Below are 72089 nucleotides of genomic sequence, written 5' to 3' on the forward strand. Positions count from 1 at the left end.
TCTTGGAAAGGATTGAGCATTCACTTCGCTGTTTCATTTAATCAGAAAAAGATTATGCTCACGATTAACCCAGTGCTCTTGTGTGTCCAATCTTCAGGCCTCTTGAGACTGGGTAGACTGAAAACATCATTTGTTCACTCACTCTGGAAAGAGAAAATTGTAAAATAAAATCTTTACTGATTTAAATTTTCGAACCTCTTTTCTATAAACAGGATGGTATGTGTGGGATTTTCGTCCAAATGGATTGCTTTTGGTTGAGTTGCCTGATTTGCCCTTTGGTAATCATAAAGGCAGGTTGTTTTTGAAGACAGAAAGGTTGGTTGTGACAGATTTACAATAAGCAAGCCACAAGTATTGTGTATTGGATTGTTCACTGCCTGGCTGCCTGCCTTTGCAGCATGAGGTTTTTTTTGCCTGTTTTGTGTCTAATGCACACAAAAATGTCCATTACTTTTATTTGGAGAATCTTTTACCGAGCTACCCCACTGCAAAGCCCAGTGACATATAAAAAAGATTGACTCAATCAGTTAAGCTTGTATTTGCAGTCTAGAGTATAGCTCTTTATGACAGGAGGATAAATGCAACTAAAGAGCTGTTTTTCTTAGGACTTGAAACAGATATTGTTTCACCTAACACAACCTTAACCTTTCCTTCCTACACAGAGCTTTCGAAGGCCTGTGGCATCAATAAATTATCTGTAAGTACTGCCCCATTGTGCGTGGTTTTGCAAAGTTCAGCAGTTCTGAGAAATTCTGTGTAATAAGGGGCCATTCAATGACATCGCTCCACAATCTCAAACAGTACTTTTTGAAATCTCATACAAACTTCACCATTTATGTGGGTGGAGCACTGTAGCATTTTGAACTTTGAAGCGGCACAAATCAGGTCACAATAATGTACTGCAAAATCTTACATCATCCACTGAAGGTATTACACAAAGTTTACAATATAATAGGAGCAAACAGAGCAGAATAGATTTTTTCTTTACTGTCCATTTCCAGGTTTGATAGGTGGCAAAAGCAACACTATGGAATATCCTGATCTTACTTGCTTAGGGAAAATAAAAAAATGAAAGCCAAATGAATAGTTGTGGACTTGAGGCAATTATAACGAATCTGAAGGGGAACTGAAAATGAGGAGTAAAGCTTAAGAGTACTTAGCTGTGTAGCCTCTGAATGAGCTGCAAAAACAATTACAATATAATCATCCTTTCATGTTCCACATTTCATATTTTGAATATGATAGTATTAATTCATTCAAGATAAAATGGTAGGTTGAATTATCTGTACTGTGTGTTTTTGGTTTAGGGTGTTTTTTGGGTAACATCTGTTCACAGCTCATTTTCTGCTGGCAAAGCTCATTGAGTGATTGGGGGTTGCAGGACCTTGAAGAGCACAGCAACTTTGGCATGTTTGGTAAATTTCCAGACATGCTAGGAAATTTTGAGAAGGTCCAAGGAAGTCATAGGAAGTGGTGGGAGGTTTGCATGAGTAGTTATCAAGGCACAATGGGGGCTTTCACATTACATACTACTGCCTCCTGAACCACCCTTATAGCCTGGAAACTGTCACAGGCTTGTCATGAGGTCACGCGCCTCACAAAATCAAGCCAAACACACACACACACACACACACACACACACACACATGGGGGCTTCAAGCACGGCACTCTGCGTCAAGTATTGTCTGAAGTACTGCATCACACCTCCAGGAAAGGCTGTCTCTGGAAAGGTGGTGAAAAGGCTTCATCTTTATATATGTAAGCCGAAGCTCGGCAGTCCCTGTGGGATCCGACAAAGTGATTTGCGCTGCCCGGGGAAGCTCTCGTCTCCCAGCCGTCGCCTGACGTGATGTTGCCTGACACACAGCTTCTCTCTGAGACTCTGCCAACATCTGCAGAGTGTCTCAGCACACCACCCCCCCACACACACACCCCCTCACACCCCCCATCTCTCCAGCACCGTGTCCGACTCTGTCAGCCTCCAAGGACGAGTGTTTCCCAGGCCAAGCCGGAGGATACTGGTGCAGATAGAGGGGGTCCATAGAGAGAGTATTCCCCCCAGCCTTTCCTGGAACTTGAAGAGGGGCTGCAGTAAGGACTGCCATCTCCTCATTGGAGTGCCAGTCACAGGGGTTTTTTGTCACATGCAAACAAGGCAAGTGTGTGAAGTTCAGTGGTGGCTCAAAGCTATGTTCTTGTCTGTTTTCAAATAGGTAAACATTCTTACCTGTATCTGTGTGTGTCTGTGTGTGTGTGCATGCGTGTGTGTGTGTGTAAACAACACCCCTTGAATTATTTCAGATGTTACTGCATTGTGTAGACAATTCCTTGTCAGAGTCCTTGGCAAGAATTTTGGTGAAAGGTTCTACAGTGAGCTCGTCAGCAATCAAGAAGGAAACCAAGGTAACCATTTAAAATGATTTTTGTCTTCAATAATTTCACCATTGTCAACTGAATATGGAAATGTTTTGCTAAGATATGGTACAAACATTCAGTGCCAACCTTTCCTGTAGGTATTCTGAGGCAACAGCTAAAAGCCGGAAAACAATTTTTTTCTTGTTTTTTTTCTTTGTAAAACACTCAGAGATGTAACGGCTAGATAAAGACCGCTTAATTAGATGTCGCCGTGCTAATCCCAAGCCGTGTCACCGTTAAGACGCCAGAGCCGCGGTGACTGTCAGAGGACACAGCGAGAGGCTATCCGGCCCCTGCCTCTCAGAGCACTCCATCACAGGCCCGCTGATTAAAAAACACGGAAAAGGGAAAATCCGAATCAAATTCCGCACAGCGGGGCCCGGCGGCTGAGGGGAGCTGATTCGGTAGAGCGCCGCCTTGAAGATTAATATCCAGGTACACAGCGCTGTCAGGAGCTGCCCCGTCACCGTGCTCTTCAAAAAAAAAAAAAAAAAAATCATATTAATTACTAGCCAGTCAGTGTTTCTCTGAGGGTGTGTACCCCTGGAGATGACTGGCTTCATATTCGATTAGTTTCCACACGGCTGCGCAATGCAGCTGCAGTCTTACGGCCGGTGAGCACATTAAGGAGGAAGAACAAGGACAGATGTAAGGAGGGGTTTTCTGCCAGGTACTGAGGACAATTACTTATTCATTAAATACAGTGCTGTTGCAATGATACGCACAGTAGAGAGGAGAACAGGAATGCACGTTTAAGACCATTCTGAGCTGGCAAACACTATGCCTTGAATCATCATATCGATAATGGCAGATGTCACCCTAGGGATGCCGCTGACTTTGGTTAAATCATTCCGTTTTGCAACTCGAGAGAGTGTGCTGCCAAATGGTTTTGAACAGGAAAGAGGTCTGACAGCATATCTGCATCTTTCATGTCTCATATCCACTGACCTTCTGAGGTACAGCTGTGCCAGATATCTTGACTTTTTTACAGAAGACGAGCATCTGCTGAATATTTCATGTTGCGGGTCTGACTGACTAAACTGCGATCTCTTCTTATTGCAGGCCACCAGAGGGCTGCTATTCAAGTGAAGGCTTTGGGAATAGCAGAATATCATTGACCTCAGTGTTTGAGAAAACTGAGACTATGGACTGTCTCCCTTCTGTAAATGGGCCATGTTGCACAGATTAGACTGGACAAGAGATAGGTATCAACAGGAATTGCAGACTGAGGAGCCCATGGAGGGCTGGTATAGCTTTCTTCATCCACCAGCACAGGAAGAGAACAGAGACCTGCATGCAGAGCTGTGATATACTCTGCCCTATACCCACACACATAATACTTTCATATTATAGCAAACTGTACTGGTCAAGTTTAAAATGATTTTTAAACAGTTCGATTCACAGTTATTTGGGAAGGTTACTGCGCTGGAAACTGCGTGATTAAAAAAGTACAAAAATAACTTGTATCCATGACAGCTATACTTTTGAATGAAAATAAAAAGCACATCTGATGAAAAGTATTTCATAAAACAAGTTTATATTTTTTCCATATTGATTTTTTACAACATTTTTATTATAAAAACATGACAGCTTTTTGAATTATTATTATTTGTGATAAATGATAATTCATTAAAAAATATCAATACATTTTTTAAAGGGGTGAGGGCAAAAGAAATACACTTTAAAGTACAAAATTCTTATTTATTTCGTTCTATGCTTTCTTCCACAGGAAAGCAATACTAACGGGCTTTGGCTGTTTTGAGACCACAGCCAAGACACATTAGAATTGAATGAACTGAGCACAGCTCCATGTGGGACTACAGATCTTGGTGCGTATTTGCTTTGCAGTCTTTTCTGACAGAGGAAGAAAATAAGACATACCCCAGGTTTTATTGATTCCAGCCCCATCACAGTTCCAACACCCGAGACTGCCACACAGCTTGTAATCCTTTGTTCAAAGAGATCCGGCAGAACCCAAGCAAGCGTTGGGTGCTGCTGTCCGTAAAATTGTCGCTCACTTGTGGTAGTAACTTTTCAAAGATATAATCACTGTGTGAATGTTCAGAAGAGACTATGGTCATGGTCTTTTTCCAGCAAACCCTCAGCTGAGTTCCCACCCGACTCAGTGCTTACGGCTTTATCATAGTTTGTGTCCCCTTTTCTGTTGCCCAATATGAACCTTGTAAAGTTTTTTTTTATATATAATCCCACGGTTTATATCCTTTCAGTGGCTTCTGCACTTTTTTACTGGTTCTGTTGGGTCTGCTTAACTCATGTCATCTGAGGTTTGTTCCCCACATCCCTTGACATGAACGGACAAGTAGCATCGACTTCATTGCGCCTGAAGTGAGCGCAACAGTTTGCTTCCATCCTGATCAAACGTCGCCTTTTTTTTTTGTAACTGGCTACAGCTTCCGAAAATTGCAAACAGAAAATTCCTCACAGAGTGAAAATCGAAACTGTTCCAGTTTCTGAATTCAAAGTTCTTTTACTGTTGTCCATAAAGACCTAAAGCTATTTCTTTCCCCACTTCAGAGTTTTCTTAAAAAGGCAGAACTATCCACCACTGGAGTTCTGGTGCTGGGTGGAGTGAAAAATTCCATCTGGGTTTTTGAAGAGGGAGGTAACCACAGTAGGCTGCACACTCCCAATTCCCACATCTGAATAAAATAATAGAGTACTTTTGCCTGGAAGATTTGTCAAGGGCTCTTTTTATCCTCTAGTAATTAGTTCAAAATTTTAAGACTTGTAGTGTAACGTCCAAGAGCATCATTATAACGGAATGGGAAATAACCCAGCTTTTCACTCCAAATATTCCTAAAAGGTGACTATGAACAAAAACTGTACCCAAAAAAGAGTGAATGGTGTGCATCTGCTGTGGTAAAATGCAGATTCATGAGATCCAGGTTAATAAGGACTGACGGCTTCCTTGCAGGACAGTACCTTGCCTGTTACTTTGATGAAGGGACTTGGTCAAAAGTGCTGGTATAGCTATTAAATTAGGACATTTGTTTATCTCAGAGTGCTTGTTGTTAATTTTGTTTGTATAGATAAAAAAAAAAACACACACACACACACACACACATACACACACACACACACACACACACACACATTGCGTCCATATCTTTTTCCCATTATAGATGTCACTGTTCCCACAATATAACATCCATCTTGCTAACCAACAGTAGTGTGTAATTGGCACTCATGTGTATAAAATTTGTTTAACTTTATTAGGTTGTGTAGGGAAAGGAAGTCCCCATTCACTGCGGATGGGCTGAAGTCACAGATGGGTATTCAGCCGAATTTATTCTGAAGCAATTTTCCCCATGGCTCTTCCTCAAGGCTTGAGAAGGATCCACTGCCGTCTGTGTTTTCCAGGAGCAAGGAAGGTCTTGGAATGGATGAGTGCAGAGGGTGGGGGTAATAGTCTGGGTGTACGTGTGAATCCTTGGCCTGTGGTCCACTCAGGAGACAGACATTTTTTTTTTTTTTACTTCAGTGTATTGTTGGTATATCTCCAAGCCAAGCTCCCGGTAGTGGTCTAGGACAAACATATTCATTCTGAGGGAAGAAATAAAAAAACAAAACAATAACAATTATCACTGTATGTGAAGGTAAACTGTCCTGCAATTACAGTCATAGTGATTAACACATGGAGTAATTACAATGGCAGAATATTTGATTTTATTACAACAGAATCCTGTGGAATATTCTAAAACAGATTAGCATTTGCAATTATAAATACGATTATGTTCTGTGTGACTTCGTTTTTTTTCTTTCTTTGTTTTGATATAAAGGTGATACAATCTATGTGGGTACCCCTGGCAGTAGAGATAAACAGATCCCAGTAAAGCCTCCACTAAATAAAAAAATGTACTAACTCATGTTTAGTATTCATTTTTAAAATATTAATCAAATTTGGGGCAGATTCAATTAACATTGTTCCATTCTGGTACAAAAACCTTGCTTACATTACCACTTATCTTAAATTAATTAAAGGTACCTTCATGAATACTAATTAGTGCTGTACACAGTGGTTAGTCAGATGTCCCCACTTGACAAGTATAAATATTTCTACTTTGAAAAGTACTTAGCTGCAGCTATATAACAAGAGTAAAAGACCATTTTCATAGTGCTTTTACTGTTTGTGGCTGGTATCTTAGTGTTTGTCCCTTGATTTTGTATTAATATTTGAGTGTAAAAGTAAAGTGAGGAGGGATATTTTTTCCAAATTGCTTCAACCTTATGCTCCATAGAACATGACAAAAAATAAAAATACCCCTTAAGTATCAGAATGGCTTTAGCTACCTCCAGTCACAACACTCGGGATCTGCATTCACTTTGATTGCTCAGTTAAATGGTTGAATCATGAAAGTTCTTGAATCATATGCCCTTAGCAGTGAATTATATTTTTAATTAAAGAAAAAAAAAAAAAAAGAAACAAAGCTGAAATGAGTCTCAGGTTGCAGATTGTTCAAAGTTTCTTTTACACCTTTAATAATCACGCAATTCAATTAAACTAGAAAAACAAAAACAAAATAATAAAAAAAACTCCATGTCTAAGACACTACAAACAAAGACTATAAAAAACTGGCTTCATTGTGATGTTGGTAGTGCAACCTGAATGTAAACACAAGTTTAATAATCTAGACATGCACATCAATTTTATGTGCTCGGATGAGAACTTCAGCAATTACAAAAGAATCAAAACAAAACTGTAAACAATGACTGAAATCTCTGATGCTGCACTTATATTCATATTCAAGACAAAATATGGACACTCAAGGGGAGTATGCTATGGATATTTTTTTGGCAAAACCTCCTATTTTCATGGAGTTAGTAGCTATCACCATTGCAGATGCAGCAAACTTAGCGTGTTGTCACAATCTTCATCTTTATGAAGATGTGCTGCTCTCCTGTGATAGATTTCTTCTACTTAGAGGGTGCATTCAGATGGGAACTTGCTGGCAAATAAAATATTTTACATCTTCCATGGCAAAGTAACTGTTTTAATATTATTACAGATTCAACATTTACATTTATTCATTTAGCAGACACTTTTATCCAAAGTGACTTACATAGGTTACAGTTCTTTACAATGTTATCTATTTATACAGCTGGATATTTATTGAGGCAATTGTGGGTTAAGTACCTTGCCCAAGGGTACAGCAGCAGTGTCCCAGCGGGGATCAAACCAGCAACCTTTCGGTTACGAGTCCTGCTCCTTAACCACTATGCTACACTGCCGCCCAACACGTGCTTGCTGTAATTAAACCACAAGAGACAGCCCTGATGAGGGTAAGAGCCCTTGACATAAACACGTGGCAATCAGTTCACTGAATAGTACATCAATTACAATAAATGCAGACAATACAGAGCCATATGCGTGGCATCTCCTGCTCTGTTGTTTTAGCCTAAGGTTTCGTTTATCACTGTATCTTGCAACAGATGCTCTAATCTTACTGTACAGCTGTGTTATTTTCAACTCTTCTTCATACACTTTCATGTGCACTGCATCAAAAGTAGCCATACAGCTGTGGAATGCATATTTGAGCTGAACTAGGCACTCCCATTGAGCATTGTGTATTATATAAATACATATTTCCTTTTTAATCAATCCTTAAAACTGGTTCCATCTGCTGTATATATTCTTTTGTTTTGTTCACTATATGTGTAATGTCTTTGTATTTTGTCCTACTGCAACACTGCAACCGCCTACCGATGCCAAATTAAGAAAGACGTGACAGATGACTAATTAAAACAGTTCATTATTATGAAGCAGACATGAGGATGACTGTTATGTATGTTAGCCTTTCTGACTCACTTGAGCTACGGATCATATTGCACAGTGTGTCCATGAGTTGACAATAACTGATTTTTGCCTAAGTGAATTCAGGAAGTGAGAATTGAGTGACAGCTTATGTTAATGTTCATTTTTACCTCAGTGATGTGTATTTCCTGTAGGTCAGGCAAATGTCAGTGCAGCATTTGCTGTGGCTTTAACTGATAAGGTTCACAAACAAGTTCGTTTTGCAACAAAAGAGAAAAAAAAGAACAAAAACTGATTGAAGTTGTCTTTTTTTAGATTCAATTTTATGGTCGTTTTAGGCCATCTTTGTCCTTCTCAAAATGCTTCCTGAAAGCACACTTTTTTGGGCCAATTCTTTCATTTCCTCCTCTCTATTGATGTCTATGAGGTCGTCACTTTTCAGCAATTATTCATCTATAACCCAAAAGGATATTTTCTGTTTAAATAAAGAACCTCTGAAGCTTGAATGCCTAGATCCAATATCTTTCCTTTCAGGAAAAAATCAAGATTTGAATAACTTTGACACTGACCATAATGCACTTCTTGTTCTTTTAATTACTTATTCCTGAGACATTTGTGGTGTTACTGCATAGCTGACATGAGAGTATTATTGCGAATCCATTTTCTTTGTAAGTTTCCCCTGACTTCACTTCACTAATGTCTTCCTGACATGTATTTCTCACTAGAAAAACACTGTTTTCTAATGAGTTTTTAATGGGTTCATTTTAAGACAAACTCCTGGCTTTTTAGGCTTTGTAGGTACTACTGATACAATTGGTTCTCTTTTTTAGTGTATGTCACTTGGAAACCTACTGTGTGAATCTTGTGAATATTGAAGTATATGAAGTAGCCATGGTACAACTAATTAACATTAACTTTAACATTTAACATTACGTAAAGCATGTATCACCACAGCATGGGTGAGGTGGCAGCCTCACCACTGTTTGCTCATATATTTAGTTTTCAACTGCCTTATGATCTTAAAATTGTTTTTTGGTTGTTGTATTCTCCACATCATTTCAGTGTTTCATCATGAACTGGAATGAATTATGAGTTGCAAAGACCAAAAGCATAAATGCAACGGTATATAAATCTTGATTGCACAGGTAATTCTTTGCTTGGAGCCAGAAATCATGACTTGAGTCTTGACATGAATTGAGAGGGCACACAAACCTTAATGATCCTTCAAACAAGTCAACAACAATAATTCAGACAGTTTCCACACAAATCTCTCTACATCTAGTAGTTGTGCTCCAGTGTTCTATGGGACGGAGTGGGACCCCTATGCCCCCAAAACATTGATCGCTCACTGTTTCTAAACAGCCAAAAATAGGCTAGACAGAATATCAATTTTGTCTTTATCGGAAGGGCCTTGATTATTTTAAAACTCCATTTACAATGACAGTCTTTCAAAGAACCATACCCACAGCCATCTCTCTAAAATCTGCACAGCTAGATATCGGCCAGTGACAGAGGAAATGATGGTGATAATGATGATGATGTTGGAAGCAAGACAGAGAGGGAGTCACTTTATTTTTTGGCTAGTGGGGCTTCCTTTAAGGCATATTTTTGTCAGAAAATACCACTGGCACATACCATGCATGCATGCACAGTTGCATACACAGGCAGAGACAGACAGACAGACACACACACACACACACACACACAACACAAACACACACACACACATACCCATCCATCCATTTGCCTAATTTTACTCAATTATTTTCATAAAAGTAGTACATCTGAGCCATGTTCCCACCACTTGGCAAGATAGACCTGGTCAATGAATCTAGTTAAATTGGATTTTTTTCCCAAAGAAGCATCCAGTGTAAAATAATTCCAGAAATGAGCCTGTTTACGTATTCCAAGCTATCCTGTGGGGTGGTGTTTTGCACATCATTACTGCCGTTTACTACACTGTGCAATTTCACTCAGGGAGAGCATCTAAACAGATTTAGGAACCATAGGAACTTTCATAACTCTTTTTCCTAACTCTTGACGCCCAAGCTCAAATCAACTGTGATTGTCAGTGTCATAATAAACCATAATGTATTTCAATACATATGTTATGAGTTCAGTCAATACACATACACATACAATCAGAGATTGCTGATTGGGTTCAATGTGGTTATAGCAGTATTTATACTTGGCTTAAAATCCGACAAAGGGATCGCACCTGTCCATGACGTTGTTGACCCCCTGTGTGGACATCATAAACAGGGCAAAGAAAGTGGGGAGATGGGATGGAGGAGGAATGCCGTGAACAGCTAACATGGAAAAGAAGTGAAGAATGGGATTGTCGTAGATGGGACTGGTTTGTCTAGGGTAGGTTAATTGCATAAGAACTGAATATTTCTCCTCAGGAATCTTCATTTGAACCTCAATTATTTTAAGATGTGTGCATTCAGACACACACGCACATTTATTTTTAATGTGAATGTATATTCTATAAGCCCCCTCCTATGAGAGCAGCAGATGGAGAGAGGTACAGCTTGGATGTGAGCATGTAGGTCATGCTACCACTTCAACTGCTTGACGGATGTGTCTGCAGCTTGCAGACAGACAGAATGCAAAGACCTGCCTGCAGGGATGGGAACAAATGTAGTCCTGACTGTTGCCTCTGCTTCTAAATAAATAATAATAATAAAAGACCTAACAAAGCAAAAAAAAGGAGTAAATGAATTCCAAGTTAACTTGTATGAACCTGACTTCCAAGAACTTTAGATGTTTTCTCACAAAAAAAGCACTATTTAAAATGCATAATAATCCATTCTAATCCTTCAGCTCCTCTGTACAGTGTGCAATTATTAGACCCGGGTGTCACAGCCCGCTGTAATAAGTTGCATAATTAAAATGGCCCCTGTTCTATAATTCATGCAGCTGATGTTTTGCAGTGTTTTTTTTTTTGAAGCTGCTGGAGAAATGGAGCACACTAAATAGCCCTCCTCTGCATTAACCTGGACCAAAACATTACCTTTGAAGGCCAAACAGAATACTCGCTGTCAGAAGCTAATTTGAGTCTAATTTAAAGGCCAAGTTAGAGAGCCACAAGTTGGAAAATCTCCTTTTAACATTAAGAACTTACTTTGTTGATTGTCTCGCCTTGCCTTTGTCGATTGGTTTCCATCTGACCATAAAATGAACACAGCAATGCTCTTTGGAATGGACAATAGTCTGATGTGGGACTATAGTTTTTAATTAAAATATGATAAGTTAACATAACTATAAATAATTAACTATGATTAATATATATATAGCAGTAAGGAGCAGGGCTCATAATCGAAGGTAGCTGGTTCGATTCCCCACTGGGACACTACTGTTGTACCCTTGGGCAAGGTACATAACCCACAATTGCCTCAGTAAATATTCAGCTGTATGAATACATAACATATAAAACTGTAACCTATGCAAGTTGCTCTAGAAAAGAGCATCTGCTAAATGCCAGTAATGTAATGTAACTACATAGATGGCACTGAGGTCTTAACCCAAAAAAGGCTTTCTATTCTATTTTCTATTCTCAACAATGAGGCAATGATGATAAAGGCTGAACTTTCTAACACATAAAGGTAAATTCACACAAAACCTACCACCCACCAGCTAAACGGCAATAACAACACCAGCACAAAACGGCCCTCAGGCTGGGCAGAACAGCCACTTGTATTTGTTCAGGAGTCACATTTGTTGTTTGTGATTAATGGCCAAATCAACGCTTTGACCGAGGTCCAGTTCATCTGATTAAGCTTGATACATTAATGATATTAATAGTCTTCGCACACTGACGTGGAGAGTTCGTTTTAATCAGCACTTGAGCTACCGGACGAAGGCGTACCTTGCACTCCTGCCCACTTTAATTTCCCTCCTCCTCTTCCTGGGGAGGCTTTGTGAGGAGGAGAGGATGGAGAATGGGAGAAGGAGAAAAGGCAGGCAGTCAGGGGCTGGGGGGGAGGGGGGAGGTGTTGGAGCGGGATTTTCTAATAAGAAAAGTGTCCTGACCCTTGGAGTCCCCCTGAGTGTGTCTCTGCTGTCGCTTCTGTTCCGTACCTCGCCTGTTACACAGCGTGAGTGCCTTGCTTCCAGATTGAGGCGGCCCAGCGCAGCATGGGGGAGAGAGGCGGCGCAAAAGCCCCTGCCAGTACGTGGAGCGCCCGAGAAAGGAAAAAAAAGGTGAACGATTATGGACCGCAATGCAGGAGCTGAGCTGAGGGGAAGAGAGCCGGTGTGGGTCGCCTAGGGAGCCCACAGCTGTCGCCGGGGCCAACCATACTCTGACCCTGCATGGCGACCATTTGTGGTCATATCGCAGCCCTCCTCAGGCCAATCAGCTGTAAACAAGGAGCCTCTTTAAACTGCACGGTCCCGCATCAGATCTTGCCCGCAAGCACGGAACATGTTGTCTTATTTGTCTTCGCTGTGGGGACCGAACCAACACCAGCTGCAGCTATTAATAAACATCTCCATCTCGATCACATTAGGCGCTTTGTGCTGAGGACGGTAAGGAAGACATCACTCTGGCCTGCTGGGGCCCCAGTGCCACTGCCTTTAACAATAGCTGTGAGGGATGACTGTGCACAGACATTCACTCGCGGCTCGCTGTGCCTGTCTAAGGGAGTGACCTGAACAGGGGTGAAAGGGAAATGTACGAACAGCAGTATTTCATCTAGTTCAGTGGCTCAAACATTTCTAATAGCAATTTTCGTATCATGCACTTGAACAGTACATCCTGTGCCTTGCATTCCAGGTCGCAATGTGTAATGATTGTTAAAATTACTTATTGCCAGTTTCCTCCATAATGAAAAGTCACAACCCTATCAGACCCAAGCTGGTGGATGGTTTTGGTGAGAACGAAAGTGTTTAGGGGCTTATAGATCTTTACCGTATTAACATCTCATAAGCCCAATGTTCATCATCGGCAAGCTCACAGAAAATCTGATAAAGTTATTGAAATGACAGCTACAAGCACAATCTCAACATCTTTTTCACGCCTCTCAAGCAAAGCCCCCATATCAGCAGAAACACAACTAAAAAAAAATGAAATTGGACCAATCAGATATCCATTACGGTCCCTCTATGGCGAGCGCGTACACATTTAATGGTTGGTTACTATAAAGCTTACAAGAGACTGTAGCGAATGGACAGATAAATGACTTTATTAAATGATTGTCAGAGAAAATGAGTCGTGATGGAGAATAGCCGCGGGGCACGCACAGTGTACCCTGTGTTGAGACCACATGGAGTCTCTGAAGTCTTTAGCGTTAAAGGGAAAGGTCTGAAGTCTGAATAGCAGAGACACAAAACAAAGGCTACATGCCTGGTGACAGACAGACATTTAGGAAAAGAGTGACTCAGCTTATCGGTACCGCGTGATATCAGGTGATTACCTGGTGTGTGGCGTTGCAGAGACGGGGGTGTTATTAAGTGATCTTGAATACCATTACATTGGTACCTTTTTTTCTTCTAATAACTGCCTTTGACTGTACTAATGAAGAACTGTAATTTACAGTATGGCATTAATTTATCAGCAAATATTACCTATTTAGCATATTTTCTTTGACTAGAAAAACCGGCAATTTCAAGTCAGCATGCAATTAACCTAATTTGGCGTGCTGTGTTGAAAGTCTCCATGGGATCACTGCAGAGTCGCTATATTTCTCTTCAACCTTTAAAACCGGGTTTTTACCAGCTGAGTTACAGCATGAAGGAAATGCTAACTGCCTGGAAGCGATAAATAATGGCTCCTTTTTTTGTGAAATCACTCCTAAAGCTAAGCTCAGGCTCTTTGATAACTTGGCAGTCTGACCTACACTTTTAACAGCTGTTTCTTATGTCACCATGGTGAGTCTTGCAAGGCGATGACACATTTTTACATGGATCCTCCGGGAACGCATATACCACACTAAACTGCAATCAAAAGGCCCTAGAGATTGCAGCCCGCAATAAAACGATGCTCTCATCAAGTTTTATTGAGTTTATGTGGCTTCCTCAATTATTTAATATCTCCCAAAAGAAAAAAAAGAGCAATGTGCTGTCTCTTTGTGCCAAGAGAGGAACAGACATTAGCACCCCTCCCCTCTCACTCCCCCTGCCACGTCTATCTTAACAGATGCCAGCAAATCAAGATATTTGAAGTCTGTTAACTCTCAAGTGAAGCACAGATTAATACAGTATTTATTATTTCCACACACTGCCTTTGAGCTCAATTTGTGAGGAATATTCACTTTTACTTATAACTTGTAAGACATTTATTCATGATGACTTGAGATCCCTAAAGACTTGCTGTGCCAAGAATTGTAATTAGTTGGGTGCCCCCTCCCTCCATGCCCCCAAGCCAGACTTCAATACTTGAAAAATAATTTTAGGTGATATACTGTGAAGCTGCAAGGGAGACACTGAACAGGATCTACTTGAATTAGGAGCATCGTGCATTGATACAGAGAAATGAAATTAGTCATGCACCAGAATAATAAAAAGAGACATATCCCCCAGGTCTTGGAAGGGCTTTGTTGGTCAAAACAAGTCAATTTAATTAATAGCTAGAAGGACTAAGGTAGCTTATGAATTATTTAAGAACCAACTTTCAAAAGTTCAAGCGAAACCCTATATGCAATCATACAGCCAGTGTGATTGAAAATAGGGAGAGAAATGTTGTCCTATCAAAACAAGCTGGAAACAAAGAGAACGATCTGTACTGCACTGAATTCTGAACTATAATAGATGCATGCAACTCATCACCGTGGAACCATGGTTAAAATATGCATTACACATATTGAATAGATTGTGACTGCCAATTTCAACAAGCACAGAATGATATTGTTTTTCCAAACTGCACAATTGCAGGCAGTTTAATTTGGTTTAGTACAAATTGCACTCTATTACACTTGACTGATTAGTGATTTATTAAAATATATGTTAAATATATGATGGGTCTTTAATGTTCTCATTTTTATATTTTATGCAGGATAAGTAAATAAACAGATTATTTTAATCCCCCCCCCCCCCCCCCCCCAGTTTGCTGTTAAAGGCCTGTGCTGCTTACCATAAATAATCCATTTTGATATTTCAGCAGGTGTCCTTGTGCAAACATTGATAAAAAAGCTGTTTGGGGAAAATAAATGTGGTTTCTGAGATTAAAGCAAAATTGACCTCAATTTAAGTTAAAAAATATAACTTCTTATTTTCTTTGTATCTTCATATATTTAGTAAGTAAACTGGTTAGGGGCTGTAGATGAAATACTTATGACACAGTTTATCTCTTCTACTTGAAACAAGTCAGATTTTTTCAAATTACCATATGATCCTATGAGAAGTAATGGTAGAGTTGGAGGGCTCTTATTCCTGCAAGCTCAAGTTCAGTAAATCCAAGCCACATTCCGTCATGAGGGCAGTTATTTCCCCCAAATTAAATCTGAATGCACTGCACTCTGCTTACCTTGCGTCAGAGCTCAAATGTACCTTTTTTTTTTTTCTTTACAAAATGACGTTTCCTTTCTTTCACTGTACTGCATGAATTAAGGAACAGATGGCAAACACAGTAAATGCACTCGCGGAAATTAATTGATATGGATGTGGAATCTGAAAAATGTCACAACAGAAAGAGATGGAACACAAATATAATGTTTCAAGCCAAGACTACAAATAATACCCTATTAGATTTGAGTGTACCAACACAGTCATTAAGCAGCCCCATAGTGCCATTAGAAATGGATAACAATGGGTCAATCAGCAAACATAGTATTTTCCATAAAAATATATAAATAAATATATAATGTTAGGGTAATTCTATGTTTGTATCTGTAATATTTTCACACATCCTGTTGGGCTCAATACTAAACCAAAGACAGACACACAGACACACACACAGAGACACGCACACACACACACACACATACATACACACAAACCCTGTCCTGCACATAGTTCCATTTCAATACAGAAAGGACAGCTGTTTTGTAAATTGTACGTATGACTGGCCAAGAGCTTCCCTCACAAAATGTGTGAATATTATACATGGAACACTTACAGTCAGTCTTGTTTTTGAGCATGTATGTATGCTGGTTTGAGCAGGTTTTACTTCAGGAATCAATGGACAGAAAAATTCTATGTTTAATGTGAAATTGAAACAACCACGTTGTATCACAGTAATTCCTAACCATGTTAAGATATTTAACCATGTTAAGAGTTTAATTATATTGTAATACTTCACCACTCATGCCAATAAGTAGTGATACATATTTAAGACCCCTGTTTGTGAGGGAAAGTCATCAACACATTTTCAGTTTTTGTCCTAGAGAATAGTAACATAATCTTGATTAAATCCTTGTTAATCATTCAGTGTTAAAATAATATCTGCATTCTCGTGTTTGTGTATGGCCTGTATTTATTGCGTAAAACATACTGGGCAGAAACAGAAATGTGTCACTCTCTTTATGCATTGATGATTTTAGAATACCAAAGTGCATTGATTTGGGGTATTGACTAAATGCATTTGGCATCAATTTGATTAATCGACCATTTATGAAGGACTGTAATACACGGTTGCATAAACACTATATCATCTCATTCATCACAGAGATGGTTGGACACATGTGATTAGGCGATTTAACTAGCTGAATATCTGACAAAAAACAAGAAGGAAAAACACATAAAGGTACTAGTGCACCCTGCTTATCAAAGAATGTCTTGAATAATGCCTAATTAATGCTTTATGCTGGAGGCTGGACAAACTTAACTGGACACACTTATCACATATTGTATAATATGTGTAACAGTCAAAAATGAATGATTGTTATTATGAATCAAACAGACACACAAACAAAAAATCAATATCCAAAATCCATGCCCCTCATTTTCCTAGATGCATACTGCATATATGTCAATAGAGTGACCCCTTTCTTGTGATGCACAGGATAGAGGATACACCCATTTTTTTAGGCACAGCCTTGTCCCTTTATTTGAAACTAAAGATGAGGCCAGATAAGGTTGCTTTGTTTACTTTCACAATCCTCTTGATATCAGACTTTTTTCCACACTTGCCAGGAACCAATGGTTTCAATGCCAAATGACATATAAAAAATTACTTTGATTTTTAAATATCTTTAGTGAAAACAACTTACTACCACTTTCAGAGTGATAAGTTTAGTTAGCTTTTAGCCACATGGATGAATCGATTCAACTACTAGATTTAACAAACAGTATCATAGCCTTTGAAAGCCTGAAAGTCTATGGGACAGTGTTGCAAAAAGACAGTTAAACACTAGTTAGCAAGTATGTCAAAATGTTTGCATGTCCACTCATTTCAACAGCTTGTTAAACTTAAAAAAGGAATTGTGAGATCTAGTTTTGATAAATACAGTGGTTAACATGTTCCTAAAGTACTACCTTATATATTAATAACTGAGGATGACTGGTCAAGCACACTATGTTATTATTCAAAACCTTGGGCTCAAGCAATTAGAGATGTAATAGCACCAAAAACTCACGGTATGATAATACCACAATAAAAAGTCCACAATACGATATTTATCGCGATAATAAAAAACAAAGAAAAATGATGACTTGAACCTATATGCCTGCAGTTTGAAAAAAATTGCCTTAACATGAGGGTCTATCAGGGCACTCTGGGTGATTTTCAACCAGACTGAAATTGCCTGAAAGGGGCGGTACTCCACGGAACACAACTTGACCCTGATTGGACTATGATATTCAGAGGCAGGGCAAACTGTCTAGAACAGTCACGGCTAGTGTAACACTGGGGTAGAATGTGATTCCCTCCCTTTCCCCCTTTGGTGGTGCATTGCCCGACTGCCCTAAGGAACAAACCGCCCCTGGTGCAATTGCAAAACAAAAACAATACAATTTTTGACAAGGACAGATAGTAGAATGCAGCTATACTAAGGAAATAACCATGTAATCTCCTGGGAGATTTTGTCACAGTCCCACGACGTTATTGAGACATTTTTTTTTTTGTGATATCGCGAAACTTGATATATTGTTATATCCCTACAAACAATACATTCCTGTAATGTAATCTGGTAATAGTCATACAGTATGACAATTAAACCTGTACAAAATGCAATTTAATTACTTACGGCTACTTAATTAGCAGTTTAATTCATTAATTAGTCAAAATGCCATTGTTTTTCTCTTACGGCTACTAAATTAGCAGTTTAATTCATTAAGTAGTCAAAATGCCATTGTTTTTCTCTTACATGCCAAATAACGGATAATTTTGGAACTCTGTTGAAATAACATCCCTCTTAATATCACATATTTGTTCTGCACAGGAGAGATGATGTTAAACAGTTTGTACTGCATTTTGATGGACCTGGTTTTTATAGGCTATTTGATGGCAACGCTGGGGCATTTAATGGATGGAATTTAATTTAAGAAATGAACTCCATAAAATCTGAACTGAAATGCATGCATCATCTTCCTGGTCTAAAAACACACCCTCCCCAGGATGAGGGAAAACATGATTTATAAACTGCATAAATCATTTATTACCCACAGGTCAGAAAGTTCAAATAATTCAAAATTAACATTTGGTCTTATGTCACCTGGTCCTAGAGAGAGCTTTAAACTGTTGAATCTGCTTCATGAACATTTATTTGAAATCCGTCATTGATAGAAATGCCTCCTTCCTGCTCCCAATATTGTATTGAAACAGTAAGTTTACCTATTTACTTTGTGTACAGTATTACACCCTATCACTTGTCAGTGACCTCTAGCAGCAGGATTCAGTTTTGCATTTCAGTGACCTGGTTAAGAATAAAATCAAGGTAAACTGATAATAACCAGACATTACTTTCACCATTAAAACTGCTTATGTCAGTAGAATTTACTGGGGTGATCAAATGCCAATAACTTCTCTGTGCATTCAGTGACATGCAAAGCGCTCGCAAATGAGATCAAGACACAGTTGTTGAGATGTTTGGTGAAGTGCTGGATCGTGGTTGTGTTGTATGCTGTGGCAGTATGTAGGAAGTGCTAAAAGACACCTTCCATGTCTTATGAAGTATATCACAGTCATGTATGTGAAACATTACTCACAATGTGGTGCACATCTTAACAAAATATATACTACGGAAAGAACAAATTCAGGGAAAATCTCATAAAGCCAATTTTTCTCTCCAGAATGTTACCATATAAAATATTGTAGATGGCAGTTTAATCAGGGTAAAACACAACAAGATATTCAATGCATAGAGTCATATACACAGAGACTAGTGAGGGTGGGAGGTTGTCAAAATCAGGGGTAGGCACACTTGAGTAAATGAATTAAGTGGAGTATCAGCAGCAAGGTTAATTCAGTAATTAAAGCGTAATGAATTGATTTGATTACAATTAGACAAATTGGAGAATCAAGGGTGCTTAGCCCTGCTGTAGTGTCTTACAGTACATTCCGAAAGAAATTTACCTCTCACTCGCAGCCGTAGAAAGCGTTTTTAGGATGGTTTTTGAAGGTTCATACCTCACATTCTCTGGAGCCTGAGATGGTGCAGGTGCAGGGTCCTGTCCCATTGACCAGCACGTCCATGGTCTCAGAGTTTGTGGGGTTGTAACTCATGTAATACTCCTGCAGCTGGGAGTTAAGGTTGTGCTCTGACTCCTGGGCCTTTTTCCTGCGTTTGCGCCCCACTGAGTGCTGCTGCAGCTGCCTCATGGTGTTGGGGTAGCGCTTCCACGAGACGTAGATCACCAGCAGGATCAGGGACACAGACAGGAAGAGCGCCACGCTGCCCGCAATGATCTTGTGGAAGGACATGTGCTCAAACTCTGGCTCCGGAGTGGAAGGCGAGTTGTCAGAGAAGGGAGGAGTGCTGGGCTGAGGTTCCCTGGAGTCCATATCTGCCAGTTTGGGAGCGAAGGGCTGTGGGAGTAGCCTGCGTTTAGGTGAAGTTGAAGGAGCTTGGGTAGTAGTGGTAGTAGGAGGAGGTGGAGGCCGAGTGGTGGCTGCTGTCGACGTGGGAGTTAGCCTCGGGGTCGGTGCGGGGGTTGGTGCTGGAGTTGGATCCTCATCACAGATTGTGTAATTCTTCACAGCCTCCGTTACTTTCTCTCCCTGAAGTGACTTTGGGCTGCTGCATATCATAGTGGTGTCTTTTGTGCCTCTGAAGTCCCTCAGCCAGGCCACCAGGGGGCAGATGCTGGGGCTGCAGTCCCACACGTTGCCTGCCAGGCTGATGGTGGTCAGGGAGGTCCAGCCTGCCACGGCCTCCCGGGACACGTTGCTGAGCTTGTTGGACTCCAGGTTGAGTATCTGTAGATTGGGCAGGCACTGGAAAACAGCTGGATCCAGGGCTTGGATCTCGTTGCCTGAGAGGTCCAACTTCTGCAAAGTGTACCAGGTCCAGGGCAGGCCCTGATTGACGACTCGGATGCGGTTCCACTGCAGGTAGAGTGACCGCAGGTTGGTGAGGCGTGGGAAGAGAAAGAAGTTGATCCTGGAGAACTGGTTGTGCTCCAGGTGCAGCTCCGTCAGCTTGAGCAAGCCCAGGAAGGTGGTGCGGGTGAGGGTGCGTAGGCGGTTGTAGCCCAGGTCCAGGAACTCCAGGCTCCGGCATTCCAGGAAGGCGCGGATGGGGATGCTCTTCAGGCTGTTGGACCGCAGGTGCAGATTCTGGAGCTTGCGCAGCCCGTGGAACTGCCCCGGCTGCAGCACCTGGAGCTGGTTGTAGGACAGGTCCAGGTTGCGTAGGTTGGGCACGCCGTGGAAGGTGCTGTTGTGGAGCTGCATGATCTTGTTGGAGCTGAGGATCAGCTCCTTGAGCCTCCGCACACCCTGGAAGGCCTGGCTGTCTATGCCGCTGATGGAGTTGTGATCCAGGTAGAGCCAGATGAGCTGGTTGAGGTGGGCAAACTGGTAAGGCAGCAGAGTCAGCAGGCTGTTGTAGCGCAAGGAGAGGCCCTGGCACCCCGCGGAGATGTTTTCTGGGATGTCTTGGAAGGCACCAGACTCACAGTAAACAATCTTCCCCTCGCAGCGGCAGCTCAAGGGACACATCCTCTCCCCTTTGCAAAGGAGCAGCAGAACAGAGACCTGGAGAAGGAGACATGCCAATCGTCCCTCCCAAACTAGGGGCCCTGCACAGAGAAAGAGACAGCAGAGAATTCAGGACACAGAACGCCCACCTCATTCTGTATATACAGATGTGTATCACTGATATAGTGCAGTGGATTGACTTGCTCAGCATGGCTTTTTAATCTCTTAAAGCATGTTTAATAGGAAGGAACTGTGTTGTTCCTCTTTTGTTTAGTTTACTGCTGTTACAAATTCAGGGATGTCTTAGCAGTAGTCTTACACGGTAAGGGATGAGCGTAATGTGAAATGCTTCCTGTTATTTAAGGATAAGGGAGAGGAGCTTATGTGATTAATTTCAGAATGGATGTGGGAGAAGCTTGTGGAGAAGCTACAGTATCAAACTGACACAAAAAGGTGATTTTGCCATTTTACTGAAGGAAGAGCCTTCTTCCGACGGCAGATACTGTTTCAGATTACATCCCCCATTACACAACCACCTCTGTCTTCCCTTTCTGATATCCTAGCATATTTTATTTAATCTTCAAATCTCTCTTTTCACTCCATTTCACTCCATTTCTATTTTCTGTGAGCTTTTAGCATACTAGAGTCACAGAGAGTCTATTCATATTGAGACATTCTGTATAAAAGAATATAATGCATTACTGCAAAACAAAACACTTCCAGGATAGTTTGCATTCATATTTTTTAAATTGAAGGAATTTCGTTAAATAAATGTGCAGTTTAACATTTTCCATTACCAGCTGCCCTTATTACTGTCCAAAATGAAAATCTGTGTTGTTGAGTATGATGTTTTAAAGCAATACTGCAGCTGATATCATTATATTGCTACAGAGCGATGTGTACTCATGCTAACATGTTCCAAATTCCAGTCTATACACTATAGTGAGGCCACATATTTGGCCAGCCTAATTGATCCCATTAACCCTCATTCTGTTCCAGTTCCCAACATGGCATTATTGCCAAAATTTGCTTCATTAAAAGCTAAGGACAGCATGAATCACAGATGAGTGTATCACTTCATAGTATTTTTTGCCCTTTTCCCCTTCACATAACCCTATTTTGGAATCACCAACTGTATGTTAAACTTGTTTCACATTGACAACCAATGCATTCACTCAGGAGTACTTTTATTTTTGACCTTTTCCTATGGTAGGCAGAGTGGAAGCTATATGATAGCTCCTGTGTGTTTGTCAGTGAAGGGTGACCATGCACAGGTTGCACATCACAGTGCTTCATCTAGATAGTAGTTTTTTCATATAACTTGAAAAACTACGGGAAATTGTATTTAGTTACCTTAAGCATTATTCCTCTGTAATATTTTTCATTATTCCTCTGTAATATTTTTTTGATAAATTTCTAAGGCAATTTCATTACGTGTGGGATGGCCCATCCTTACCAGACTTACTGTTATTCTACCCAGGCTCCAACGTGAAGATTGCAATGCACACTCTAAAAAGTACATTTCAAAAGATACCAAAAGATGCATGAAAATGAGGCCCTGGGGTTCCACATTTTTTCTCTGCTCTTTAACAGGCAAGAGCGCAAAAGAGCAAGGCAGGAACCGATCAAGCATACGCAGCAATTTACAGAGTCATCAATTTCTCCTAACGGGTAATCCTATTGGTACAGTTAACACGTACTGCACTGTAGCTGGAAATCACTCTCCAGTTAATTCAGTTATATATCAGTGCAGTTACCATTTGGAAACTTGGAAAGGCCTCAGCAGAGGGAACATTAGGAGTAGAGAGTAAATGGACAGAAATCCATAGGTATCACTAAGAGATTCTCCACACACATACAGCATCTCACTGGGGGCAAATCCCGGGCTCCTTCTACCCGAAACGCGTAATGATGAGTGCTCTTTGGCTTAGTACCTGAAGTTCACTGGATCCTACCACAGCTCCACCATCACTCAGAAGAATTTACAGTGTAACCCGTTCAAAACGTCTTATCAATTTCCTTGAGTGCTTTTTAAGTGCGAGGGAGGGAAGTGGCTCCCTCAATCTCAGATTGATCTGCCTGCCGTCACTGATTGTTAATGGAACATCCTGCTCGGTAGCAATGGGGATTGTTCCCCTCCTGTCCTTGGGGGGCCGTTTATAATCTGGCTTAATTGAATTGTCTTAAAGGATGGGTAATGCCATGTCTTCTGAGCTACCTTAGCACCCTATTTCCCCCAGTCATATATAGGTTGGTTTACGGATTGTAGCCTGAATGACACAATAAGCAAAGCTTAGTAGAATGTAATATATTTTTTCATTCATCATTTTCATGCATAGAAACTGCACACCAGCCAAGTTTCTAAACCGTTCTTTTTAGCCTTAGAGCATTCTTTCCACCCAAAAAAAAAAAAAAAAAAAAACGTAAACATTTTACATGGTTGCCGCAAGATTTCAAAAAGAAACCTAGGCAACGATTTTTACAAAAAAAGAACTGCTGGGTTACTGTTTAGCAAGCAATTTATTCAACAAATGTGAATCACGCGCCACTTTCATGGTGCTCTCCTTCACAAAAGAAAAACATGGATTTTCTGCTTTGTTGCCGTTCCAGGGTATTGTAGCTTCTATTCCTGGTGGCTTTCACACAGAAATGATAAAACTGCAGTAGTAATATGGGGATTGTTTACTCTTCAGGGTTTGTGTGTGTTTTTCCAAGTCAAGTCTCCCGGGTAAAATCGATCTCACCTCACCCTCCAACTACAACTGGATGATGTCATTCCACACAGACCAGAAAGTTCATTCAAAAGTAACTCTTCTCAATCTCTCTTGTTTCAGTGGCAGCGGCTTTCAAAAGCCTGGGAAGTCTTTGGCAACTGCAGGGGAGTCAGCTGCCATCTCCCTTGGCGGAATGACAAGTTGATATTTCACACGAAAAATGCTGCAGCGTTTTATTACACTGACAGGAAGAGCATTTCCCCCAAAGCACTCCTGAGAGATAATCAAGGGAAAAAACTGTGATGAAACACTGCATGGGTGCAAAAAAATACAATAACAACTTAAAAAACAATGATTCAGATAAATGCAGTGGACAAACCTTCCTACGGTTCTCTGTTGATGCACGCATAATCGTACCCAGATCCTTGACCCACAGGGACCAACTCATCCGAGAGAAAAATCAACAGAGTTCTGAACCCTTGCAGGGGTCATAGCCACCAGCTAATGCTGCTGCACTGAGCTTAACCACTACTTTGCAAACATGTCCACTTCAGTGATGGATCTAGACGGGTGTAATGAAATGGAATGGTATAACACTGCAGTATTTTCATATAGTCTGTTTGGTCAGGAGAAATGAATCATGTATGTTTGATAATTTCTGTATCAATGTTATTTATATTTTGTGCCAATTTGCAAACTTTTTCTGTTTCTCCAGTGAGAACAACACATGGTTTCTGATGTATTTACTCCACAGCAGGCTTTAAGGATTCCAGGCAAGACATCATGTTTAAACTTACCTTTGTTTCAATCTATTAATTTTCTGAAATAAATAAATAAATAAATAAATAACTGTACACAAAATCTCTTTGATTAACCCTGCAAAAAAACCCTCCTGTCATATTTTCCATAGACTCAGCAGAAAAATACACATACCACACTTTATATATAATATTACTTTGACAAAAAAGAGTAGTGGAATCTGAGGTATATACAAAAAGGCTTTAAAGTCTGTTCTGACAAATATTTTCTGTTATATGTTTTGTCCAAAAGAAGACAAAAGCTCAAATACCTGGTAATTAACTGTTGCTTTATACGGCCATTTTAAAACAGTCTCTTTCACCTTAAAGTAGGGAATTAATAAGTGATCCATTGAAGTATAGCAGCCTACACACTTTGGCTCCTCATTATAAATGGAAAGCACAATCTGCTCCAAAACCAGAAGCAACAAAGTAGCCTCTTTTTATAACAATGCAGTAAAATCTTGCATTCATACAGGGCTTTTCATGCACGGATCTCAAAGCGGTACTGCCGTGAAGGAAGGAAATCAATTCACCCAGAAACAAATCACATTTGTATTTTTACAATGTGACAGGTTCTGAAATAGGACTAGTGTTATGCTCACATTCACTGGTCTGGGAGTGTTGTTAGCCTGGTCTGACACTGTTGCTCATTTACTTGAATGGATACACTTATGTTCTATTTTGCTGGAAGTTCTCCTAGATAACAACGTCTGCTAAATGCATGCAATGTAATGTAATGTAACACAAAGGACAATTGGTGATGTTTCACATTCCTTCTTCTGTGTTCGATAGATTGTGTATGGGGTTCTAAACTGAGGGCAGACATGGAATGGGCTTCCCCACAGATTGAGGTTACCCCTGAGGTTTCTCCTCTCTATCTCCTCTGAAGAGAGCCTCCTTGATACAGCTGCCAAACCTAGCAAACTCGGTGGGGGCATTTTAAGCTTCATTCTTGGAAAAAAAAATATTCTCAACCTACTCTGGGATGGATTACCTAGACTGCACATAATGAATTTACCTGCTCTGCTTCAAAGGGGGCTTTATGAATTCACTAGCACCCTACCTAATTCTGGTTTTAACTTGTACAGTAATCGTCCAGAGAATCGAAACAATGTCATTATAGTATACAAGAAGAACAATTTTCTCAACAACAGAGACGAGTTTTGGATGGTTCTTAATAGTTCTTAAAATTATAAATAACAGTACATGAAAAGAATTGTTTTACTAAAATAATGTAGGACTGATGCAGTATAATGTCTGTCCTACAGTGGACATCTTAGGTTAGTCTGTTGTAGCAGTAGTAAAAAAAAATCATGTAGAAGATGGAGTGGTATGACAAGCTTTGAGGGAAAAAAACATTGTTCACAACATCGGTCATGGAAAATAATGGACCATGACTCAATTGCAACAGTGAACACATCATATCTTGGCACCAGTGGTTGAATGTAACACCATCCAGGGGGAAACATTAGGGAAAAGGGGGGAATGCATGTGCCATAGTGAGGAATATTCCACACCTATCTGTTTTCTGTACAAATAAAATGACAGCCAACATTACAAAAAATCTCTGTAACCATCCCTGTAACCCAACTCTCCAAAGGATCTTTACCCCATTTTAATGTATCACAATGTATACTTTACTGAGAAGGTGAGTGAAATACTGGTAAAACAGCATGGTCAGCTAAGCACACATCAAAGAAGAAAATAGTCTAGAGTATCACTTCAGTGCTGTCCCTGGTGCAGGATCAAGTCCACTCAGTTCTCACAATTAAGGATTTAACAGACAAGATTAGGAAAATCCATGCATCCTTTAAACCACAGCAAACATTTATCACCACAGCACACGGGCCCTTCTATTCATTAGCCAAGCAAATTCGATGGCACCAGATCGATCACTATAGTGAAGACAAGTTTGTCTCCACGTTAGCAGTATTACAGAATGAGATTGTTCCTCTGAGATCAATTGGTGCTCTCCTCAGACATAGTGAATGAGCAAGTGCCTTTATTGAGCCAGAAGCTGTTTTATCTGGTACAGCTGAATCTTTTCCTGTCAGCTTTCAGTATCACTCAAAACTACTAAATATACCAAAATGCAGCCTAAACAAGCTCATAAAGACACCATACTCTTCTGTGGCATTGAGAGAAAGGATTAGTTGAATAGTGGTGAGAGAATAACAAATTGTTGACTTTTTATGTGTTAAGTTTGCAAATTAAACTGCCAGCTGGCTTATGCTTATATAGAGAAAAGAGTATGTGGAGGCATCTAGTAGCTAGATAATCTTTGTATTGACTGACATTATTTGTGTGTCATTTCTATCAAGGTATCAACTGGATTCACAATCAGTTTAATTTGGTAAATGAATAAGTGTGCTTTGGCATTTTCCATGAATTGCCACCTATAGTGCTTTCTGTGACGCTGTCTCATTAGTCAGCTCTTCTTTGTTTGGAGAGTGACATATACACAGCTTGAGTAATGATCTCAGTATTTCTTTTCAAATCTCTGAACTACAACAGCGTTTCCCCAGACAGTGATTTTTTTTCTACAGTATACATTGCCTTCCTCTCACAATGTGATATGATTCTTAGACCAAAGTTAAACTAATCAAAACTGATTCACTGCTTGAATATGCTAAGCATTTCTGTCATAGCCCGATTGCAATAAGGTGGTACAACACATTTTTCTCAACAGACACTAAACAATGAGCTTCTGAATGAACGCCATCATTTGACGTGCAGTGGAGTGGATAACACCATTGTTTGAGTGGAACAGTACTGTAATTTAGCACTTGGTGAGTAAAACAGCTTTCCCGCACACCTTCATGAAATGCAAAGTGTGATATTACTGCTGGAACCTTGAAGAAAAAAAATCTGCTGTAAAAAGCTGCATCAGTCATTGTGCTGTTGACAACAATTACACAATTCTAGACATCTGTAGCATCACAACATCAACTAATGGGTACAGAATCTTGGAACAGCACAAGATCTGTGCCATGACCAAACTGCAAGACACTCCAATGTAATTTTAAACAAGGAATATATGTTGGATATAGGATATGCTGGATGACTTCCACCAAATATATCAAACATCTTTTGAAGCTGAGGCCAGGAAATACACCTTCAAACAAGCCATTCCATTTCTGGCCAACTGTTTTGAAGCAGGACTTGGAAAATAGAAGGAAACTCCAGGGTTCACGATGGTTTTCACCCTCCTGCCACCCAGGGAAACTGTCTTTGATATTAGTTCCCACTGCCTGACAAAAAGGAATCTTTTAGGAGTACAAGTCCGTAAATATGCAAAACTTCCATCTGGTAGCAGGACATATATTACATTATTAAATGTTTTGACTCTGATGTAAGGCTTAAGCTTTTAAATGACTTTTTTCAACTACAAATCTGTGTGATATAATCACATTACCAATGCAGAACAGCAATCTGTTTTTAGACTTCTAAGTTGGTCATACTAAAACTGCAAAATAGATTTGAAGTACTTTGTGCACACTTAAAATCCATTATTCCATGTCCATTTATGTTAATGATAAAAAAAAAACCTACAGAATGTTAAATACAGAATAGAACAACATTACACCTATAGTCATTTCTCTGTAGTATGCTAATTAAAATATTGTTTTAAAAAGGACGTATTTAAACTGTCTTACTATATTACTCCCTTGAATACTAATAGCCTACTACTACCGTTTTTACCACAGAAATTAGCTTAGTTGTGTGATGTGGGAGGGGCAATTGAAATCGTTGCCAGAGGATAATGGAAGTCAAAGGTAAGTTAAAAAGAGTTATCTTATATTTTAGAATGAGTTAAGTTTGTGAACAGTATGTGACAGTTTGTGTGTGACAGTTTGTGTGTGTGTGTGTGTGTGTGTGTGTGTGAGAGAGAGAGAGAGAACTAGGTTTCCCCCAAATTATGACAATATTACATAGTATTCTAACATTATATTCTATTATTACGACACCATTATATTTTTCAATTTACAGTAAATTAGCAACACTATTACCAAAAAATCAAAGCTTGCTAACCAAAAAGCTATTTAGTCACACAAGTCCATAATATTACATTCAAACTGTATCTCCATTTAACCGTTAAACAATGGGGGCAATGGGATTGTTAAATATGCTTATTTCGGGTCTACTGAATTTTTGTTTTTCCAACTGAGAATACAAATAGATACCAATAAAAGGTACACTGGATAAAGCTAAAAAATATAAAAAAGGCTTATTGTTTCTATAGTCACACAAAGCCATCTATACCAAAAACGAATGCATGAAAAGTGCAAAAGTGAATGTATTTTAATAGTGCAAGAAAAGTACAATTGCAAAATATCAATACAAAAATTGTAATTCAACAAAAAGGTATTTACTGTGCATTTTGCTGAATGCTCACAATGTACGACGAGTTAGAATCAGCCGAACACTGCTTGTTTCCACACTGACAATGTTTTTTTTGTAGAGTTAAGAAAAAAAGTTTGTAGAGTTAAGAAAAAAAATCACAGATCTCTTGTTCAGGCATTCAATAAAAACACTCTGTAAGAAACACTGACTACTGCTGCTACTACTATTACTACTGATAATCATATAATAAGGCTTACATAATCACCGAGTGAGCTTTACTAAAAATTGGTGCATGGTGCAGTTTCACTGGGTCTATTGTAAAAATTAAAATATGTGACCTCAATTACACTTTGTATTTTTTAAAATGCACAGAGGCAATCTGGAGATTTGGTAGTAGCAACCACAGAAGCGGCAACAGATTGAAGGCAGCAGAGACAATTCTGCCTATGGGAATGAAAGGAAAAGAGAGGGAGATGTACAGTTCTTTTTTTAAAAAAAAAAAAATTAATTAGGGAAACTGAAAAGAGAGATCGTTCTTAAGCTTATAGCAGGGAGCTCTATTGTGTGCAGTGATAAACCCCGATTTGCAAAACTAAAAGTATGGTATCTACTGAATGACTCTATCTGCACTGCCTGCATTTCTCACTTTGTGTTGAGTAGAACAATATCAGCATATATGAGTGTGTGTATTTATGCGAGTGTGTGCATGTGTTTTTGTCTGTAAACAGTAAAACAATCTCTAAAAAACAGATTTTATGAACCTAATGGTGGATCTGTACTTTTAATCTTGAGTTTCATCATAACTAATGTGTTTATAATCCATACATGTTCTGTCCTTTTACAGATAACTAAGAAATGACAAAGCTGCCCCCTGAAAATGTAACTGCTGTTTTTGAAAAGAAAATCAGAATACATACCTAAGGGTGTCATTTTGATTATCCATTCTGTATTTAACTGACTCAAAAAACACTTCCAGTATACAGAAACAGCAAGTTACAAATGCATGCATACTGTCTGTAAGTCCTTAGATATGCTTGCAAACAGGGCCATGGGAAGAGGCTTTAAATTGGGGGTGCTGTAGTGGGAGGTGCATTTTTTGCATGTCCAGGCTGGATTTGCACAGCACACAACAACATAGCCAAATACATTTCTGCAGCAAAAGTGTCTTTACCAGTTTCTGTGCCATTGTGATAGCTAGCTACCTTGAATGATGCAACATTACTAGCTACTAGATGACTAGGCTACATGACGTCCGTTGACCATGATGCTTGGCATTATTTTAATAATTAATAATTATTCAGTATTGCTAATTATTTCTCAAAACTTCCTCAAGCATTAAATTCTTATGTAAATAACAACAGAGAATTATTCTAAATGTTTTAATATGTTTATTTTTTTTGCATCTGGCAGAGAGTGCTGTGATGTCTGCCTTTTCCAACAGGGGGTGCTGCAGCACCCGCAGCATCCCTACTTCCCACAGCCCTGCTTGCAAAAGCAGGTTTGCCATGCAAAGAACTGACAGCAACATAATCCAAGTCAACCTGAACAATTTGGGGCACCTCAGAAGGTGATCAAGTAGTATTCCAAAGCAAACCTACCCCATGCCTCCTACATTCTTGTTATATTAATTGGCTAAGTAGTTGATGAGTCAACTACCTAGCTAATGACTTGGCTGTTAAATAAAGGGTCTGAAAACTGAATTAACTAGCATGTCTGACTACCAATTTAACTGACCTGATAGAATGGGTAGGTAGTTAGCCAGTGAGCTGGTTGGCTGGCAACCATTAGAAACATGGAAATGGTAAGTTGCAGATGGCTGTGAAAAGCAAATATAGAACCGGGATGTAAAGGCCTACCCTTTCAGCCTGGTTACCCATCATGAACAAACAATGTAATGTTGTAAAATCAGAAATGATAGAGAGTGTATTTTATAAATGTTTTTGGCAGCCTATTAAGGTTATAAATGCCATATTAGCATTATTATGGATCTTTTGGTTAGAAATTTAGCTAGCAAGCAAGTATTCATTAACATTATCTGGTCCCCGGAGCATTACTGATGATGTAATGTGGCAGGAAAAATAAGATGGAGAAGATGATGAGGAAGAAGGAGGAAAAGGTCCAAACTGGGACATTTACTGTGTGGCTGTATGACATTGTATCCACATTCTGCATGTTTAAATGAGGTTAGATGACACAGAAGTTAATATTTGTAATGAGTCAGACCCTAGGGTCAAAGCTGTTATTTCTGCAGGAAAGCCCAAAAGGGGCCCAAGTCTCACTGCTGTATAATTATGAGGTATGCCAACTTGTAACTTGGCAAATGACATACCTACCATCACAAAAAATTGTATTTTTTTTTTTTTGTGATATTTTCAAATGTTATTACCATTAATTAACCCAGTGGTGGTTCTGATTCAGAATTGAAAAAGAATTATAAAAATTAGAACAATACACTTGAGTCTAGAATACTGTTATGACAAGTATTTTGGCTGTAATGTATTATGCACCTTCTAATCTGCACATCTAATCCAAATAAAAATGTACTATAATTTTTTTTTCTCATCTGTTGTAGGCCTACAATATCCCAGTGGAATTCATTTGCCCTCTTCATGCACACTGACATTTAGCCACTGATGTGCCCAATACTTATCTTACCTTTCAGTCTCCTTTGAAATGTGTCAGAATAGCTGACTTATCATTCCATTCATTCATATTTTTGTTTGGATTTTCAAGAAACATCTGAATGCTAGATACCTTTTGAATAGAGGATGTAAACAAAATGAGGCTGGAAAAATAAGAAGACGCATGCCTGTTGTGTCTGTGTAATTAAAAAATCTTTTTTTTCTTTTTTAAATATCTCTTTTATAACTCTTTAAATTGGTACTCTCAGGTCATTTGCTGTTGCCTACCACATCCTGAGGTTAGCATTAAACATTTTTATTGTTGTTATGAACTGGGTACAGCATATTTATGACAGAACTGACCCAGAAAAATGCAATAATCCAATAAACACAATAATGGAATTCTCCAAGAAATATAAGATTTAATTGGTGGTGATAATACTTAGAAAATCCATGGGAATTCAACATAAGATGGTCTTGTCAGATATTCTTTACCTTTGTGGAAATACTGCCAGTTAATTATAAGGTTAAGAACAGTAATCCATTATTTATTTTTACTATAACATATTAGTGTAGTGTGCATTACGTGACACTGTACCTTTGTAGTGATGTGTACTACACTGGGATGGCCACCACAAGTTTTAAACTGATGAAATGTATAACCAAAAATGTGCAGCTTAGCACATTTATTTTAATAAAATGTTCTCAATAGATTAAGTAAGCATATTTTTATTTACTTGATTTTAAATTGCAGACAAGTGTTTATAGTATGTAACGTGAGCTCTCCATGGTGTGTGTTTGGCGGGGGGTTGGAGGGGCTGTCATGGCATGTTTCCCAGTTTCCCACTGGGATTCCCCACTGATGTGTAGCAGAGCTGAAGTAATAGCTTGTGTGAGTCCTGCGTAAAAAGCCTTAGGTAGCGGGTAGCAGGTAGCCGGGCGGTTGCAGCGGCTACGTCACTCCCCCGAGACCTGGTTAAGTAGCGTTGTTGCCGACAGGCTAACGGCAATTTGCCTTTAGCTCAACTGGCAACGACGCTGGCCGTAAGGGGTTGGCAGCGAGCAGTGAGAACCTCGGTTCGAAACTTGCTCGCTCGCCGACCGACACCCGTTACATTGGTGCCGTGACCCGGATCATTGGCTAAGCCACTGCTTGGCCGCCAGAGGTCGCTGAGGAGTAAGAGGAGGTCAAAGGGGGGAGAGTGTAGCAGAGCTGAAGTAATAGCTTGTGTGAGTCCTGCGTAAAAAGCCTTAGGTAGCGGGTAGCAGGTAGCCGAGCGGTTGAAGCGGTTACGTCACTCCCCCAAGACCTGGTTAAGTAGCGTTGTTGCCGACAAGCTAACGACAATTTGCCTTTAGCTCAACTGGCAACGACGCTGGCTGTAAGGGGTTGGCAGCTAGCGGTAAGAACCTCGGTTTGAACCTCGCTCGCTCACTGGCTCCCACCCATTACAGATGCAACCCATATAGATACCTGTTTCAACAGATACAGATATGGCTGAGCATAAAAAATTACAATATTGGTATCACTTGAGCGATTATATTGATCTTTATAAACACACACACACAGAAACTAACACACTTGCTTATATGCCATTGCATCTAATTAAATCAATGCAAATTTTTTTGTCTAGGATAGGTCTAAGGATAGATTATTACGATTCAGATGTAGTGGAAAATTAAATTCTGGCGGGTGAATTCACATTTATGTGATTATTTTTGGCATAATATAGGGAACCATTATAGGCATAGGATAGGCACAGGATTCTTACATACCTCATGCAATGATAAATTGTGATATATGCAACATATTGTATCTTGGAGGAACATGCTGATCATAGACCCAAAGATAAGAATTTAACCATAAATAAATGACTTACACAGAGTTCGCTATGAGGATGTAGGACAAAAGTAACAAAACTGACATCTTTGTAGATTTTGATTTGAGTGTAATATTGTAATAACAATGGTACACTTCAGTCTAAATGCAAATATTTATTTATATACTTCTAATCTGTAGAAATGTTTTGAAAAATAATATTGTTGTTACAAGACTTGTTAACTTGTTAATCTAAGCTACAACAGAAACTTTGGTTAGCATAGGAACCATGACCCAATCCTAGCGATTATATGGTGTCCGATTTTATATTAATATTATACCACATATGAAATTAATTGATTTACATTTTTTACTTGACAGTTATGCAAAACAGGTGGCAGATTGCATCCCAGTTCAGATTTTCATGTTGCCCATCTAAAATATTAATTCATTAGAATATGAACTGAGTGCACTGGATAATTAGATATGCTATGTATGTAACTGTGGTAAAGTGGTGCAAATGTAATACCAGACTTAACCAGTAGGAGGTGATCATTATAGAGGAAATTAGAAGGCCAGCTGTAAATTTTACTATAAAGGCTAGTCATTTTTTACACCAACTAGCTAGCTAGCAAGCTACAATAAACAATAATTAATCAATTGTATGCTGGCTAGGGATCAACAGTGGCCATACTAAGCTGATAGCGTTTTAATGTAAGACTTTTGTGATGCGCAGCAAATTCATAAACATGTTTCCTTGATATTGTTTCACAATGCCACTATCTGCTACCATGGGCTACGGGCCCTACATAGGGGGAAATCAACACAAAAAATATGCTGAATGACATCTTATCTCTTTAATCTAAGTTGGCAACTCATTGCCTTATTTGTGGATATTAGCACAGGGAAACAACAGAAGGCTGAGCATAGTCATAGCTAACTTGTGTATACAGATACTGATATTCTGGATACAGACACAACTACAGGCTGGAAGGCATTCACAGTGCAGTAGAACATAATTTGGCATACAGAACTCTGACTTCCCTGGCACAGTCATTTAGGAAGGATGCGTCAACAGGCTAAACCCGATCATATGTATGTGTATGTGCGGGTCTGCACAGCAAAATCAATAGTGTTAATTAAACACTGTGTAGTACGGAAAATAGAGGGGACAAAAGGGATACATTTCAAGGCTGATGTACTTTGTGCTGATGGCTAACTTAATGCTCACTTTTTGTCCCTATGTTTCAAATGCTGCTGAGACCAGGCAATGGACAAATACATTTATCTGAAAGTGTTTTAACAGAGACACCCAAAAATGCAGTCTAGCCTTTATAAGAAAATTCGAGGTACCAAAATGAAGATCAAAACATGACTAAAAATTATTCATTTGACTCTTAAAATAGATAAAATTCCTTTTACTATTCCTATTTCAATGGGATGAAAATCTTCTGTGTGCGTCCTCTACGCGGGTATTCTGCATGCATCAGAGCAGCCTGTCTTAAGTACTGCCTGGAAAGTAAAGCCTATCATTGAATGAGGGCAGACGGCTTCCCCTAGTCAGTCCAGCTCAGTAGTTCATACCAAATGCATTCAAAGGAATTCTGAACTTCAAAAAAAAAAAAAAAAAAAAAACTAACAAAAACATATTGCTCTATGCGTGTGTATTTTTAGAAGAATGAAGTATATGTATTTTAAACATTGACTATGTTTTTTAAATCAATTTGTTTTTTTTGTGGATGACCATGATCATGCTTAAGTAATCTTGACTGTTGCACACATCCCTCATTGGTCAGAGAAGAGACAGGATGGTTTACCCTGTTGAATGTCAAGCCTGACAAAAAAATTCAACTGGACAAACCACGTCCTTACTCTGAATTGTGACTGGGTTTCTAGAGAAATGTGAATAGTTAAACCATCCATGTTCTACTTGCTAGACTTGAGTCCAACTGAACATTTGTTGAGTGGCGCTGGGATAATGTGTGGCATCCATGGGCTCAGAGACCAATAAACAGGCACAGGCTTGTCCAGGCTGTTCAAGATTCCCACAAGACAGCAGTTGCAACCTGGTGCGGAGCATCCATCAGAAATATATGGTATGTATCACTGCAAAAATGTTTATCTGCATAATGAAGATAACCAAGCCATATCATACCATACCATTTGATAAAATGATACAGCACCTTTTGTTGCAGGTATGAGTAAACCATTTCTTATGATGGATATACTGACCATAATCTGACCAGTCTCTGTACCATGATGTACAGCAATAAAGGATACAAAGTGTTTGCTATGACCAGAAGGATACATGACAATGATGCATCATAATGGCATACAGTTTGGTTTATAAAAAATGACACCAAATTTTGATGTGTTTGTACTGCCTAACTAAATATTGCAATCTATATTGGCTACGTTTCACGCTTCCTCTCAATTCAATATAAATGTGAAACAGTTTTATTTGAGGTACACTTGGAATTTATGTACAGATGTGCTTCTCTTGCTGGTAAAGCACACATTGATGCATTGATTGTGCATACATTGATGATGCATCATAATGGCATTCAGTTTGGTTTATAAAAAATGACACCAAATTTTGATGTGTTTGTACTGCCTAACTAAATATTGCAATCTATATTGGCTACGTTTCACGCTTCCTCTCAATTCAATATAAATGTGAAACAGTTTTATTTGAGGTACACTTGGAATTTATGTACAGATGTGCTTCTCTTGCTGGCAAAGCTCACATTTTCTTGGTCACGTTTGGGTCCCCTTCCCTTCCCTATCAGCATTTATTGCGACAAATGCAGACTGTTCCACATTATTGAAAAGGTGTTATTGAGATCTAATTTTTAGATTATACGTTGCATTCAGTTTTTTTTTTCTTACAATTACATGTGATACAGAGGAAGGTAGGATGGGGGGGGGGGAGACCATTTACTCTTCTAAGTAACAGCCCTGTATGGAAAAGTGCCTACCACGTCTACACATGCACATACACATGAGGATATCAGTAATGTTAAATCATGCGAATGGCTTCAGCAGGATGATCCTCAGCATGCATGTCTGTCCATTATCACGTATTGACATGAGGGGGAGAGACAGTACCAAGGTGAGGCACTTATTCATCCAGACAACCGCCCACTTGATAAGGGATCCAGTGAGGGAGTCAAATGCAGGCTGCATCTCTTAACAGCTGCGAGAGGAGACCCTTTGCAGCCTTGCCACCCGATGTCATCTGCCCACGTCTTATATCTGCAACTTGTCTGCAGATGCGTAATGAACGCGGTGAGCGCAATGCAATGAGCTGCCATTTGGCAGTGTGACATGCCAAAAACCGAATATTCATCTGGAAAATGGACATCACACGCCCTGTTTCAAAAACTACCTCATACATATCGCAAGCGTTTATTATACTGTGTACATTCTTACCACAGTTTCCCCACAGCATTGGTCTCCTGTATCCAAACACAATTGTGTGTGGCTGTATTGTTTTCTTCTTTTTTATTAGGAAGATAAGCATGTGTGCATATGGACTGTGAGTAAGAGGGGGTGATATGTACACAGCCTTACCAGACAGATCTGCTAGACTTACAATGATGCATGTACAGTAATTATCTGCACCTGGCACACAATCAGTCTATCATTAGAGCACAAGCTAGCACTTAGTTAATTGGCAGCCAAGTTCAGTGATGCATAGATAAGCAGCTGGTACAGTAAATGACACCAGTCATAAAAATAAAACAATTGTCTGGAAAACATGCAGCACCTTATAAGAAGTCATATCGTTTAAGCATGTGTCACATCATTGTCATTTGTAGCGATGGATGGTCCATCGGCTTACAATAACCCGAAGACAAGCTTGAAACCGGCAAGGAATCAGTGAACTTATAAATGCAAGTATTTACAAGTGGGGAAAAAAACAATCCATATAAATCATTATGACACCATATTTAGTATCTCCCTTCCAACACGTCAACTTTGTGTAAAGAGTACTAAAACAACTCGCACAGAGCCGAATGCCATCTGCTTCATTAAATGAAAAACGTGCGTAATGTATGAGCTAGCATAAACGGGTACAAGAACCGAACAGTCTATAGCGTCATGGGGTTGTTCTCACCACATTTGCTTAAAACATTAATTGCGCTTCGTGTACTTACCCATGTCGCGGGTCCAGTTGGTTTCCCGTGTTAACTCCCCCCCAAAAAAAAGAAAGAGAGAAAGAGAGAAATCTTTACAGTTCTCGATTACTGAGCAAAGATTTGGTTCCTATGTTTCGGCTTTAATCCCTTGATCCAAACTGTGCCAGCCGCTCAACCAGTAGCACAGATAGGGACGCAGCTGTCCTTCGTTGCGCCAAGGAAAATGGTTAAGTAAAAAAAGTGCAACAATGACGCCCCCAAATGATTCTAAACCTCAGACACCTTGCTCGGGTCCATCTATTCGCACATACTCCCAGACAGGCAAACTCACTCGTGTCAGTTTTTATTAAATATATTTATGAAATAACCACAAGCGGATATAGAAAATAATAATAATAACAATAATAATAACTGTTAGTGTCTCGTGGTATATAGTTAGAGTTAAAATGCCTACATCACAGCACAAGGAATTAGGAAGCCTTTCAGAAAGTTAACCAGATATCAATAAGTATACAGTCTTTACCCTATAATATTCTATCTTTAACGTCCATTCAGCCCATCCAGAAGCACTGCGACATTCTGGAATGAAGAAAAAAGCAAAAAATAGCAGCCTTGGGTAATTCGGTAGGTTGGCAGTGAGTGAATGAGAGAAGGTGCCGCGCTGGGACTCTGCTTTGCTCTGCCTGCGCTATGAACAGTGTGAAAGAGCCGCGGAGAAACAACAGCAGAGATGTGGCAGAATGCAATCTCGCCCCCCCCCCCCCCCTTCTTCCCTCTCCCCCCAGTCCCTCTCCCCCCGTATCGCCTCCCTCTCCTACCTCTGCTCTTTCGATCTCTTTCAACATGCACACACGGCGCCACGCGCGTTTGAACAACTGTCTGTCTAATGCGTCACATCAATCCATTATCGATGTGTTCCTTACAGTCTTGCGCCAATATATCATCGTCATCGGTGGATATTGTGGAAATATGAAATGCATTGACCGCATACTTTCAAATTATAAATGTATGCTATATTGGGTAGTTAAAATAGATGATGTCGTACCCAGAGACATGAAAAAGTCAATAAGCCTAATTAAGTGGTAAGAACTGTAATGATACTTCGTGTACATGGTTCTACTGGGTTAGAACTTCATTTATTTTGCCTGTCATTCAATCAAAAATATATATCTGCTTTTGCCTTATTTTCTAGTGCAGACAACAAACAAAATTGTTCCTTGTATCTGTACATCTGCAAACAGATATATGATAACATCACCTACAGACATAAACATTGTGGCCCAGGTCAGAAATGAAAGAAAGTATCTCCAAAATTAAAGTAAGCTTTTGTTGTATGAGACTCCATGTCCCACAATCCATAGCAAGCATGTGATGTCAGATTTGTGTCTTCTATGTGAGTAAAAAGGTTACTACAGTTACTCCTGAATGGGGTCTGTCTCCCTCACCGTTTCTACAGATTTTATGTATAAAATGTTAATATTCATTATAGAATGCTAAAAAAAAGTAAATATATCAATAAAGAGACCAGTACCTTTGCTTTCCTAGGCTGGGGCCAAACACTAAAGGCTCACATTTCGGTTAGTTTGTCAGAGGTTTCTATCAAACTGGGCAGGAGGCATGACTGCCAGGTCAAGTAAACGTCACTGCCACATTTTCAGTTCAGCTCAGTATCTGGGCAATAAAAACCTGCACAGTGAGGCTCTGAAGGAAGAAGAGCAGTAGACAGGGGAATTGTGGACAAGGGTGATATTTATGATGATTACATAAGGTGTAAATTGAAGATTCAGGAGATTCTCAACCCATGCCTTGCATTCCATCAATCATTTTGCTAAGCGTGTACAAATCTCCAAACTTAACTTGCTCCTTTGCTGTAACATCAGCTTTATAGCAACCATCACTTTCGCTGAAAAGGGCCATGCAATGACTTTTCTTGCAAGTTTAAAGTATTTCTTTGTATCTAAGACATATATCTAGAAAGAAGTTTTTAATGAAAATATTTCATTATCACTGTTGTATATTATCACTATTTTCGTTTTTTTTTCTTAGTGATTCTCTCTGTCCTATTCATACCCATGAGCTAATGCCCTCATTAGCTGATGATACTTGCAACAGCCTAGTTCGCTCGAGTTCTCAATATGAAAACAAAATTGCTCAGCAGGTTCGGTCACGTGGAAGATGGGTCAAGCCAACATCGTGCAACCTCATATGTACAAGCCCGATTTTGGCACTGAATGGGAAGAAAAAAAAAACAGATTGGAATATGTCATGAAATGCAGCATCTATCATTGATCTGTTCTGTAGGATGCTTTCATGCCACTCACAAGGAATTGTCACAAACACTAGCTAGTTGGTGACTATCACTGACACAGAGGCCCTACCACTCGAGCTAGTTACCACTCGATTTAGTTAGCTAATGTTAAGTAGGGTACCTACCCAGATGAAATAGAAATGATATTGCTAGTTAGGCTTGCTACCAGCTACCAGAGCATAGAACAAGTTTTAGCTATCATCTCCTGTCACTACTAATGAGACACAAGCTGGGCTCACTCTTGCACAGTTGTGGTTCTCTCCTTACCTACCATTCCTACCACTATAACAATAACTAGATATGAGCTCCAGTGACTTATTACCTTCATTCATGCTGAGGGTGAATGATGTGCAAGCTCTGCACAGTACTCTTATGCCTTGGATATATATGTCTCAAGAAACTATGGCTTTGTTAGGTGTTGAATACTCCCCATTACCTGCTTAACAAACCACAGCGTTGCACTAAACCAAGCTAGGATAACTACTGTGCAAAACAAAGCTAGGCAGCAAAATTAAGTTACACAAATAATGATTGGCTTTGCAACAAGCTGATACTGAATAGATAAGAATGTGGCAAGATGGTGACTTAGAGATCACATGTTCGAGGTTGGCTCCCAGATTGCTGGCACTGATCCTTGTTTTAGGATCAATTTTCTGGCAAATACAGCATTAAATTGTGCTAGGTTCTCAATGCAATGAGCCCTGAAATGTGCAGAGCACACACAAGTGTGTGGACTGACTTGCATTGGAATGTTATTGCTGTAAATGAATTCTAGCCACATAGTGCGGGTTGGTTTATCTTTTGGAAGGCTGTGCAAAGATTTGTTTGCTGTCTGATGGCCAGCTACAGCACATTTTACATGGCCTGCTTTAATGTTCTTTCTGGCTAAGGTTACTTGCTAGCAAAGCACATAGCTACAGCTGAACCAAGGATCTCTTTGTGTTTACCTGGGTGGTCAGAGCAGGTCACTGGCACTACAGAGGAGCAAGGATGTTCAAATGATAGATCAAACATGCTTGGCCAATTAAAATGAAGCCCAGTCATTACGTAGAAATTGGGGCTAATCCTAAAGGTCTTGTAAAAGAGGGTGACTTTTTCTGACAGCAACTACAGCAAAACATCACTAGCCACAGATGTCATATTTTCACATAGTTTTCTCTGTACATCTGTGTGCAAATTTAACTTTTAGCTCCTGCTATTTGAAAATTGCAGGCCTTCGTGGTACATCAGCTATGTCTGGGGCTTGTGTCTTTCGTAACTTCTGTCAAGGTTTGCTTAACTTTTGCTGGGAGGTCTATTCAGTGCTCTGTCTATTGGCAGTAGTGTGTAGGCTTTGTACGTGATATGCGCACAACAATGCTTTCTATCCAACTCTTTGTTGATGAATATCATTGAAAATAATTACTTTTTTGAGAATCTTCTCGTGAAATGAATCCATGAAATATAACTATAAATATAAATATATAATACATAAGGGTCATGAAATAGGTACTGTGAATGCACAGCTCTCTAATTGAAGCAAACCTGTGAGTTTTCATCCACATTGTCCTTCACCATATTGTGACTTCTAACACATTTCTGGCTTTGTCCAAGAACACAGAGTAGACAAAATACAGTGTATTTGTCATTTTATTTCAGTTTCTGCCTTACTGGCTGCTCCAGCTACAATGTATGGGGGTCCTGTTTTACTGCAAATCTTGCTTTCTTCTTTTCCCTCAAAATGGGGAGGATGAAACGAGAACATTTAGACCTCATCTTCCGAGGCTGCAGCATCCCACATGCTGTCTGACGGGACGCGAGCGAGCAGTTCCGTTTTCATCACCTCATCTCACACATTTTTATCCCAGCCATTCCCGTGACCCATGTTAATGCTGGGTGTGCTGCAAACTAAAGACGAAGTAATACTTAGCTGACAATATGCCCGTGTAATCATGCTCTTCTTCACAGCATAAGGCAACTGTACACTTATGTTATTACTAAATGGGTTGGGGTTAGCACAGATGGAGTTAGAGTCAGAAGTAATGAAAATGTCATGAGTAAAATGCATTAATTAAATACCATTAGCTATTGTTATACCCAATTAGGGGTGCTGAGTTCACATATCCTTGTGTTATTTTTTGCCTTTGTGGAGGAGCTGGCCAGTCCGTCTCCAATAAGAAATACAGAGTGAGTAAACACGAACAAAAATGTATATATTTTAAAAAAGCAACAAAGGCAACCAGCCAGAGCAAAGTCACAAGCAAGCTGCTCGCCAAAAAGTGTGACCTCCACTTCAGTCACACACATGTATTTAATGACCTGCTGCTTACACAGGTAAGGCTCTTTAACCAATGACCATCTACTTCAATTAATCAGACAGACAATGACAATGACTAGGTAGTTCTCATACTATGTACTATACTATATGTACTATGTACTATATACTACTACAGAACAGCAATTTTAAATGAATGGAAAGTGCAAAGAAGTTTAAAATGGCAGGAGTACACTTCAAGCAAAGCAACTAGTTCAAGAGTTGCTTGTTTTACATACTGTTGACATTGGAGTTAAGGAGAGGTGAGAGCCTTTTTATCTTTGCAAGCAAGCAAACTTTGTGTTGTTTTTGCTAACACATGAATTGAGGGAGAGGCCTGATTGACACCCGTCAGCCAAAGAAGCAGCAGGCACTCGGTAAGATTTCTCTATATCAGTGTTTAAAAGGCAGCTCCCTTAAAATATTCAGCATTTTGGTTTGGAAACATGTCAAGTCAGGGAAATCCACGTGTTCCTGTGCAGTTGGTCCCATCAGATTCAATCCTGTCAAAGCCGTGAATCCCTGTCGGCACCGTTCCGATGCTTTTGGAGCCGACTGTCAACAATCTTTATGGATATAATCTCAAAGAACTTATAATTAATTTGTACTTTACCCTGATATATTTCCATACAGTGATAGGTATAGTCATAGTAAACATGTTTAATAATAATAAAAATAAAATTTCCTGTTTAAACAAGTAATTTGAATTTGACTGTTTCCTGTTGACCTATTTTACTTTTTTACATGGAAAAAAAAAGACTGCAAATTGGCCCACAGCTGTTTTACTTCCCTTCAGTGATGAAAATGAAAGATAATAGGTTACAGGGCAGAGAGGCAATTCAGCAGACAAGCTTCCCGACTCAGGGCCTGCTTTGACAAGAAGTCCTACTGCAGTTGCTGAGAGGACAAGCTTCTCCTGCTACAGATTGTGGGGAGAATAATGTGCCCCTTGTCCACGTATGTCTCTCCATCACAAAAGCACTGATGAGGGCAGCAAGAAACACCTGTTGTGCATTTTGACTGGAGGGAGTCCAGAATTGGCAATACTACAACAGAAACAGCTCAGTTACAGAGAATGAATGACACATTACCAAACCTCTGTTTGGAATTCAGCCTGGAACTATGCACCACTCATTGCATTTGTTTACCTTAAAAAATTGAAATGAATTCATGTAAGTGCAAATTCACCATGTCAAAACAATAATCAAGATGTATCTCTATCTCTAAAGAATGTAGCCAACTTTATCCAGGCAATGCATATGTCTGGCTAAATTACTCATTACCCAGGAGTTTTGTGAGCTCCCTAAATAACTAACTTTCTAATTTTACAGGGTTAGAATTTGATAGCATTTCATAGCATAGCTGGGAACAGTATGGTTTCAGTATAGCTGTCTGGCAACATAACACTGTTTGCTTGATTTTCTAAGCCACAGCTGTTCTGTGCAGACCTATGAGAATAGAATGTGACACAGACTGGATCTTAAGCATACACTCAAGGATTTTGATTTAAATGAGAAATGTTACAGCTGCCGTTAAGTGTATATCTAAATGAGAGAATTTCACTTGCAAAGATGTTTCCTGCATGGAGTTAAATTTGCTGATTTTCTGGCTATAAAACAAGACAGAATGGCTGGGCAACTAGCATAGTTCACCGGCTATATTAGATTTGGTCAATATAGTCTGACATTTTGCATCTAATATACAGTGGCTGGCCAGAGACAGTAGTGGTGAAGAGCTTGCATACAGTTATTACTGTTTGTTTAAGGTCTTAAAATAGGTGGTAATTATTCTCAGAAGAAAATGCAGAGCTGGCAAACAGTGGATGAAAAAGATTGGTGAACTGTGGGGAGGCCAAGAACAGCACCGTGGACCACTATGGCTGCTTTTTTATCATGTGTTTGGAGCAGGGTGGGGGAAGGGGCTCTAATGGACATTTATAGTAGTCATGTCAGGAGCTCTGTGACCCCTGACCACCCCCAACCATCTTGACCAGGCTGAAACCACCACTAGTCCAATGAAGTGTGTCACAGACACACAGAGGTAAGTAGCAGTGCAACAGTTTTAATGTCAAAATCATAAATTGCCCATGAGAGGTTATATAAGACTGTACTAGAGCTCACACTTGAAATTTTCTCTTCCAGACACCTCCCCTCCCCTCCCCAAACCCACTGTTTACAGGTAAGCACACTTCCGCATCGAGTCTCCACATGCACTTTAAGGGTCAAGCTCTGTTTCCCACCACCACAGCACTGCAGAGCCACTCAACCTTTTGGCAACTTAAAACTTGAGGTGGGCCTTCAGTCACAGCAATGTATAGTGTTTATATTCCTCCTTGAGGACAGATAGCAGATAGAGATGTTCAACCTAAAGGAGTCATATGGCCTTCAAGACTAATCATTAAAACAGGAACAGGCGTGCTTGTGATGCCACCTCTCAGGTTGTGACAAAGCCCCAAATTATGACCCCCTAACTCTTTCAAGCCTGTATTCTGTTCACACCATATGGTAAGTTGCAGCACATGCATGCTGCACTCATCAGTTTAGGTCTACTAGTGGCTTGTTACAGCTCCGAAAGGAAATCCCCCATCCATTTTGTCATCCGTCTGAAATGGCACAGCTGCAGGCACACACTGAAAACATGCAACAAAAAACTGGAGGGATGGTGTCTCATCCTAGTAGGCTGCTGGCCATGACAAGCACACCATCATAAATAAAAACACCATTCCCAAAGCAGCATTTGAATTATTCAGCTTCTTGGTCACTCTTATTTCTCTTCCCACTCTCCCCAGGAACGTCACCAAAGCACTGCTTGCTGCCCCTTCGCCAACGGCGTAGATCTGTCGGCAGGCGAGTACACAGATCATCATGCCGGACCGCCTGTCGTCACATCCACACCGACGCGCGCAGGATTTCCCCTCCGCTCTCTTTAACTGAAAGGGTGTCAAACCCTGTAAATGTGCGATTTCGCCACCCTCCTCATCCGTCCTCGGCTGCCACTCCGCGGGAGTCAGTGGCTTACCGGGAATCCACTACGACAGTCACCTCTCCCCCATCCGTCTCACAGCACGTATCCTCCTTTTGTCACTGTGCCAAACCAAAGCCTCACACACCACAAACACACATCTGCTACATGTACACTTTATTATAGATATGGAAACCACCTTGCAGCTGCGACAGGCTGTTTTCGACTTATCGCCCCGCTTCTCTGCTTTCCTCCATTTCGAGTCTACTTAAATAAATTCACCTCCCCTGGTATGCCCTGCTGCTTAATCAGCTACAGGTGTTGTGTATTAAGATGAGCACATACCCGGCCCCACACACTTGCACCGACTCCCTACTTTCTCATCCCACAGCTGGTGCCATCTACAGTGTGTTTTGTTCATAAGAATTAATGATATCAAAAGACATACAAAACTACTGTAACAAAACCATTCCTCTCCTAATGCTGTTTAAATATTCCTCTTATAAGAATCTAGCAGTATGCCAAGTAGCATTTTGGGCTCAATCACATGTAATACAGTAAAGGTGCATAATGTGATAATAGAATAAAGAATCTGAATAGAATAACAATCTGAAAATATTTGCAGAAAAAAAAAATTGGTTTAGCTGTGAGGTGCCTTTTGCGGTCATACAGTTGCCTTCTAACGACCAAGCAAAGAAAACAGATGAGAAATTGGGCATTCTTGTTGCCATTGTTTAAGATTCTAAAAGGCACTGAACACACCGTGATGACTGAAGGAGACAGAGTACAAACACAAGCCGCCGAGGTGGCAGCAACTGAGGCAGTGCTTGTCAGACTGGACAAGTGTGATCAAACAGATCAGCGCCAATTATCACAGAGACGGTCAAAAATAAGGAACTTATCACTTATTAACAAATTGTTTTATTTTATGAAAGAATTTTATTAAGGAGAATGACAGGAACACAGCATTGTAGCCTCCACAGGGCCAGGAATTTATGTAATTAACATTCAGTAAGTCATAATATCATGTTTATTTTATTAAACAAAGGACTGTGTAAAACACTGTATGCGTACATTCTTTGTTTCACATATAACGACCTTAGCTAACAATACTCAATTAAACATAATAACCCATTTTCTAATAACCCATTTTCTGCATTTTTATGTAATTCCAGTGTTAACAATCATCTGCTGATATGAATAAACTCATCCAGGATTAATGCTATTGCTAGCAGAACAGGCAGAATAAATAAGAGGAACTTTTTATGACAGATGGCTGATTACTAATTTAATGGTTATGATACTAATAATCTATAGGCAGTGCTACTGCAGCTAGATAGATAGTTAGCCAAATCCCTACCATACATCCACTACATGCAAAGGAAAAGGGAAGAAAGAACCATGGATAAAGGAGTGATAATTGTCTGTCTGACCTTCATCCAAACATGTACTATACAGCACAAACAAGGCAGACACTGTATCTCATTGAAGTGTATGATGTGGGAAAGGACACTACAATCAACCATGTTCAGGAAGTAGCTGTTTTCAGTAAACCGCATTCCATACTGCTGGTTGGCTACAGACTTTAATATTTTTGTGTTATTGGTAGTACTAATAAAAGTAATTAGAAAACTACTGCTATACTCAGGATATGCTGTCAAAGGCAAACTGTAAGGGTATGCTGGTGAAAGCTTGCTTTGAACCCTCAAACAGTGGTGGAGGTTCTTGACTGACATGGTTAGAATGAACAAATTTAAGGGATATTTACAAAATAACCATGGCAATATGTGAGAATATTTAAATGGCTATTTTTTTACTTCCTCTCCTTTGAGTCATTCCAGGAATGAACCAAAGATTGCTGGCAGGCAAACAGAAATGAACCTCTGATTTTGTGGTAATGTCAAATGTAATTATATTTTGATGCTCTTAACATCAGCTGAAATCAGCATCTGTTGTAGCTCCTCTTGTTAATTAGATACAAGTGGCTTTATTGGCATCAGGCCTTTAAAACTCAAACATGTAAACGTGGTCCCATCATACAACAAAAGGTCACATTTACATAATTAACAGTTGCTGCTACATATTTGTTTTTTTAGGATTTTTTTGTAATTAAAAATGTATAAAGAAAACATAATTAACAATCTCTTCTGAATAAATTCTCTAAAAATCCTATTGATGTGATGTTAAATATGTCAAGTTGGATTATTATTTCAAAGCATAATAATTCTCATATTTGTAGAATGTGGCTACTTCATAGCATTCGCTATGTACTAGATGCAATCGTGAAGCACTTGTGAGGGAATCATTTTAACTGCTACTACATTTTAACTTGAACCTCTCCAAGTTGTAGAGGGAAATGGAAGGACAGTTAAATATAATCATATCTGACATTCAAGAAATTCAGAAATGACAAGAGAGGTGACATGCTATTTCATGATATATCTTCACCTACTGTTACTAAATATCTACTTAATGTTTACTGAAATTCATGGGCGTCAGTTTGTTTTGAAAGGTGCTGGGGACAACGATGGGTTCGATGTGCAAAGGCTTTCAAAAAGTGATGGGGATGAAATGGGCCATGACGGAAAGTGGTGGGGACATGTCCCCAGCATAAATGACGCCTATTATGCAATTCCTTGTGATATGTTCCAAAGGATAAATAGTCAATATTTGCAAGTAATTTTTGATGGATTTGTGCATAAACACAGACTCTGAATTGGGAAAACTGCAACATGTTCATTTTAGTACTTTACCACACTGTTAAAATCTCTATCTGAATGTCATTCAGATGATACTTATTGAACCACAGCATTAACAAGGTGACTTCTTTGTTTTCGTATTTTCTTTATTGATTTGCAGAAGTCTTTAAAAATCTCTCTATATATCACGATATAAAGCAATATGAGATGCTGGCCATTTTTTGTGTCTGTGTATTTCTCATATTATACCAAAACCAAGCATTGCAATGCAATGCTGCTTGTGTGATGTTTTGTCTAACAATTTTAAAGAAAAAATGCACTGTGAGATAGCTACACTGTGAAGACATAGGCTGAAATCATGTGGTTCAAAATTACAACAAGCTTTGTACTTACACATTCTTGAAAGATAACCTATCCCCCAGAAACAAAGAAAATAACACATTCAGAGAGGGCAACTAATTGATTACATGACAACTATTGATCTGGCTGATGTCCCCAGCTGATGGGATTTTTTCCCTTGGGATTACTGTGAGGTCATCTGCATGTCAATGACTAAAAGCTTACTCATCTATCAAGACTTCTATGGCTTAGAACAAGGTATACATAACATCGTAAGGTATATGTAGTTTAACTAACAAAATGCACAGTGATGTATAGGGGAACAATAATTATTACCAGGAATAAGTATTCCAAATTATTGTCATCCTTTTAAACAGTTGTCTGTTGCACTGGGTGCTATGGGGGTGGGACACAGTTTATGCAGGTGGATGCATATGGTGTTTTAATGCTTTTTTTCCCTCTTAAACCACGGAATGTGTGCGGAATAAGAACATATTGTTCTCCAAACAAAATCTTGTAATATTTTAGTCTCCTCTAGAGGGAAGCATGAAGTTTTAAGTCCCTTGCGGTTGAGAGTAGATAATACAAGGCTGTGCAATAAACTTTTTTTTCTTTTTCACAACATCTAAAGTGACCAAAGAAAATCAAAGGTTTGATGCAGTCGGGATCAAATCTCTTTGTATGTAAATAAAGGCAAAACTGTGGATGATCCCATTCTAGATGACAAGAAGGGACCATTGCATTTGCACCATAAAGTCTATTTACTGACTTTATGCTAAACTCACCAGCAAAGTCCCCCTTGTATCTGAATCATATTTTCAGGCGAGTCTTGGCTTTCTCCCCATCCAGAAATGTCCATCTATAATCAGGTGGATAATACCTTAAGATCCAGGCCAAGCTTTGCTTCTTGTTTCTCACACTACACATTGACAAAAAGTCGGCACTTTCTGGTTTGGCTCTGACCCACAGAGATACAAATAAGCTGTTACATCTTCCTGCACCCTGCAAGTCAGATTGGGCTTCACCAGCCAAAAAAAAGAGAGTGTTAATGGTGGCCACAGGCAGGCCTGCACACCTCAATACATTCCCACAGAACCAAAAGCAGTCCTGTGGCATGCAAAAATCACACCCCTCTGAGGTATGACTAAGCGTAGTCTGTTTGGGCGACAAGAAGGTCGATCTTCACAGCTTCTGCGTCAGCATGAGTGGCGGATGACAGGGCACGCTAATTGCCTTTCGCTGTTCCTGTCTTGTTGGTATTGATCAACTGAATACAACACTTCTCTCTTCTGATTACTGTGTGCAATCTTTTCTGATGGCGATCACACAGATGGGGAGGAGGAAAAAAAAAGACAACAGCTAGTGGAATCAAAGCTTTTAGCCAATGGATGAATGAAAACCAAAACAATAAAGCATGTGCAAATAATTGTCACCTAACAGACAATTAAACGTTAATGAGATTTTGCTGTAGCAACTGAAAGCATTGTATAAGAATGGCTGCATAATTAAACCTAATTGTAGCAGCATTAATGTCGTAAATGTGAAATTATAATGAGTTACCTTCTGGTTCTCTCCTAGAACAATGCCTCTTGAGTTTTTTTTTCAGATTTAATTTTCAAGAAACCCTCCAGACAAATACAAAAAAGTTACTCTGTTATACGTACTCCTGGGATTGTGAGATAATGGATTGACCCTGTTATGTTTTCTCAGGTTTCGAGTCCTCTTGGGTCACGGGAGATGATTTTGGTAGGTACATTAATGCTACTCCACATTCCCCTTTTGTAAGCAAGTTATTATGTTTTAGTATAAGATGCCGAGTGCGATGTAACTGGTCATTCCAACCCTCACAGCTGAGTTCCTTAAATGAGACTTTCTCAAGAGGTAAACAAACATTAAGGATTAATTTAATAATAATAATACTAATAATACCACCACTACTACTACTACTACTACTACTACTACTACTAATAATAATAATAATTTAACATTTTTCTAAATCCTCCTGGTTTTCAGATTTTAGATAAACATGGGAAACATTAAGATGAAAATCTAACAAAAGTATGTGAAAGGTTATGTGCAAAGAACTGTTACTATCAACTATCAAGTGGCTATCAAATTCTTTTTCCAAAACCTGTTAATAAATTTACATAACTGCCCTATGCTGTCTTAACAGAGCTCAGTGTCATCAATGTAGCATTATGCAACTTGCAGCACTAACCCATTAATTTTTTTGCATGCAATATGGAATAAAAAAGCTGCTGGAGGCCCAGGGGATCCATCCCTTCACAGCGACAGCAGACAAGAAACATAATGCTACTTGGAAAAAAAAGTGTTAATACTTCATAATGCACATGTAGATGGCATCATATGCTACATTATGCATGATAATGAGAAACAAACAAATGCTATATTTTAATCTAATGCGACCAAACAGCCACTCTGTCCTACCCCACCTCAACCCCAGCGGTTTGCATGAATGCTGCAAACATGTCATACCAGTTGTTGTGACACAGAGCTGCATTAAAAGAGAAGTAAATTAGGAGAGATGCTGTACAGCATAGTTAGTCAGTTATGTAACTCCGCTGTCTTAGTGACAGCTCAAAATAGATCTCCAAAAACACAAAACACACAATGAAAGATTCCTTGTAGTCATTACATTTTAAACATGAAATTCCATTAGAGTAAATGCTCTCCGTTTCACAGGAACACAAGCATTAATATTGAAGAAATGAGGGGAAGAGGTCTCTTCTGGAGTCTGGATCTCCACTTTACATGATTGTGAAGTCTCTGGGGGGATTGATATGTGGAGCACAGTGGTTTCAGAACTATGACTCTGACGGGAAGCTTTGCAGATAAAAGCGTGTCCTTGAAAACACACACCTGAAAAAACACGACAGAGTGGTAATCTGTCCTTTTCTTACTTGTCATTTGGTGAGATTCAACCTTGAATTGTGTGTATGGATGCGAGAGTACGCCTATCAAATTCCAATCAAATTTATTTTGTGCTCTTTACAAAAGAATTGTTACAGTAACCTGCTGGAAAGTAACACCTGTGATATTTTATACAGCATTATGAATATGTGAAAAAAGAGAAGCATAAAATAATATGTAAATACACCCTCTACCTCCCACCCACAAAAAAATTAACATGAATTAACACAGATGGTGAAAGTTTAAACTAAGCATAGGATAAGTCTGAGCTGAGAGGGATTGTAGACGAAGATATCTGTTGGGGCATTTTTGAGAGTTGCTTCTCAGGAAAATTCACATTTAGTCCTGAAAGACAATGAAATCTGGCCTTTCAGAATAAATCCACCTTGCGTTTTAGTAGAATGCTGATGTAAGATCTTGAGGGGGCTTTCCTTCACAGTGTTAAGCGCCTACAGCATATATATATATATATATATATATATATATATATATATATATATAAAACCTTTCCCTTAAATACTTAATACTATGCTTTACTCTGTTGAATGACCGGGAGTACTTTCTATTGGGTTTTGCCTCCAAGCAATTAAGAAATGGTGGAAATGTAAGGAGGGTAGAGGAGGTGGTATGAGGGGTTGGGGGTGGGGGAGATGGGGAGATTGGGAGGTTTAGTGGATGAGAAAGCTTTTAGTCCTTGGCAGGCAGAGGGGGACTCAGAAGGAAAAAAAATTGCATCAGAAGCTAGAGACATAATTTAGCCGGATCAATAGTTGACATGCAATCACTGAGATGTCACGCCGTACCACTTATTCTCTTCATCTATGGGGATATGTTAGTCGTGCCCCCGTCTTGGAAACTTATACTTTCTGTATTGTTGCTTTTTCACCCTGACTGGATCGTAACGCCATGGGAGGGAAGATGCCGCTTGTCTTTTCTCATTATGAGCTATAGCCACTCTCCATTGAATCCACTGTCAAGGGTCAGGGCTGTCTTCTCTGTCACTGCCAGGCAGTTTCATCTGGCAATCCTGGAAATGATCCCTCAGCACAGTTTAGTGAGGTGACTGACCAACTGTGCTTATCCCAGTGATTAGGGAGGGATAAGGAATCAAATAGGTTCCTATAGATTTAAACTTCCTCTTTTGGAGCAGCCTATCTAGGTAGTTTTCAGTAACTGAGGATTATTATAGGTGCATATGTATAACTGTAACCATTTTCAGAAATAATAAAAAACTAAAATATTATAGAAAAAACATTACAAGAAGGTTTAAACTAACTTGGTGGCTTGTTCTAGCTGCTAATTGACTGTAATTTCAAGTCCTAATTAATCTCTAAGCAAACTAGACTGATAAACACATACACACACCCCCCCACACACACAACATATTCACATCCTACATCCATATATATTAACTCACACAAATGTTTCAAATGTGGAAACACATCAGCCGAAGGTGTATCTATGATTCCACACCACTGATCCTGAAAAATCACTGAAAAATCCTTTCGGCATTAGCCATGCAAACTTTTTTACCTGCCCATATTCAACATATTGTCATAATACAAACACATGCTTGTCCTGTGGCTTAGAGGAGAAGTAAGAAAATGTAAAGAAAAACAATGATCCAATTAGGTCCAGTAGTCATAGACCAGGTCACAGCCATGCAATTTATTATTGTGTGTTTTTATTTATTTGTAATCTAAACTTACATTGATCTGTATTCTGCATTGCGTGTTGTGATCACAAGATATTTTGTGACATTTCATACACAGTTCTGTTCATAATACATATTCATAATGGAAATATAATAAAGAAACAGTGCTGGCATTTTAACAGATATAGCTGGACTGCTGGGCTGTGCTTATCTTGAACATTTTGTATTTTCACAGCAGCGCAACTTCCTCCATTATCATAAGGTATTCAGTGAGAGTCAAATGTTCACAGAGTACACCCCATTACAGGCTTTATCCTCACATTTTAATAGGGAAACTGTACCATGGATATTTATAAATATATGTGTTATTGGTAGTTAAATTATAGTTATTGGTTCCTTTTCGTAAGAAGGATGTGTATAAAATCTTTTAGGATATGATCAGTGACACAGAAACCATGTTTAATTATTTACGGCTGTGTAAAGGCCATGGGAAAGTTTAGGCATGAAGATTAAAACATGGAAAGCACAAAATTGTTCAATCTATCCTTTTGCAGTTGAAACATTTACGAGACACAAATCTGTTTCCTTGGCACATGTAATTAAGAGAAATATATTTACAAAGGCAGAGTGCTGACTATTGTATTTTAACAACTGCAGCAATTTTTTAATCTTAAAAAACCTTGGCAAACTTGCAGTCTTGGAAAAAAATGTAATGGACCCAGAGGATACTTAAAACTACAGCAATAAAAAAGTACACACACTGTGTGTGTTCACACTGTGAAACATTAATATTAAATGGAATTCCATAGGATTATATTTCATGGCTGAAGACTTATGATTAATGGTTATTTATCCCAACATAGTTATTATTATTATTATTATTATTATTATAGTATAAAATTAGCCATTTTTGAGAAATCTTAAGCAATTATTTACAGCACAAGTATTCTGAGACTACAAGATTGTCATGAGTCTTTTATATTGGTTCCTTCTCCTTCTCCTTCCAATGTGACAACATGTTTCAATTCCCCATATATGCTTATTTGGGCAAAACAGCCATGTTTAGATTAGAAAAGAGATCCCTGTTTGGTGCAAATAATATTGTGTCTAATACTCATTCTGAAAACATCTGGCTTTGAGAATATTGCAATGCACAAAACGAGTACATCATTTTTATAAGCAATCAAACACTGCAAATGTTTCTGCAATGTTTATGTATGGGGGTGTTGCATCTGACAAACCTGTGGTAGCGATCTGCTAAATGTTGATTGGGTTGTTTAAGAATTGCACAGGTCTACATCTGCAGAAGCTAATGTCAAACAGCCATAGGGTTTTGTAATTAAATGAAGTGAAAAAGTAAATCTGTGTGGGCTGTGCCAGTTAGCTTGCCAATGCAGGAGCTCAGCTGGAAAAAGACAGTTCTCAAAAAAATCTAAAGATCCTGCTCCAATGTTTTAGTGCCAATCAGACACTGTGGTTTTCCCACAAGTGATAAGCTAAAAAGGGAGCCACAGAATTTTTAATGGAGCAAGCCCCCCCAACCCCCCCCCCCAATTCAGCCAAGTGTTCCCCATACTTTCAGCATCACTGATATCAGGACATTATTTTCAAATGTGACAGAGGGTGTACAATCGGCACCTGTGATGCGTTACCCTTAACTTTGCATAGCAAATTGCAGGAAGTATTCCATTTTCCTTTCAGTCCTGTATAATTTTTTTTGTTAATTTTAGTAACTGTCAAAGTCATCATAATGGTATTCCAGATCTGAAAGTCAAGGACAGAATGTCATAGGTAGATTGAATGCTCCCTATATACTGTTATATCAAAATGTTTATTAAATTATTATGTTTGTTATGTTATATTAAAATGAGAGGGTACTGGCGTATATGTAATGGTGAACAATGTTATACATTAACTGACTGTGCATGAAACACTGGTTACCCCCTTTCCAGCCTGTTAGATTAAAAATTTTCCCTTCTCACTTCACATACTTTAATCAGGTGCCAGCGCCAGCTGTTTTTGTTTTTTGTCAGGTACCTAAGTGCAATATTTTATTTGTGTTGTGAAGTTTTTATAGTGTAACCTGTTATGTAGTTTGTCTGCAAATGGACCAAATCCTCTGTCCTCTGTGTGTGTGTGTGTGTGTGTGTGGGTGTGTACGCGCACATGCGTGTGTGTGCCTGTGTTTGCCAACCAGCCATTTGGAGTAAAGGATCACTCCACTTGGTCTGGAAACAACCAGAAACACCAAATTCATCCTGCCAAACATCCCCAAAGAGAATGAACAGGCACTTACTGGGTAACATTATGTACATGTAATTCAAGGCCGAGTGTAGAAATCTTTTATCCCCTCTTGATGCCATTCATTCATGCTCTCCAACTTGGCTCCAGAGCATTTGTTATACTGTATGTTTATATTAATAATTTGCCATTGAGAATAACATTGAATTGAAATCTATATTGTATGCTGTACACAAAGGATTTTGGTTTGTTTATGATGAGATATTTTGTGATGTTTTGTACTCAGTTCTGTTCACAGTACATATCTATTTTAGAAATTTGACAAATTTGTAATGATAGTAGTAGTAATGAGTAATGATATTCTATTAACAGATATAGCTGGAATACTGTACCACTTCAGTGGTTAGCTTGAACATCTAGTTTTATAGAAATGCTTCTTTCTGGCCTGGAGATCATTTAAGAACATTTTCTCCCAAATACATTTGCTGTTCTTTAAAATGGATTGCTAAAGGAATAATAGATGAAATGTGTTTCTGTTATATTAATACTATGTTTACATATTGGTTCCTTTTAATTATTTTTTTACTTATTTTGGAGAATATGCCCATTTTGTTTAAGCTTGCGATCAATCATGGTACATTTCCACACGTATTTACTACAATTACAAATGAAATGGTATCTGTAGTTGCAGAGGGGATTCAATGAAATTCAGTGAGAAATTCAACGACAGTGAAATGTTCACAGAGGACATACCTGCGCAAGCTGTGTCATCAGATTTTTGTAGGTAACATTATCTACTGGACATCTGCTGGGTGACAGTATGTTACAGAGGCTAGGGGCCTAGACCCATATCAAAGAGGTAATTGTTGGCCACTGGAGGTATACCCTTCAAAACGTCTCTGGGTTAGGTTACTAGGATGCTAGCATTGGTTTATGGAATGGATTTGTAATGTTTTGTAAATTGCTGTTGATCATCTCCTTACATTAACTACACTTTTACATTACTCCCTATAGCTATTCACAATCATTATATTTTGTTATTGCATCACAACATTCATGTCTCCATTATTCACTATTATCGTGTTGGTTTCTACTGTTCTGGTGCACAGGGCATGTTTGATTCTAGTATCAGCTGATTATCTCAACAAATTTTAAGACATATAAAAAATATATCAGTTATGTATCATCAGATGCTTGTGAAGCTTTAAGTGGTGGCACATTCACACCTTTTTCACCTTGACTTAATTTTCAAAATGAAACAAAATGTCCCACTTTCTTGAATTTCAGTTTGATTGCTATTCAGTCGCTTGCTGGTTTGATGGAGCTACAGATGATCTTCAGGTAAATAAACTGTTTTCATTGTAACAGAAATCAAAGAGATCAATCAGAAAAAACATGGCTCTGTCTCCTTGCACGTAAAGCTCTACATTCAGTTTATTCATGCTTGCTCATCTTATGAACAGACACAGTGCTGACTTTAAACAAGTAAAAAGGTTGGAAATAATTTGCTGGACATGGGAGAGCTAGTACACAGTGCATGTGATATCATTCGCACAGCCAATGACTGCTCTGTCACTTCCTTTCCCACCTCAAAAGAACATCCTGTCCGAAATGCCAGAGTGCTTAAAGCAGTTTGGAATGCCATTTCATTTGCTTGTACTTAGATGCCAAAATACGTTTCAGTAAAAACAACACAAGTGTTCATACTTACCTTGCAATAATAGAGAAAGGTTGTTTTTCTGTTTTGTCCATCCTCAGTAAGATAGAGGCGAGGCAAAATTAAACAAGAATTCCTGGTTGGAGTCAGACACGATTGTTTCAATAAGAAGTGATGATGAAGTCTCTCAGGAAGCAATGTGAAAATGAATTCATATTTTCAACAAGTCTGCGCCTGCTGTATATGACACTTTTGTTGATAACATTTGGGCTTCACAGTACGCCCTGCATTTATGTGCAACTTGCACTGTGAAAGTCTCCTCATATTCAGGCTTCTTGCTTGAAAGCAGTGCTTCCTTTTGTCATGGCTTTAAGAATGGTAGCTACAGGGCATTAATTTTAGCCAGAGATTACAGGAATCGCACACATATAAAGTTTTTCCTGCGTATGAGACCATAGGTGTGTCACAACAATTCTACAGTCCAGATTATCACCTTACATTTTAAGTATTCAGATTCTGGATTCATTTTCTTTCAATACTGGAGAGATTGGAGAACAACTGGATCTTGTTGCGATAATTTCTGTGCATAATCGACAGTTTTACATTTCAAAGAGCATAATTTGTCTCTCCAGCACCTCAGATAACATGCTTTGTAGATCCAATGCACATTGTATACATTTCTATACATCAAAGGCTTCTTTTGTGTCTTCAAAGCAGTAATGAATGTACCCCCACCTCTGCAGCCAGATGTTCATTAAGGTTGCAATTACCGTGCATTTGCCTTTAACCACCACCCTAAACTCCCCACCCCCATCCCTACAAACATATTCATCCCTTCCACATGTCCTTCTAGAGAACTACACCTTATGTTTCCTGCAGTTGCTGACCAGCCCTTCAACATTTTCCCCCCTGTCCCCACGTAACAGCTTTTAGACAGCCTTTATTGCATTGTAATAATATCAAGAAGGGAAATGATATGCAGAGACTACCATCTGAATGCAAGTATCCTCGTTTTCAGCAGTTGAGTCCTGACAGCCTAGTTCTTTCCTGCTGCAGTGACAGCTTCACAGAGGTATTGCTGTTTAATATCAGCAAAATAGGACAGCAGGGCATAATTTTCCCTAATACTTTTGATAGTGTGGGGGGTAATCTGATACCAAAAAACCTTCAAATCGGGGCAACCCCACATCATATATAAGAAAGCAGCGGAAGAAGCCCTGGGAGCAGAGTGTGCAAATTGGTATTAATTTCATCGTGGGTCTCCTTCGAGGCACCAAACAGAATCTGTGCACAAACTCCACATGGATCATCTGATGGTTAGTATTCCTTGAAGCCTGATTTTTATTATTCCAAACTGCATTCCAGTTTATCTCTTTGCTCATGCTTCTTAAATCTCCTTCCCATGTATTTTTATTTATTTTTTTTTTTGAGCACATTATTTATATCTAATCCTTTTTGATTGACCTTTACTGTTTTCCAATTAGTAAAGCACTGGGCTGAAAGCTCTGCATCCTAGCCAATCTCAAAATCATGCCAATAGACCAAAACATTTCACAACAAATAAAAACAGGTTATAATTTTGTATTAAGTCCTGACACATGCACAGTCCCCTGGACTGAGTCTCAGTTTTCTTGTGGAACTGCTATTCTAAATTAGCATTAGGATGTTTACTCACCAGTGTCAGGAAAATATTCAAAGTCAAAGCCAAATATAGCTTGGTTGTAGGGAATAACTGAAAACATAAACTCCTGCAATTTATGTGTCAAAACCAAACTTGCTGCTAGATTATGACAAGTGACTGACCTCTCTTCAATTTACCTGTAATTACTGTAATTGGTCATAGCATGGAAATGCAGAAGTAGATCTTTGGCACCTCCAACTCCTACATTACATACATACATACACACAACAAAATGAAATTAAGGCCCAGGTTTGCCAGGGCTGCCAGTACGTTTAGAGGTAAAAACTAAAACACTTTGTAGTGCATCCTTTCAGACAACCTCTTATCTTCCTTGCTCAATTATACATCCTTTTCACAATTGTGCATGAGTACTGAACCATTTAAAGTCTATGAGCAAATGAATAATGCTTCAGTGAGTTTAGAAGGTGACATGCTGTCTACTCTCGGAAACCCTTTTGTCTGGAGTGCAAGGCCATCTGTCCTGTTTGGAAGTGCAACTGTACCTGGTCTTAGCCAAATTTGACACGGAGGAGACTTCCATGCAGACAGTGCGCTGGAACCTTCCTGGGATGTGACTGCAACATGACACGTTATAGACAGCTCTCCTTTTTCCTATGCCTGAGGAACTGCAAGAAGAGCGCAGAGACAGCATTTGCTGAATATTAATTTTTTTGTGCACCTGTGCAGAGCTTTGCTGCGGTGAGGCGTGTGTGTGTGTGTGTGTGTGTGTGTTTGTATGAGGGTGAGGCTCGTCTTGTTACAGTGGTGTGTCAGTGCTTACAATATGTTATCCAATAATCCATATTTTTCTTGTACATAAACTATAACTCATTTATTAACTCTTTTGAGTCAAATGGCTCACACATGTCTTGTGCCAAAGGCTTAAATACTTTGTGCTGAACTGGAATTGGTTTGTATTGTTGTTGTATTTAGGCATGCTTATTCAGCATTTCCAAGACACTGATCAATATAAAAATATGATATGATACAGTATGATACTATACATTATGACACAATGTAAGACAATACTTTATTGGTCCGTCTACATGGACAATTCACTTTTGTGAGGTGAGCAGAAAACAGCACTACAGAAATAGTCAACACCTACACAATACACACTTAACAATGTACATTTACATAGGACTACACATACCATTTCACAGTACATTTCTACAATACATGGTCCACTTCCACACTGCATTCCACTGATCCTCGCAGTACATTTAAAAAAATAGAAAAGAGAACAACAGTGTCTGATTAATACTTTAAGTGACAACTGTGGGTGTAGAGAGATAATGTAATTAGGTTGACACTGTGCACTCTGGAGTAGAAGACCTTGAATTCCCTCCTAACCTTTCGCTTGTTCCCACTATAGTTTTGTTGATCCTTTGCATCTGACTTATTTCAGTTACACCAGTATATTTTTATGGAAGACATTGATATAACTGTTGAGGCATTTGCAAATTACGAAAATCTCTGGGCGCCCTTACCAAACAAAGTACTAATTCCCCTTTTCTGTTCATGCTGCATCATTTATGCAAAGCTCCTTCAGTCATTACCACCAGCTGTGTACACGTGGCTCTGATTTTTCCATTGTTGTATTTCATCCAAGAGGATCCGACCGCACAATGAATTTGCATATTCATTTCTAGATATCCATTTCAGTGTCAGTTTTTAGGGAATGGAGGTGAATCCTCAAAAACCTGCTGAAAGAAGCTCTCTATGCCCTCTCTGGGGTCATAGCCTCTAGCTTTTTCTGCATTCTTAAAGACTTGTCTGTTCCCTTGCCCTTTTCTCAGTCTTTTTTCTGTCATTCCATTTCTTAATTTCAATCTCTCTCCTTTCTATCTATCTAACGTTCTATTCCTTAAGGGTACACTCACTCATTGAGTCGACAGTTACATTTATCTATAATTTACCTATAATTTGCCATAATTGATGTCCGTCTCAGTCTGGGGTAAGGATACCGCGTGGCCATGTCAAAATTTCCCACTGGTTCCACCTTTACACCAGACATAAACATCAACCTCATCCAGGACCATCTGCACCAATCAAACATAATTATTTTTTTCTCCCATAGCAGTGCAGTTACAGGGATACATGGCTGATGAAAAGACACATAAAGAGAGAGCACAAATGGTTGACCTCGCTGCCAAAAAAAAAAAAAATGCTGAATGACTCACCCTGCTTTAGTCTTCAACAGAAAGATAAGTGCCTTACCCACAGGGAAAATTTGAAAATATTCAATGACCAAAAACACAGTCTAACACAGTGTTGCCACAATGTTTAGGTCAATGTTGGACTCTTTAGAGAACATCTGCTAATATCTAAAACAACATGATGAATACTGACAGTTCTTTCATGAACCTCATCTTTGACAGGAACGCACTGCAAAGCTTGACCGCTCACATTTTAATGCTTGTATGTTTACAAATAAGGCCTTGGTCTGTCTGTTCTGACACCCACACACAGAGTCAAGAGAAGTGGTTCAGAGAGAGAGCACTGTCCATAGCAGACAACCCCCCCCCCCAACCCCCCCTCGGCACATGTGGTCCAGCAGCAACAGGCGAGATTTCCTCCCATTTCTACACTGCGGACTCCTGCCTTCCCCTCCACGCGTCTGCAGACGAGAACCAACGCTCTCACACCGCTGGCCCCCCACAGGAGTCCATTAGTGCAGTCGGGTTGCTGACATGCCAGCTGCTGCATTGTACATTGACATTTGCTGCATTTGTTCAGTAAAGATGCCGCTCGTTTTCAGGTATGTTGCATTGAAAGGGTTTCAGGAGACAGAGGGCATGGGTGAGGGTTCCACAGGTGAGTATGAGCGGGGAGTGTGGCACCCCATAACTTTGTGTGGGGGCGCACACATTGACTCTTTTTGATGCTTCATGTTATTTGGGGTAAACTGACAATGATCCCCCAGAAGTATAGTCTCAGGTATATCATACACACATAAAAGCATTTTCAAAGCAAAAGAATTTTTTTTTTTTGCAAAGGAAACCTCCACGTTACTGGCTTAACATTCAGGCAGAGACATCATCTTTTTTTTTTTCTAAAAATATCTTTTATAGTTTTTCAACTGGATTGCTTGTCTGTGCTTTGGAGTACACATTCCAGTCAATAAAAAATTGTGTCTGCTTCAGGCAAAAGTCCCTTCCCCATTTCTCTTACAACCTACAAACTATGGGCACATTCTGTCACCTGTGCTGCCATTTGATAATTATATCTGTCTGATGCACTACAGTCTTAGAGCACTACCAGTTAATTCATTAGCATTGACTTACTAATATACTTTAATGGCCATACAGTGTATCATTTTAATTATCCCATAATTGTGTTTGTATCCTCTTGCCGATTAATTAATCCTGAATTTGAGACTAATGGTGTGCACATATACTTTGTATACAGGGGGGTACTGGGAAAGAAATTCAGCCCTGCACACCGCTGATTGTAGATTGTTCTCAGAGGTCACACTGTGATTGTGGAGGTGGTTGAACTGGTTTTGAACTGGGCTTCACATCATTATGTAGTATGCTGCTTGAAAAGAGGAGAAATCTGCAATCTATAAAGATCAGTATACTTAAGATCTTACAATCGTGGTAGGTAAAATCCAACCATAAAAATCTTTTTAAATATACAGTAGTCTATGGCTAAAAGTAGCTGTCAGATTAATATCATAAAGCCTCTTGGAGGAGATATCTTAGAATATAATAAAGTTTAATACTGATTCTTTGAAAAAAAACTTTTAATAGTCTGGGGAAAGCATATAAAGAACAAAATGATATTGCTCCAGAAGTACATAGATAATCTAAATTCTGCAACACTGTGTAAAACCACAGAGGATTGATAGTAGATACTAGTACACCCACATTTTCTACCTATATTGCAGCGTTGCAGCATACTAAAACAAAATGTGGAAATGCATTATGAAAATTTCAATAAGTAAATGGGGTCATAGTGATGGTATTACAAAACTGACTACACCTTGCATAAAGAAGGATTCGCAACATGAAGTGTGGAAGGAGAATACATAAAAACAACAAATATTACCTAAACTACTAAAAATGTCAATTGCAAAATGCACTGCTAAAGATAAGAGAGTTCATCACGGCCAATATAGTTCTAGCCTGCTTTAGTTGTGGGGTTGGTCCATATGAAATACCTTAGCATAACATGGAAACTTTGAATGTGTTACTATTGTTGCCATGCTTTTACCCTAGTGTGTCACTGGGCACAACTGCATAATACACAGTGTGGTCCACAGAGAATATGCTTTCTTTTAACAGTTATAAACACAATAAAGTTAATGACTGGAAAAATAAGGATCAAAAATTATGGTACACTTGTCCTACTTATGTACCTGAAAGTTTCTTTTGACTGGGCTATTATACTGAAATTAACATGGAGACTGAAACAGAATTCAAACCCCTCTGGATTTAATTTCTACTATCAAAAAATGTGTTTCAATTCAAATGTCATACAAAAACCAAGGTAATGTGTAGTCTAGTCTGAAACTATTAGGCCTTTTAATCAATTTAAAACTTTGAATTTAAAACTTCACTTCTTATTTCACAAACTGTGGCATGAATCATAGGCCATGTCATTATTGAGAAAAAGTTTGCGAGCTAGCTTAGAGCAATGTGTAGGCTCCTATTAAGACAGGAATACAGAAGTGCATTTAAATTCAGAGAGTCCCAAATGATGTTCAGCGAATGGATATTAGTCACTGTAGAGACACAATTTCAAGGCATCCTGGAGTATTGCCTTCTTTATTTCCCCAGTTAGTTTCCTAGGAAGCTACTGATAGCATGGATCATTCTGGCAAGAATACAAAATGTTGTGTCCTCTCATTGTGTTTCTCCATTTTTCAAGTTTGAGTCAAATTTGAGAACTGCTAGACATTATTACATAAGTTCTCACGCAATGCAAACTTTCACCTGGCAGAGCTGGAACAGTATTTGCTAAAACATCACACTGGGTCCTTTTCAGTACGCTTCCTGTCTCTGTTGTCACACATGATCAGTGTACATTAGAAGTCTAGTTAAAAAGGTTAATTATTGTAATCAATAATTATTGTTGAAAATCTATTGCTATTATTGTGATCCCGTTCTGAGGCCTACTCCACTTCAAATTAGTCTAAACATTACTTCTTCATGCATCACCTCATTCTCCATTTGTATAATCACAGTGAAGAATGTAAATGAAATATGCATAAAATGCTTAGCAGCAAACCTACTGTATTTCAGCCATGTTTACATGATGCAGGTTTTTCAAATATCGTGTAAATATTTGATGCGTACCATATTCTCTTTGAGTTATTTAACAGCCATGCAGAGCCATGCTCCTATACCATAAATCAGAGAGTGCCTCACAGTGATTTCCTGAGGAACCTGTCTGGGGGTTGTAATTATTATTTATAGCAGGGAGTTTCCTGCTTCCAGTGCTGCCCTTCTAGCCTTTAGAATATTGAGAAGCCATCGGGTTACACAGATTTCTTCAAGTATAATCATCCTTATTTATGAAGAGAGTGGAGGTTGTTTTGTTGTACTTCAGTCTTGTCATTCTGCCCGTTCAATTATGTGGCTGGGATGAGGCCAGTTTGGAAGCCGTCCATTCAGAGGGTGAGAGAGGCCTGGACCGTGTCCCCTACCACAATCATGTTCAGACCACTCTATGCCAAGTGAATTGAAAAACAAAACAAGGCACTACACTCTTTATCTGATTAAACCTTTTTGGTTGCACTTCACTTTAAAACCCAGGATAAGGGGGAATAATATGGCAATCTTTTGCGTAACATCACAGCATTAAGACTTGAAATTACTTAAATGTCTCCCAGAGTGTGTGGATTGTTACACAGAGACAGCAAAGAGCAAAAGAAAAAACTTAATTAAAAGCAATGGTATTATGGCTATAATGTAAAGTGGTACCATTTTTGTTTCTCAAATTATGACAAATGGAATTGAACCTACCCCTTGGTTTAACTGAATTGCTGACAATATCAGCCTCAATAGAAAGATAACAACAATGAAATTAAATCAAAAACAAAACTCTGTAAACCACTGCTTTTATTTTCTTATGCAAACTTTCTAACTTCAACTCACTTTTTATAGGAATGTCATAGCAACTGTGAGACAATCACCTCCCATTATTAACAAGTCATTTCTTCTTTTACTAAACCCTGCTGTCATACTGTCATAGTGTCATACCCCCCCGCCTCCCCCCAAAATGCAATTTCTTAATTTTTGGAAAATCACCTGTTGCAATAAATATGTCCATGTGCACCTGTGTTTAGGAAAAGAGAAGAACAAAAAAGTGAGCAAAAAATAAGGGGCAGAATGAAAACCACATGAAGTAAACATTGTTACATTGCCAAGGATGACACATACTGTACATTGACAGCTAACATCATGTCATGCTGTTGAATCATTTTGCAAGAAAATACTTAAATCTGGAGCCCTAAAACACAAGCAGACTAATTTGCCAATTTTGGAATAATGTCTGGAAGTTCTCTGGTGTAAGTTGGGTTTTTGATTTATCCTGTATTACATTGCCAATTCAAGCAGTCTGTTTTTAAACTGAAGAGATGTTGTGTAGTTTTAGCCAGAAGTTGCATGCTAGATAGGGCGTACTGCTGAGGTCTACTGCTGAAAACTTTACAAATGTATGATCTAGGTATCCATGCATTTTGTACCAAGCAAATCATCTGCATTTAAATTTACAAATAATTAAGAAACAGTTGCTTTGGCTTGCTGTTGACCAGAATTATAAGTCAGCCTGGTCATAGCTTTCATTACCATTCCCCCTATATAATGTGTCTTCTTTCCAGATTCATTTTTAATTGATGAGAGGTCTTTCCTACACAACCTCCTCCATATGGACAAAGGAACAGTTTTACTACATAATTTATGTAGAGCCACACAGACCTTGACTTGAAAATTTACTTCACATTGGCAGAGAATTGAAAGCGTTGGATTTAACCAGTTCCTTGTAGAATTTGACCAGGAAATTGTAGCAGCAGGTGGAGGCATATTGTAGTGGCGAAGAAGGTGGGCTCATAACCAGACAGTTGTAGTCTCAATTCCCTGGCAAGGCACTGGTGTGGTACCATTGAGCATGGCACTTAATTTGGCTTGTAAATGTCCAGCTGTATAAATGGATAATGTGCTGTAAGCTGTGTAATACACCCTGGATGACATCATCTGCCAAATGGATAACATATAAAGGTTTAGTTTTCCCATTGCTCTCTGTCTGCACTCACTAGCACGTCAAATGACAAAAGTGTATGTTATCGTACACATTGAGTGACTGTGGCCAGACAGAAGCCCAAAAGGCCATTAAATAAGCTGTCTGAGGACAGGGCTTGCCAGTTGTTAATTATTATACTCCATTGTGTTACTAAAATTACCAAATGTTATACAGCTGAGACAGATAATTGCTTTCTTTCATTATATTTTCTTTATTAGCAACAAATCCCTTTTGACCTCTCATTTCCAATTAAATGTCATATTTCTTCATTTATGTAGGCACTATTCCCCAAACTGGAATGGAGACGGTTTGTTGCACACAGTAAAATGGGGAAAGTGGGGAAAAAGGTCTTCATCCTGGTTGAGCAACCACTAGGTTTGACTCACAATGTTTAGTAAATGCACCATAATCATAACCATCATCATCACCACCACCACCACCATCATCATCATCATGATAACTTGAATTCATCATTTTCTCTACCTGTAGACACACTTATATGTGTCTCTGTGTGAACATTGTGTGTCTCTGTCCCTATGTCTCAACACTAAACATTGAAAAAACCATGAATATGATTTTAGAGTTGCTAGGAGAACTGGCAAAAGGGGAAGGGGGAGGACTGTGCACTTATTTTATGTATGTGAATTTAGACAATTTTGACATTTTTTGAAATAAAAAAGCACACTTTATGATTTCCATAGCTTTAGCAACATGAAAAGCAGACCTTTGTACTTAACATTGCTTTGTACCAGGGAAGAGCACTTTAGTAATTGAGTGAGGGGCTTTTTTCCATCTGAGAGGTCTCAGTGTACAATGGAAAGCCTTACTAAATTCAAAGCAGATGCAAGCAGGTGGACAAGAAAGAGACACAGGTATCTACAAAACAGTGTAAAGCAACGACAAACTTGAAAAGGAGCTTTTCAATGGGAAACATGGAATGGCAGAATCTCCTCGGCAAGGGGCGTGGGGTGGTGCTGTGTTGCAGTGGTGTGTGTGTGTGTGTGTGCGTGCATGCGTGTGTGTGTGTGTTTAGTAGGGGTAGGCACAGATGCTTGTGAGGCAATGCAACAACTAATGAATCCACTAACTACAACAGCACTTCCATTGCATGACAAAAATAAAAAATTAAGCTTGCTGTTTTATTTAAAACCTTTTTTAGGCACTTTAAATTATGATGCATTCTATGCCTGTGTGCACATTTTTATTTCCATCTTAATGACTGTTTTTAATCACTCTGTAAATACTTATCTCGTTAATATGCCCATGATAGTAATACATCCTAAAGGCAAGCTACCCTCAGTATAACGTGTCTCTTGCAGAAGTGCACTGAAGTAGTACAGATTAATATTTCATACAGAAACTTTTCACAGAAGTGTGTTTTCATTTTTGGGTGTAACATTCCCAGAAAATTATGTGGTGTGGTGTATGCATTTCTTCAGATGCTACCCTGGTAGCGAGGACAAATTTCCCTGAATGCTTTGATGCACTTGGGAAAAGGCACGCTGAGTAACCTGCTTAGGTTTCATACAGTTTTGTTATTTTTTATTTATTTTGTATTTTGGGTATTTCTGATTTCCTCTCATTGAAAGGAAGAATCTATTTTTCATTGATGTTCTTGAGTCACACAAGTCACAGCACCAAGGAAATAGAAAGATTGCTTTTTAATATTGTCGCTTTGAATATACGTCAAAGATGTTATGGACACATCTTGTAATATATGATAAATGTTTCTTTGATTTGCGTTAGAGTTATGGCCATTGCGTTTTTCCTAATCATGTACTGCAGTGAGGAGTAGCAAATTTATACTTTTTAGCCAGATTATGTTCTCCTTGAAGGAAGCTATTGATACGCGAGTGTAGAGGGAATACCTTTGGTGGTGGTCTGAGCAGGTAAAAGAAAAAAAAGAAAATCGGAATGGGGGAGGGGGGATTTTTGACATGAGTCCCTGCTTTTTGGTGATTCTGCTGCGTTCATGCTGAGAGACGACCCTTTTTGAGCTCCAGTGGAAGTGCAATGGTTTTTTAATGAATAGCGCTGTTTGTTGTCTGGAGTGAATGAGTCCACTGTTTTGATCTTTCGCAGGAAGTGTGGGGATGCTTCTATTTTAAATTCAGGCTATGAATGTATGACTTAAAGTAGGAGTCTCAAATGGATTAGTGTACCGCAGGAGCCAATTAATGAAAAGCAGAAGTTTAAGTGAATACAAGCAAATAGCTATGAGCAAAAAAATGTTTTTTCCTCCCTTCTTTGGCATAATTGAATTAGAGGAGAATACTAAGAATTACTAAAAGTACAATATTTCTAAGGAGTACTTAGCTATACAGGACAGACGCAAATAGGGAGGACACTCAATGCTGAGAGCCAGAGAACAAATATGGGTTGCTTTAAACTGCTTCCTTCTGCATGATACTGCTTTGTTGCACGGCAACACTGAGGCACATTGTGGAGAGCACGCATTGTGTGCACATACTATGAAATATGCTTCCAGCACAATGGAGAAGAGCCAAAGGTTATTCTTGAGATGAAGGCTGATGGGGGGTCTACAGCTACTCTGTGTTTTAAAAATAGTTTTTTTTTTCAATAATCTCAAATAATTGCACTGGAAAGAAATACCTGTTGGGAAAAGTGCTTGAAATCACACTAATCAAGTTGAACATAATCAACCAAAATCATTGTAAGCAACTGGAAATAAGGTCTAAGAACAGACCATATATGGCTGATTTTGTTATGTTCAGAGGCATCTGAACTGTAAGATCAGTATTTAAAAACAACACGGCCTCATCCTGTCCACTCTGGATTATGTGAGAGTGAAGAAAAATAAATATGTAAAGGGAAAATACAAAAGCAAGCCTGTCAGTATCGGTGCAGGCTAAGTGTTGGAGCCTGCAGAAAATGTATAATTAAAACCTATCAAACAATTATTTGAAACACTGCTATTCACTGTTGAACACAATTCCAGCATGGTTGTTTCAATCGGAAATGAGGTGCTTCAGACAGCCTCTATTTGCCCTTCTAATTTAGTATTGGGAATATAGCTCTGGACTAACAGGTCAGTGCATTTAATCTGTGACACATTAATGAAAAAAAAAATCAATTTACAGAAATACAAACCCATGAGCTTATTGTCCCTCGTTGTTAAAGTAATGCTAAGATTGTCAACTATTTTGGCAAATGTACAAGGAAAAAGTGCTGTGTTGTTATGAAATACCATTTTTGAGATCTATAGTACCTTAAGACAAACACTTCAAAGCATAAATATTGTATCTTGGATAAATGCGGATGTTTACCCTTTGTCTACCCTTTGCCTTCGTCATTTATTGCACATTTTCGGTATCACATTTTGAATATAAACTGTTCATGACCTCTTAGTGGTGACAGTTATAGGTAATTCTACCTATGATAAATTATGAAGAGGGCAACATTAGCAATTCCATGAATGGATGTATTCACCCATCACAACTGGGCAGAAAGCATCATAAGCTATATATATAGTGACCGAAAAGACAAAGAATACTGGAAAATGTGCGTATGCCAAGTATGCAGGTGAACGCTGTAAGATTATAGTGAAACTAAACAGAAAGAATGAATGAATTAATTATAGTTTCTTAATGTGTCGTTTTATAAAAAATTTAAATGCTGTGTGTCCATTTATGTACAGATGTGTAATGTAGATGGCATTGTATGGAGTCTGATGCCAACCCATATGCACAATGTACTGAAAACCTTCAGGGTTATGTTTCAGGGTGCAATCATGAGCTTTCATTTTAGTGAATCTTTACATGCACAGGATGAAGTCTGGCATGCATTCATAATTAACATACATAAGGGGATGGAGGATTTCAGCGTACTCTGCTGTTATATATGATTTCTGAGTTTCTAACTACTCCCATTGTCAATTCCCTTGCAATGAGATTCTTGGGGTTCTGCCACTGGCCTTCCTCATATTGGGCATTTTTTGATCTTCGCTGGCCTGAAGCATGAGCTCTAAATTCAAGACTTGCCATTCCAAAAAATAATGTAAAAATTAAACAAACAAACAAAAAAACAAGAATCAGGTTTCCTTTCTGTTTTGGAGGAAAATCCTAATAGTGCATGATGCTTAGAGAGAGAGGGCAAATTAGACTTGGACAAAGCTGTCATATCTCTTTGTGGTGTGGCATTGTAATGTGGATGAGGCCTAAAGTCAATTTCCTCTGTGCTCAACATAGATTCTTTATATATTCTTTATATGTATATTCTTTATATACATAGAACATAGGACTTTTAGCATGTTGTGTTATATGCATTTTTGCTTCAGGTAATCACCTTTCATTTTCACTTTTCAAATAATGTTCTTAACCCTGAGAATAGAACAGTTTGTACCAATTTGCACCAATTTGTTCACATCATGACTTCCCATACATTCAGATGTTACCAATATTTAATATTTTACCAATATGTGTTCCCTTTACTCTCCCTACAATGCAAAGCACACTCCAGCTGGCTGCAACAGGTCTGCATAGGTCACGATGATAGATCCAATTCCATTGTATCAGAGACCTACCACAATGCTAAATACATAACAAAAGACTGGAACAAAATAAATAAATAAATAAATGAACAAACAGCGTGCATGGCAGCTCTCCGGGACATGAGACTGACACTGTACTTATGGAACACTCGATGGCGGTTTTGCAGAGGAAGACTGTCAATCACCCAGTTCAGCTTGTGCAAAGCAGAAGACAGTCCCGTCCTCTGGTCATAGGCCTAGTACATGTGCTCTCTCCCTCTGTCAACAGCCTCTTTTCGTCTTCCTAGCCCAACCCTGGGGGGAAGCATTAGGAAAATGTCGGTTCAGGTCCAGGAGGCCCTCCATTCATCTAGCAGTAAGGGGGTTACTTTAAATTTTCACCCCATTGATTTTACTCCATCCAAAGGCTGAAAGGAGTCCATCCTCTCTTAGAGATAATGTAGCAGCTATTGATCTTTTACTTTATGGTTAATGTATTATGGGATTAATTATCAAGTGGTCTGAAAAAAGATCACAAAATGAAATAATTTCAGTAGTATATGTCCTTCATGAAATATTGACCCCTTCAAAATTTCATGCAAAACTTATTAGTGGGACAAATGGGGGACTGCAAAGTGAATTTTGCTCTGCAGAATATAGACACAGTGACTTGAGACAATGAGTCCTCTTAAAGTACTCTTAAATTTAGCTGACAATTTTGCCGAACATCTTATAGTACTGTATGTGAATTTCTCTTCAATGTATGCACTTACCAAAAAACTGTTGGGACAACCTTAGGTGACAATTATATTAAACAGATAAAACTGAAATTATATTGCATATTTAACTAAATTTGTGTTATTCCTCTTACCCTACCACTCACCCAACTTCTTGATGCTACATCACAATTATAAGTATAAATTGTGATGGAACTGGGAACAGATCATTTTTTTAGTAGACTGTAATAATTACTGGTTGAGCAATTCATCAGCAGGAGACATGCGCTCAGCAGAAAGTAAAACTATTTGAGTACCTCAGTGATTTTAATCTAATATTGCCATTTCAGTCTCTCCTTGGACACAGTCATTCTATGATAACTGCATTTATGAGACAGGTGAATGACCTTACCACCTCATCTGATGAAAGGCTTGTTTTTTTATTGACCTGAACAATGCAGTAGATCATGATATTCTTGTTACTAAAATGTTGGTTTCTCTGCACATAGACTGTATTGGTTCCTTGGTTACCCCAATGACATAAAGTTATATGTAAGGGGATATCTCTCTAAACTCACAACAGTAGAAAGCGGTGCACCCCACCGTGTTCAGTTCTGGGGACCTTGCTCTTCTCTATCTTTTTTCTATTTAATAAGAATAGGGAAAACTAAAAGAAGAGGAAACCAGGGTGGTATGTATTGTGCCCCATTTTAGATAATTAACACTGGAAAATTACATTTTATTACTGGAATATTTATTTTATTATTTCATTAAATTTGTGACTGCATGGTGTCCTGTTTATTGAGAAAAGTATAATAAAAAACATATCTTTTCAAATGGTTAATGAATATTACCAGTAAAAAGTAGGCACTACTTTGTTATGGGACACAGACTTACACACTAGATAATATGTATTCATCTACATTTCTATATACAGTATGTATGCATCTTCTATGTATCTTCAGAATATATGAAATGGTCAAATATAGAAGGGTCATGCATGAATCATTTGGAAGAAATTAAAGATGCTCTCATGATGACATTAATATAAATTATTTATTCATTTATTTGTAATGCCACTTGCTCATAAATATAGACAGACAGAAGATAAAGATGTTGCCATGGCAACCCAGAAGTATGTGCTTGTACTGAAATAGACTGGCATGAGTTAACAGGCCCATATGAATCATAAACTGTATTCATGAAATTGCATTAGCCCTGCT

At 38.9% G+C, this 72089-nt stretch overlaps 1 protein-coding gene across 1 annotated transcript; it reads right to left on the reverse strand.

Annotated features, from left to right (window-relative positions):
- Window positions 1-5538: 5538 nt before the first annotated feature.
- Window positions 5539-37671, reverse strand: lrrtm4l2 (leucine rich repeat transmembrane neuronal 4 like 2). Its single transcript, XM_036526175.1, has 3 exons — window positions 37668-37671; window positions 19698-21310; window positions 5539-5979 (listed from the first exon to the last, which is right to left on the reverse strand). Exons 1-3 carry the CDS (start codon window positions 37669-37671, stop codon window positions 5914-5916), a joined length of 1683 nt encoding a protein of 560 aa, XP_036382068.1. The 3' UTR covers window positions 5539-5913.
- Between the last annotated feature and the right edge of the window lie 34418 nt (window positions 37672-72089).

Source organism: Megalops cyprinoides, chromosome 4 (assembly GCF_013368585.1).
Source record: "Megalops cyprinoides isolate fMegCyp1 chromosome 4, fMegCyp1.pri, whole genome shotgun sequence".
Classification (NCBI taxonomy): Eukaryota; Metazoa; Chordata; class Actinopteri; order Elopiformes; family Megalopidae; genus Megalops; species Megalops cyprinoides.

Coding starts and splice junctions, on each gene's coding strand:
- lrrtm4l2 (XM_036526175.1), bottom strand. Junction 5,980..19,697: donor CAGGCTCCAGAGAATGTGAG/GTATGAACCTTC, acceptor TTCTTCCCTCAG/AATGAATATGTTTGTCCTAG.